Source organism: Petromyzon marinus, chromosome 3, assembly GCF_048934315.1.
Source record: "Petromyzon marinus isolate PM22_M1 ecotype Great Lakes invasive population chromosome 3, UKy_Petmar_22M1.pri1.0, whole genome shotgun sequence".
NCBI lineage: Eukaryota > Metazoa > Chordata > Hyperoartia > Petromyzontiformes > Petromyzontidae > Petromyzon > Petromyzon marinus.
In genome coordinates this window covers 17,481,045-17,553,133 of record NC_133669.1, presented here as the reverse complement: position 1 = coordinate 17,553,133, position 72,089 = coordinate 17,481,045, and the positions used below count along the sequence as shown (strand labels likewise).

Sequence of the window (72,089 nt, the reverse complement as noted above, 5' to 3'; positions counted from 1 at the left end):
AGCCTCCTATCTTGGCGGGACTACACGTCTACCGCTACTCTAGCCTAAGGAGGTACAGCCTCCTAGCTTGGCGGGACTTACACGTCTACCGCTATTCTAGAGTCCACTGGCTGGGACCTAGGGGAGGCTATCTGACCCACCGCTGGCCCGGTGGGTCCTGACCACTGGGTATGCTGAGCCTTAGCCCTCAGAAGGGCTGGAAGGCTGGTCCAGGGTCCTAGCTAGTCTTCAGCCCGGGCTTCGGTCTTCGTGTAGGGAGAGAACTCCCCAACCTCTGTTGGGTCACCCTTCTTATATTCGTTCGCGGCCAGGTAGAAACAATTACACATTCACACGTGGAACAGTCTGATTGGTTCTTACCAAACCGTGGCTACGATCCACTTCACCTCGTCTGACCCCAACCGTTGTACCCAGAGGTAACTCTGCACTGCCCCTTTGATACCTGGTGGCAATGCAGGTTATTGAACAGTGCGTAGTTAACACCTCTACATCACCCCCTCCTTCGGAAGCTCCAGCCATCCCGGCTGCAACAATGTGAAATTCCGACATTATCAATGATGGAAGAATTGTGAGTGTGCCTCATGAACAACAAGAACAAGAACAATTAAAAAAACCCATTTAAATACCCCCCTAACAACATAACGTATATACAAGGCGCGCGTGTGTTTCGCGGGGCCATCGTAGGGGATAGTAGGCCCCGTTGGCGGCACAAGAGGAGGAGGAGGATGGATAAGAGCATCCGGTGGGTCTTGAGGTATCACCTCAGGGACACCTGATGCTCCATGGCCCATCAAGGCCGAACATGGCCTGCATGGAGCCGTCACTCCCGTGTCATCTGCAGGAGGAATGACACGGCTGCGCTGTGGGTTAGGCACCAACGGGGCAACATCTGGCTCGTCAGACGCGTCGCACACTCGGCCCCCGTGTCGTGTGTGTTGTGGAGGGACGTGCGGCGTGACGAAGGGTTTTAACCGAGAGGGGTGAACGCGCCAGCGACGCCGTCCCCAGCGAATTTTAATACATTGGGGACGCAGGACCTCAACCACCTCTACCAGACCCCGCCATGGCCTGAGGAGTTTTGCCGACGTGGACACCGGCACCTGGGGGCTGTGAAGCCACGCCCTGTCTCCCGGTGCCCACCGATGCGTGGACGTCCGAGGGTCATGCAGTCTCAAATTCGCTCGTTGGCGGGAAGCCGAATTCTCAATGGCAGCCTCCCGTGCCTCGGCCAACTTACGGAGGTTGAATCGCAAGTGGTCAACGAGCTTGGACTTCTGCGGTGGCTGTTCGATCTCCAGCCGAACGTCGGCGGGAGGAAAAGCATCCCTGCCGTACATTAAAAAGAACGGGGAAAATCCCGTCGCCGCGTGGGTGCCATTCGGTACGCGGCGAGGACCCCCGGAACCTGCAAGTCCCAATCGAGGTGGGATTCATCGACCTGATGGCATAACATAGCGGTGAGAGTTGTATGCAGGCGCTCCACCATGCCATCGGTTTGGGGATGGTAGGGCGAAGTGCGCACTTTCTTTGTGCCCAATAGGCGGCACACATCATTCAGCAGGACTCCTGAAAAATTTCTTCCCTGATCGGTCAGCAATCGTTCTGGTGCACCCTTGTCCAGGACGTAGCCCTGAACAAAGGCGTCCACGACGGCCGCTGCCAACTGATTGGGGAGGGCCCAGGCCATAGGCCACCGTGTAAAATACTCCACCCCAACCAGAAGGTACTTATTACCACGTGGCGTAGTAGGAAAAGGGCCCAAAATGTCGAGAGCCCCCAACTCGTTTATACGAGACACCGAAATGGGTTGCAGGGGTGGACATGCCGGTTTAGCCGGCGGTTTACGTTGCGCGCAGTGGGTGCACCCCAGTAGAATGTCAGTTATGTCGCGCAGCATGCCTGGCCAGAAAAATTACAACCGCAACAACCCAATGGTTTTATGCACACCTAGGTGTAATAAACGCTCGTGCGCTGCCCATACGGCTTTACATCGCAAGGCGGAGGGCACGACGATTTTATGTTGACACGAGTCAGCATCCCAATGCATCAGCAAACCACATTTCATGACAACTGAATTAAATTTCCCCTGACGCGGAGCCGCATTATTCGCGTGACGACGCAACCGCAACAACGACCTGTCGTCGCTCTGGTGCCGACCCCATTCGGCCAAAGTCAGCCCCAGCAAGTCGTCACTGGCCGTTGGATCCACGTGATCTGACATCGGCGCTGAGGCGACGGGAAGCGCGGCGGACACCGTTTCGAGGGGCGCGACCTGTGCAGGCAGTGGCAGCTTACAACGGCCCGAGCCCAAAAAGCACGCACATTTTTGGGCCGGCGGGAGGCGAGACAACGCATCGGCATTTGTGTGTTGTGCACCCTTACGGTAAGTAACATTGAAATCGTAGTCCTGAAGGACTTCGAGCCACCGAGAAAGCTGGTCGGACGGTGGTCAACCCGTAGAGCGTACTGCAATACCGAATGATCAGAACGCACGGTGAAATGCTGACCATACAGGTACGACCTGTATTGCAGAATGAAAAAGACAATGGCCAGCAGCTCACATCGGGTAACACAATATCTCTGTTCAGCAGGGGACAAGACTCTGCTACCATAGGCAACGACCCTTTCAATGCCATTGATCTTTTGAGACAGAACACCCCCAATCCCCGTGTTGCTAGCAATGGTGTCCAACACGAATGGGACGGAAAAATCAGGGTATGCAAGGGACGGTGCCGTCACGAGTGCGTTCCGCAAGGAGTCGAATGCGGCCTGTTCCGCGTCACCCCAATGAAATACCACCCCTTTGGACGTAAGGGCATGAAGCGGTTTGGCAATCGTCGCGAAACCAGCAACAAAACGGCGGTAGTACGACGCAAACCCAATAAAACTGCGAACATTGCCCGCAGATGTAGGGGTCGGCCATTGGCGAATGCATTTGTTTTTTTCAGGGTCGGTAGAGATTCCCGAGCAGCTGACTATGTGGCCCAGATAGTGCACAGACTCCCGCAGGTGACACTTCTGCGGCTTGAATTTTAAGTTAGCGACCCGCATTTTCAAGAAGACAGCACACAATCGTTCGATGTGTAATGATGACATCATCAAGATAAATGAGACATGAGTCCCACTGGAGCCCAGCGAGGACCAGCTCCATGAGCCTCTGGAACGTCGCTGGGGCCGAGTGGAGACCCACGGGTAATCTATTAAACTCGAAAAGGCCCTGTGGTGTCCGAAAAGCAGTCTTAGGTTTTGACGCTTCGTCAAGGGGGAGTTGCCAAAACCCCGACAGAAGGTCCAAAGTGGAGAAATAATGCGCCCCTGCCAGGGCATCCAATGACTCGTCCATACGAGGGAGAGGGTAGGCATCAACTACCGAGATTTTATTTAGGCGCCAAAAATCAACGCAAAAACGAAGACTGCCATCATGCTTTTTGACCAGCACTATCGGAGCACCCCAGGGACTAGTGGAGGGAAAAATGATATCGGCCTCCAGCATGTCATCCACGGCCGATTTAACATGCTGTTTCTCCGCCAGGCTAAGCCTAAATGGATTTTGTCTAATTGGGGCAGCGTCACCAGTATCAATGTGGTGACACAGTAGCTTGGTGCAGCCAATATCAAATTTAGATTTACTGAATACATCAGAAAATTCTCGCAGAAGAGTGCGCAATTTAATTTGCTGCGAACGAGACAGATCACCTGTGCCTGCGCAGAGCAAGTCCAACCATTCCTCATCTGATTTGGAAGGAGGTGGAACCTGTGGCATGTCACGCACATGTCCCACGACCCCGGTCCCCAACGGCACCGGGGTCGCGTGAGTGAGCACAGTTCCTTGCGGAATGACGGTTGTGGACAATCCGACATTCAAAACCTGCAAGAACGGCTCCCTGTCAGCTGCTATGAGGGTCTGTGCAGCCACCAAATCTAACCCCTTAGCAGCTGTGTTTGAAGGTCCCAGCAAAATGCCGTGTACCGAGGCATCCGGAGCTAGCGTTTTTTTTAGTCGCAAGGGCACGAGCATTTGTGTCCCGGGCGAAATGCGGACTGTGCTAGCGACGAACGCCTGCACCGAGACATTTGGCGTGCGCGGATGTGAGGGTATGGGCAAGAACGCCATCCATCGACCCGACGGGAGTTCGATGCAGCCTTGATCTACAAGGATCTTAATAGGCATTTTCGTCAGAAAGTGAGTGCCTAACAGAAACGGCACGATGAGGGAAGAAGAGACCAAAATATGCCCTGCCAATTTAATGTCACCAATCGAAATTTGTGTACGAATTTGCCCAATAATGCCCAGCGAACTGCCATTAGCGGCGAAACACGGGATAGAAACCCGTTCCAAGGGGCGGCATCGCACGGGCAGTATATTATAAATTAAATCAGAAATGATCGTAGCCGACACACCAGTATCGACCAACACTCGAAATTCCACACTCTCGATTGATCCGACAACCACGGATGAACCTGCCGTCGCCGCGACTACCCTATGGGCCAACTCAGACCACTGCCCAGGTCCAATTGGCCGTGAAGAACCCCCGGAACACCCCCCATCACACGCCGAATCGCGAGCCTTGCTAATGGTGTGTTGCGGTGTGTATGGTGTGAATGGGGGCCGAGCGTGAGAGGCATCGCGACTTGCCTGACTGTGCCGCGATGTCGTGGGCGCCCTGTAGTCCTGGCCTCGGGATTCGGAGGAGCGTCGTCGAGGCACACGGCACTCGGAGGAGATGTGGCCTCGTCGGCCACAGTTGAAACACGTGACGTCGCTGCGTGGAGGAGGCCGTCCCCGCTGCTGGTCGTTGCGGCGACCAGCGTGGTCGGACGATCGCCGGCCCGTTCACCTGGTCGCCATGAAGGCCCAGTCAGGGGAGAACTCGGCGTCCATGCTGGCAGGCTCTGACGTCGAAGCCGAGGCGGCGATGGTTGATTCCGTGTGGAGCAGCAGATGTGCGTGGATGCTCGGAGCAGCTCGTAGCGAGCACATACTGTCGTCATCCACCGCTTGGATGATGATGCGCAGCTCGCACGCCAGCTCCAGCATCTTCTGGAGAATGATAGCGTCGATGGCCTCGTCGTCCATGCGGGGGTAACCCGCTCTTGCCATCGCCAGTAGGGCGGTCCGGAATGCCAACGGAGACTCCTTAGGGCGGCGTCGCCTGTCGTAAAATCGGCTGCGGACGTCGGACGGAGGCCCGTAGACGTCGGACATCCGTCGGAGGGCCGATTGAAGAGTCGCCCTTTGTTGCCTGGGGATGGTGATGAGCGAGGCGAGAGCATCGTCGTCCAGAGTGGCCGGTAGCGCTCGGAGCGCCTGTGCGTCTGACCAGTCCACCATTTCTTGGTGGCTCAGGAAGCGACGCTGAAACGCCGCCCAGTCACCCCCTTCAGACGCGAATTCCCGGAAGATGGGCAGGCGCTGTTGGAGGGCGGACGTCGTCTCCTCCTCAGCCTGCACCGTCTCGAGCCGGAGATCGGTGATTGCCTGGCCGATAGCGTCTACTGTACCCTGTCGGTACAGTGATGACGCGACATCCGCTGAGTAACTTGAATTTGCAGCGTCGCGCGCTGATGACGCTGCGGGTCGTGATTGGCCCCCAGCGTTCCCAGGATGCCCCTGGCTTCTGCTTCCGGTGGGATCACGTGGTTCCTCGGCGAGAAAGTCAAAATGTCCGCCTTGGCCGATGGCGGGAACATCCGCCGGCGGCTGACTCGATCCGCCCGCGACCTCCGAGCTGATCTCGTCGAGGATGGAGGCTGCGGCATGCAGAAGTTGGGCAAGACGGCTGTGTGCTGCCCGAAGTCCATCCCCCATGGCAGGAGGAGCGACCGGCTGCTGAACCGGTGGCTGGGCGGTTGACGATGCACCGGCATCTTCAGCGGAGTTGGCGGTCTCCACAGGTGAGTCAGGGTTTCCCTCCTTCTGACTTTGCACGTGGGCTGAACTTTTCGTTTCCATTTTCCAACCACTTCTGACTCCAATTGTAGTATTTATGCAGACAAGTAAACTTCTTAGGAGGCACACTCTGTTTATTATCATTCTTTCCACATACAATCCTTAACACACACAGAGGGGTATCCGGTCCCCTCACCCGATACCCTAAGGAGGTACAGCCTCCGGACTCAGCGTAACCTACACACAGGTCTCCTTGATACCTAAGGAGATACAGCCTCCTATCTTGGCGGGACTACACGTCTACCGCTACTCTAGCCTAAGGAGGTACAGCCTCCTAGCTTGGCAGGACTTACACGTCTACCGCTATTCTAGAGTCCTCCGGCTGGGACCTACGGGAGGCTATCTGACCGACCGCTGGCCCGGTGGGTCCTGACCACTGGGTACCCGAGCCTTAGCCCTCAAAAGGGCTGGAAGGCTGGTCCAGGGTCCTAGCTAGTCTTCAGCCCGGGCTTCGGTTTTTGTGTAGGGAGAGAACTCCCCGAGCTCTGTTGGGTCACCCTTCTTATACTCGTTTGCGGCCAGGTAGAACCAATCACACATTCCCACGTGGAACAGTCTAATTGGTTCTTACCAAACCGTGGCTACGAGCCACTTCACCTCGTCTGACCTCAACCGTTGTACCCAGAGGTAACGCTGAACTGCCCCTTTGATAGCTGGTGGCAATGCAGGTTATCGAACAGTGCATAGTTAACACCTCTTCACCTATATTGACACACACACACGCGCCTGACTATGTACAATCGCAACCACACCCAGGTGCGCTCACACGCAACACCACCTGCATGTCCTTACGCACATACATCCCTATATGCAAGAGACGAAAAAGATCCCCATAACAGCCTTCGACAGACTGTTGGGGCAAGTGCTGTTCGCGTGCACCTATGAAGGCACGCCTTGCCCAACCGACTTAGTCTCCCCGGTGCTGATGTTTGAGTTGAGCATCGTTCCTCCATCTGCGGTTGCAGGACAGCTGCAGCCAACTGACCAGTCGCCTATTTGGCAAACTCCCTCGAAAGAGGCACATCTTGTTACCCACCGGTACCAGCCATTTATCATGTCCCCTCAGCTGCACGATGATCCGTCGACTATCCGAGTTTCATTTGCAAGAGCCGCCTGCGAATCCCGATCGCCATGTGTGCCCTCAAATATTGCGTGGTCTCGGCTAGCTGTTAACAATTGTGAGAATGTGATAATATTGTGCAACCGGAGTTTAAGGGTATATATATAACACCTTCCAGATTTGAAGTTTTCGTGACTGCAAGGATCCATACTCTTTGGTTCTATTCGGTAAAGTCACGTAGGTAAAAAATAAAACAATAAAAATCACGACGTTTCAGCCACAACACAAGTGGCCTTCATCAGATGAAGGGACAAACTGTCCAGCGGACAGCGTTGGAGTGAAGAAAGCCAAGCACAGGTCACCTCCTTTTAAGCTGAGGGGGTAAACAGAAAACGCCTTGACAAAGGAAATTAGCATAAAACACACCACTAACAACGCTTAGAATTAGCACAAGATGATAATACACCGCCCTGGAAGTTTGGAATGCCACCACCTGAATAAATATACTGCACCACTGAAAATTAGTTTAATGTTTGGTTCGATTTAGAACATCTTTCCAATAGTTGCTTAATTTGAAACCATCTTCTCGGTTGAAATTGTCTGTGTTTGTAAATCTGAATTGCCTCATGGATAAATCTCTGATGATAACCTGTCGGTTTGCAAAGGACCTTGGTATCGTGATCACGATATAATTTTCTCCGATACCAAGGTCCTTTGCAAACCGACAGGTTATCATCAGAGATGTATCCACGAGGCAATTCAGATTTACAAACACAGACACAATTTCAACTGAGAAGATGGTTTCAAATTAAGCAACCATTGGAAAGATGTTCTAAATCGAACCAAACATTAAACTAATTTTCAGTGGTGCAGTATATTTATTCAGGTGGTGGCATTCCAAACTTCCAGGGTGGTGTATTATCATCTTGTGCTAATTCCAAGCGTTGTTAGTGGTGTGTTTTATGCTAATTTCCTTTGTCAAGGCGTTTTCTGTTTACCCCCTCAGCTTAAAAGGAGGCGACCTGCGCTTGGCTTTCTTCACTCCAACACTGTCCGCTGGACAGTTTGTCCCTTCACCTGATGAAGGCCACTTGTGTTGTGGCCGAAACGTCGTGATTTTTGTTGTTTTATTTTTTACCTACGTGACTTTACCGAATAGAACCAAAGAGTATATATAACACCGTTGACAGATACCGAAACATGCCTGGCATTGGGTCTACTCTTACAATAAACGTAGACAATACATCCACTTCAGGTATGTCTCTCCACGTAAAAAAACGAGTAGTTTTTACACAACCCGTCAGTGTCAAATGTCATCAGCCTTGTTTCAAACCAAGCAAACTCTGGACCGGTTTTGACACAGTCTCTCATCAGCACTCAGGTCCGCTTGGATCAATGCCAGCGACCCGAGTTCTATTATCGCTCACGGCCAATAATTGTCGACTTAGCCTTAAATGAGCACCTGGTGCGGTGTGTAAACAGCAGCGCTGGTGGAGGCAAAGGCGGCCATGCGTGGGGTGGTGGACACCTTCATGTGTGCCTTGCTGGCCGTCATAGGTGCGTGCTAACAGCACTTTCCCCAACAGTGTGCGAAAGGCTATGTGAGAGGGATCTGTATCTGTCCCTTGTGTGCTGAGTAAGCATGGGTGGTGTGGGCGTGGGGATTGCTGTGTAGAATGTGTGCGCAGGTGAGCCCTGGTCTTCGGTCTCACGCCCCACTCTCTGTGGACAATCGTATGTGTGTGTGTCTGGGCACACCTCTGGGACAGCCCAGAATGTTCTATGAGCTATGCTACGCAAGCACTCTGGCTCAAACACATTTTTAAGTTAAACTAAACTATTCTTTTTGTTTAACAAGATAACGCCCACTGAGCTATGTAGCTCTTTTTCAGAAGCGGCCTAGCCACAACAATAGCTCAAAGAAGTGACTTATTATAATGTGGAAATATATAGCAGCCAAATACTCTAAATTAGATGCATCTCTCAGGACATATCTCACGACTGGCCGCGAAAAGTCATTGTAAAAATAACAACAATATGATGTGTCTCTGATGAGCATGTCAAAAAAATGCAGCCTCCACCTGTTATTACAACTGTAGGTGATTTTTTTTTATTTAAAGCTTTCGTGACTGCAGTGATTCATATTCTTGGTTCTTTCGGTAAAGTCACATTGAAGGGAAACAATAAAATAATAAAAAATATATAAAACAATACAATTCTATATATTTTATTATTTTATTGTTTCCGTTCAACGTGACTTTACCGAAAGAACCAAGAATATGTAGGTGATTTGTGTGCGTGAGAGCTTGAGTGTGTGAATGGCTCAGTCACCGGTGCCACATCTGCCAGTCATCTCTGTCAGTCTACCCACGGCACGTAGATCTTTCTTCCAGTGACCCCCCCTGCCAGCCAGCGAAGCTTCGACACTTCACGTGGCCTCGAAGTGCACTTTGCCCGGCACGAACGCTGTGGTGACATCAGCGCCACTTAGTGGCGAATGACGGCGGCTGTTGTTGGTGTTGTTGCGTGAATGGATGTTTGTTCACAAGGGACGACACCAATCGAAGCCAGCCGGCAGTGGCGGTAGTTCCATGACATTGCAGGGAGGGAATGTGCAAGATAACGAGAGAGAAAAACAACAATTTCCACTAAACCCACGCCAGAAATTACTGCAAACAGGATACACAATAAAGTTCTCAAAAACGATATAAAAAATTACTGTCACATCATTCACAATCGTGAGATGTGTTTTAAAGAACATGCAGAGACACGCGCACTAAAAGCCCTCACTCAGCCTTTGAGAAAAATGCAAAACACCACCAACAGTTCCTCAAGAACTGCATTGTAGTCCACCAGCAAAACAATTTGAGTAAATGTGACCGACTAAGAGGAAGTAGTGAGACAACTGTAGACCGGCCTCGTCAGTATTAGGATTCATTAGTACAGTATAGTCACTAATGCTCACTGCTGCAAAGTCTACCTGTGGGGCCCATGAGCTCAAACAATGCCAACAATGATAACATCTTTAAATGACAAGAAAACCAACAACCCATAACAATAACAGAGAAAAAAAACCCAACGCAGACCAGAAAACTATCAGTTAAAAAAACATACCTGTATATAGAAACATGCACTAAAACATTAAAACTCCAATTCGCACAGTTGGCTACGTACGGTGCGAAAAAAGTTCTACATACATATGTAACGAGCTACTTCCCGCGACACGTCGTGTAGAGGGTACGTCTTCTTTATTCTTATATACGGGCACACACAACACAGGCCAACCTTATCTTCTCACTCTGAGTACAACACTTAGATGTTAGCGTCTCTACTGATGATGGAAGCCCGCAGGAGATCTTCCACGTGGACGGACCACGGAGAGAGACAACGGAGAGAGATGACGGAGAGAGACGACGGAGAGAGATGACGGAGAGAGATGACGGCGAGCAGCGACGCAGGTCCGGACCCAAGACTCAGTTGCAAAAGCCATCAACGGTTCCCCGTGGAACCGCATCGTAGTCAAAGCGGACCATATTCTGGACTTCAGTTCGTAAAAGTAGGTTCGTAATGTGACGAGTGAAGGTTGCCAAATGCACTCAGAAATGTATAGGTAAGATTGAGGGACAACTCAATATTAAGGTTGACTGCCTTAGAGTTTCACGTGGACTGCCTCCCCCCTCTCCACCCCCTGCCCCTCTAAGCGTACAGGTCAAGATCCCACGTGGCCACATGGCCGTACTAACTCCACAAGACCAGACAGATGATGCTGCTGCTGCTACTGGAGGTGGCGGCGAGAGACCGATTTCGCGAGGTCTCTCGCTCTGCCCAGAGCTGGAGGGAAGGGGCCACTCCACCAACACTGCACGAGGTCTCGCGAGTGCTGAAACATGCTCGCGCGCCACTGAGAAGGACAATAAAATAAGGCTCCGGTTGGCAACTGCTCAAAATCAGATGGGTTGCAGGTTTGTCTGGTTTGATGGCGCATTGACGATATGTGGAAGCAAGTAGTGCAGCAGCAGCAGGAAGGTCTTTGTTCGAGATTATGTAACTCGTTGCGTGTGTGGAGATTCGCAACCCTTGAACTGGGTACCCGTGCGGTCACGGAATATGAAAATATTCACGAACATACGTACAATATGCGTGTGTCGACTGGACTTTTTTGTTAAGGTAGATCGGGCAAAATGAGAATATCCCTCGGTAATTAAAGCACACAAATGTGCGCTCGGAGAGGAGAGAGACCACCAGCCACAGAGCAAGCCCTGTAGGAAGCAACGGGTTTGCCCAGCACCTACAGCGAGCCACGTGATAGGGGAGACGGGCCACAACACAAGACGATCATCGTGGACATCCACGCCAATGCCGGCTAAACATCTGGCGAATTCCTGGAACCAAGAGAGACGTTCCAGCAACATTCCCAATGCAATGTGCCAAACAACATTTTGTTGCTTTTACGCTTCATATAAATTCGTTCAATTAGTAACAGTTTATTTTTTAAGCGTTTGTCTGCGACACAATAGCCATCATTAAGTAACCATTCATATGGCTCTTTAAAATAAAAAAACTGATAAAAACATTTCGAAAATTCAATTGTCATCTGGCCCCAATGACGTTGAGTGCAGTCTTCAACCTTTATTAATTCGATCTCTCTGGCCTCTATATGTGTGTGCGATGTGACGAGGGCTCATTGCCTGAAACATCACTGTAGCCTTAATTGTATTACGGCTGCAGTGTTATTGACAAATAGCAGTTACATAATAGGTAATTAAAATAAAAAGATGTCAGTGACATCATTGTCGGTTTCTATGCAAATGCAAACTAACTTTGGCTGGCCATATATCTGTAACCGTAGTGTCATTTTGTCAAACAGAGACCTACAGTAAAATAACCTAGGCCACGATCTTTAACAGCCATGTGCAATGCAGGTCACTGATATTACGATACCTATTATCTGCTTTTTTGTTATTTATATTCTCCACAACGACGCAAATTATTTCCAGTTATGTATTATGAGATAATTTTCCGTGGAACCAGGACCCCATTTCATGAAAATAAAGAATGATTCAATGCCAATTTAGCAGACTATAAAGGAATAAAGTTGTTAAATCTTTTTTTATGAGACCTCCTTTGTAATAAGTTAGGTTTTTTTTAGATCGGTAGGTCATTAAACAATCCGGACTCTGCTGATGTGACCCTGCGTGTCGAAACTGGTCCAAAGTTTGCTTGCCTTGAAACAATGCTGCTGATATTTTGCACTCCCACAAGGCCGTGCGGCTGATGGGTCGTGTAAGATTCACTTTTTTCATATGGAGAGACGGATATGTAAAGTGGATGTATTTTCTGACTATTATTTTTTAAATATAATATTAGGCCTTTGTAGTCCAGAGCAGTTGGAGTTGCATAACACATTATCATGCAAATTATTACATGAAAGGAAACACCGCGTCATTTGAGCCTATGCTTAATTATTAAAGTCGTGTTCTTGCAATGTTGTTATGCGTTGGGGATGTTTTTAGACTTGGTAACCTGATATGCCCGGATGATATGTATGACAAACAACATGGCAAGGCTGCAGCTCAAAGGCCATAACTTAAGCCACTATGGTGGTTGACGATAAGAACCCACCATTGAAGAAGTCGCCGGTAGGGTGACCTTAAGCGCACGCATAGTGGGGCTGAACGATTAATCGATTTGAAATCGAAATCGCATTTTGAAACAATGCGATTAACAATTCGCAAAGGCTGCGAGTTTTTTTTTACTTAACAATTGTTCTATTTTTGATTGTTCTATTTCAATGAAAACATTTAAATAAATATATTTTAGAAGCAATTAATATATTTTAAGTTATCATCCTTGCATTAGAATATATAGAGCAGTTAATAGTTTGATGGTATCATGTGATAATGCTCCATCACATGTTTTAAATCTATTACACAGTGAATATTGAACTGAAGCTTGACTTAATATTTAATCGCACATCAAATCGCAATATCTGTCAGAAAAATCGCAATTAGATATTTTCCCCAAATCGTTCAACCCTAACGCATAGGTCTAAAGCATGCCACGTGACCACGTGTTACCACCACATGGCATGTACAATGCTCTCCGCAGCCTTGTCTAGACCACCATCTCTAAAGAGCTACAATTGTGGTCGTAATTATTGTTTAGACCAATCAAGAGAGTTGTGGCCACACTTTCAGCTCTTTTGAGCTCGTGGCATAGATGAGGCTGCAGAGGGCATTGTACATGGCATGCACGCAAGGCATAATGGGAGTCGTGCGTTCCGGCTGATTTTGAGTGGCACAGCTCTGCCTGTTTATGTTGGGTTTTATCATCTTGTACAAGAATTGTTGGATTAGAACCAATCCAATAATCTGAAGAAGTTACGCTACTTACAAAGCCAAGAGACCAACGTCGAGTGGCCGCATTGGGCGTTGTTCACGGTACGGACTCGGGTGTTACGAGATCAACGTAGACGGAGTCTGAAAAAGTGGAAGGTATCTGTTGACAAAGCCAAGATACAAACATTATAGCGAGGCCTCACACCCAAAACCACAAATATCATAGCAATGCTACTCGATTTGTGCTCAACGTAGCTATTGCAGCATTTGATTTAATCACTGACCTTCTAAAATGGCAGCAGCTCAAACGTATTTACGAGCATTGTGAACGCAGATTTACACTGAGTGCAGGATTGGCCACAACATTGCTGGGGAAATTACCTGGAGACAATGCAGAATACGGAATGCAGACGATTATTAAATGAGCTGCACACACTCCAGTGCAGTCTCCTGTGCGAGTGAAGGTGGCAGTGACACAATGGGGGGGGGCCCTCTTGTCGATAAGAGTTACAAAGCTCAAAGCAGTCTCCTGTGCGAGTGAAGGTGGCAGTGACACACGGGGCACTCGGGGTGTAAGTGCCACTGGGAACTTTACCCAGAATTGTGTGCGCAATAGGAAACCACAGAGTGCCGAGGCAGCCTGCGTGCTGGACTGCTCCTCGTTACACAGACACTGTCTTGTAGCCCTGCATGCCCGACCTGTCGCTTAAGGTCGCGCGCCACCACGCCCAAGCCAAGCCGCACACGCACATATTTGCTCACGCCCCTGTGCAGCAAACAAAAGATCCCCCGTATAGCCTTAATAGACTTTTGGGGCAAGTGCTGTTTGCGATGAACTATGAGGGCTAAGCACCACGCCCAGCTGCCTTTGTCTCCCAAGTGGTGATGTTTGTAGACCGTGCCAGGTACCCATTTCAGGCTGAGTCGACCTAGGGTGGGGGGCGTCACTGGTTTTGGCCGTGAGCGGTAATCGAACTCGACTCGCCGGGATCATAGCGCAATTGCCTAACCGCTCCCCGCAGCAAACACACACGCATAATCATATTTAGTCTCGTCTACACATCCACACATACAGACAAATATCCCCCGTGTAGTTTTACAGCACCTGGTGACAGTCGCTGTTTGATGATGATAGACATGGCGCACAACAAGGTGTTGTGTGGCCAGAGCCACACCTAGCTATCTCCCCCCCCACCCCCCAGTTTGGCTATGCACACATCACGCCAGGCACGACTGAGTCTGCTAGGGGAGACCCAGGACAAGTTATGATGTCACTTGCCACTGATGTTAACCGTGGGTGACAATCGAACCACTGTGCCATCGCTCGCCATGCTCTATCCCAGAGGCCACTTTGAGGCAACAACTGTGGAAGGTCACGGAAGGCAGCAGACTTATCACCTGTATTCCTCAGACTTTCCTCCTCAACGCCAACATGATGCGTGCAGAGTTATAGCAGGGTGCCTGAGAGCCACCCCTGTTGCCTGCCTATGTGCACTTCTCTGGCATAGCGCCCCCTAACAGCAGGAGGAGAGTAGCAGGTGACCACGACCGGCAAGTCCTTGAGTCATCTGCGACGTGGCCATCAGCCAGCACCACCGCCGTCGCCTCTCATCGAGACACAGTTTCTTGTGCTCCACGTTACCACTGTACCACATCACCGGAATCTGCCAGAACTTCCGTCTGGCAAAATAGAATTGGAAAAAAAAATTCGATTTAAAGCTTTCGTGACTGCAGGGAATCATCTTCTTTGGTTCTTTCGGTAAAGTCACGTAGAATGTCTTATTTTTATTTCATTATTTTATTCTCATTCTACGTGACTTTACCGAAAGAACCAAAGAAGAGAATTGGAAAAGTCAAGCGACAAAGCCGCTGAATGGAGGAGCCGGCGAGGAATCACCTCCCAGTGAGCAGCTCGCATCTAGCTCCCGATTCCAAATGGCTCACATGGCGGAGCCTAAAAAGACTGAGAGTGGGTTTCGGTAGACCCAACTCTCTCATGAAACCACGGGCGGAGGGTGGGGGGGGTCTACACAACCGACAAATGTGATTGGTCAGGAGAAGCAAACCATGGATCATCTCCTGAGATATCCTGCAGCACCGCAATACACTCCTCAAGATTGGGCAATGCCAACACCAGGAGCCGTGGCCTGTGCAGAATATTGGGAAAAGACTATGTAGGTTGGACAGGAGACACGACGAAGAAGACATAGGCAACCAGCACCACTGATCCTCACATTATGTGCTTTGGTAGTTCAGCCCACATCAGCATGGCACTCACGTCCACCTGAACCTCGTGGCCGCACTTGCAGGAGCCCTTTGATATTCTATTAAAAAGTAGACCTACTCCTTGTCGTTTGATGCCAGAGGGACTAACATACCAGGCACAGTACTCATTTGTAGGGGAAGATCAGGAATGGTTAAGATAATCGTGACTGGCGTTGGCCGTGAGCGAAAATCGAGTTATATAAGCGCTCAATTACACACACATACAGTAATGGTATTTTCCATTACACACACACGCACACACTGCAACGTGTGTTACCTGCACACCTACACACGCCCAAACACACCCTACCCCACCCAAACCCCCACCACACCCCCCACACGCGCGATGTCGACACACCCCAGGGTTCTGCTATAAATGCCGGGGTTGATGCTCACAGAAAGGCACAGCACGAGGTCAACTCTTCACAATTCCTTCCGACTCGTCAGCAATCACTTCCGTCGCTTCAACATGAGCTGCCCATCGAAGAAGGTGAGAGATCGACAACCCCTGCGCACCGCACACTGGACAGACGCCGCTGCCCACGGTGCCACCCTGCCCCTTGGGTGCCACTGCTGAGGTTATGCAATGCTACGGGGCATGTAAATGCATGTACAATGCTACATATCAATAGTATAAATTAATGCTAAATATAGAGCACGTTAAATGGGGGTCAAGGCGGTCAAGGGAGATGACAGAACAGTGGATTTTCAAATCCATTTGGAGACCCTTGCAATGAGATATTCCATCTCAAGGGATGTTCCAGGTAAAATATAAACATCATATGATCTATATTCTTGGTTCTTTCGGTAAAGTCACATAGTAGGGAAACAATAAAATAATAAACATATAAAACAATACAATTATCACGAGGTTTCGGCTGCAACACAAGCAATCATCATTAGGTGTGAAAACCACAGCAAGAAAATTTGAGGAAAAAAAAGCCACTTTTTTCAAATTTTCTTACTGTGGTTTTCACACCTGATGATGATTGCTTGTTTTGCAGTCGAAACGTCGATATAATTTTATTGTTTTATATTTTTATTATTTTATTGTTTCCCTTCTACGTGACTTTACCGAAAGAACCAAGAATATGAATCCCTGCAGTCACGAAAGCTTTAAATCATCATATGATCTGTTTAACCCCCAACTTCTCCCCTTTGTAAATACAATTGTTGAAGGAGCTTCCTCGAGGGATTTCCTGCCAATTGTGACCGACTGATGTAAATTCTAGTTATGTCTCAAAAAGGGGCTAGAAATCTCAAATGTGGTACAACATTGACTTATTTGATTCGGTCGACCAAATATGGATGGCCACTCAGGGCGACAGAGACCCATGTCATCCCATTACGATCTCACGCTCCGCGTGAAATGTAGAGCAATGGACCGAACCGAACTGCACCATTAAAATGTCATGTTCCCGTGGCACAGGGTGGGCCTAGTTAATTGAAAACCGATAGTATAACAGCTCACAATTTTTAAAAATACCACAAATTTGGGACATTCGGTATTGCAGTGTTCTGCAATCTAAGCAAATAAACACTAAATGTATTTCTAAGATACAAATGTAAAGATATATAAATTAGGGGAATGTATTAACAGCCATGCAAAGATAAAATATCGTACGACCACGGCCCTGTTCCGTGGTTATTTTGCTACGTTACAGCGTTAATGACAAATGGTGTTGAGATTTTGTTGAATCATACAAATAGACAATTTGGAATATTTTCACTGTTATTTTAATATACTCATCGTTCATGGTCATCCCATGTGCCATTTGCACATCGGTATGGACTCGTTTCCAGCAATGTGCGGCACGTTAATGCAGAATGAAATCATTCATTTGGACGAATGCGTCGATATCCTGGTTGGCGGTTAACTCGGCCCATCATCCCTCCGGGGCTGACGGGCCAACGACGGTCATCCTACAAAAAATACTCCACCCCCCCTCCCTCCCCGCCGCCATACGAAGGTGAAATTCCCAGCACTAGTTAAAGACGTTTAGGGAAGAGCACAATCTCAATGGTAATTTGAGCAGGAAATCGCCGTTCGCGACGTTGCCGCCACCGTGTGGCAGTGACGTCATTGCACCTAGCACACACGCGCTGGAGTGTTTGCTGTGCACTGGACCTCAAAGCGAATAAAGCGCATGGTATTTATACCACCGGCCGGAGATGAACGCCATCGAATGCTCTTGTAGCGATAGAGACACATGCAATCACATTATGATATCACCCTCCCCGTTAAATGTGGAGCAATGGACCGAATAGAACTCCGCCGTTAAAATGCCGTGTCCCCGTGTCTGTCTCACTCACTTCTGCCAGCCTGAAGACCTGGAGGCCAAGTTCAAGGCTTTGGACAAGGTAAGCGATAGACCTTCGACTTCAAAATTGTACTGTATTGTCACCACCATCATCATCATCATCATCCTGTCACTGTGGTTGGTAATATAACCACAAACTTATGGGCCACACCAGATGATGCAGAAAGATCTAGCGGTTCCTTGTCTTAAAACCAGAGAGGTACCCGCACGGCCGGATCGAGGTATCTGCCCCTGAGTTATTTCAGTCATGGGGTTCTTTGACCATACTTCATGCTGATCAGCCGTCACCGGGTTCATAAAAACAGTGCACTAACCACTTTGCCACCGTTCCTCCCCGTGCCGCTCCCCTTGACAGATACGACACACACCCTCCCTCTGTTCTGCCTGGGTTTCCTCTAGGTTCTCCGATTTCTCCCAAATAAATTGTTTTTACTCACAATGCAACTGGTATTGTTCAAACATCTCAGTGCTGGAAAGCAAAGTCCGCAAATTACTCATGTGGGGTTAGACAAAGGAACATCGTCCCCTGCTGTGAACAATTGGCAGAGCCCTCCTGAAAAATAGTCTTGAGACTCGGTATGGGTTGGCTGGGTAAAAAAAAAGATGATAATTTAATTGGCGTGCCAAACATTTATTTTAAAGGCATTGCAAAGCACTCGTTTAAGGGATATGACCACGCTGGTCAATACGGGTCATACCAAAACTATGGACCATATAGTAAACAATTATAGTCTGCCCTCCTTCAATGGAGGAGGAACTGCAAAACTAAACGAACTGTCTCCTGAAGCCCTCACGTGGCTAGCAGACCTCGACGTTGGCACTTAGATCCTGAACATATTGCTGCCATAGACAAGAATGGAAGAGCTACGGGTCATTAAAACCGCGAGTGTGCCCCCTGTCACCAGGATGGCAACAAAAGCCTGAGCAAGGCGGAGCTGAAGGCCGGACTCTCGGTCCTTGGACTCAGCGAGGCTCAACTGGACAGCTTCTACGTGGCAGCAGACAAGGACAAGGATGGGAAGATCAGTTGCAGCGGTGAGAGACATCATCGTCGGCAGAACATGAATAAGCAGTCATAACTTTCTACAGTATGATGCATAGATGAGCTATCCGGCTTGCCGATTCTTAATAGTGCTCTCTGAACAAAATATATATTTGAATGGATGTGCTAACTTAATAACTATCAGGTGCTTTGAACTCATTGAGGGGTCAGTGACTCGGTGCCCACGTGACCCCAGGCACGTCGGCAAGTAAACCAATGACGTGAAGGAGCAATGAAAACAGACGACACGTTATGCGTCTTCACCGATTATACATAGCTCAAGGATACGTACCTTGCGTAGCCTAATTGACACGTGCTTGATTTGTTTTCGCGTGCAGAGTTCGTCAAATACTTCCAGCAAAAGAAGTAAAGAGCGATCGTGGAAGCTGAAAACCAACCACACGGCCCCGTGCACACTGCAACACTCGGTCACACACCAACAGGCGCGCAGACACACACACGATGCACACTGTCACACCACCAACACGTGCATACCACCAGCACGTGTTAGAAGCACACACCGACTCAGCACACACTTCCTTCACCACACGGATAAAATATCGTACCCTAAACAATGACAGTGCTTAGCACGAACAATATCTGTCATATGTGTAGTGTAATGTAATTGACATCACAAATGCATATTACTATACTGTAGGAAAGGTATCTCAGGCATATATGTATAGTCCATAAATACATACGCATATGCATTTGATAATAACAGAACACACACAAACGATACAGAACCATCTCATAAGCTGTCTGGTTTTCACTATTTCCTCTGGGGTTTCTGGTGAGGTGATATGAATGAATTGAGCTGGAAATAAAATTACAATCTACCAGTGCGCTGTGGTGTGCGTGTGCATTGATTCTGTGGCGATAACACGCAACTTCACCATCTCCAGCTGCCATTCGTCACAAACATCAGCTACCAATCAAGGCACTTGCGCCAAGCTAGGTGCACTGTGTACAAAGAGGCACTTGTGCTTTTTTCTAGTGGTGAATGTTCGATGGCATGAGGTTATAAGGTCACGGGTCAAAGCTAGTTAGCAGATGCTCACTGATGGGACCCGTGTCCAGATCTTTCAAGGATCTGTGAGTTTGAGGTTATTTGTTGCACGGATTATCCCGTTTGGCCAGTTGCCCGACTATTATTTTACATGGGGGGCGGGGGGGGGGGCCTGCGTGGTGCTTGAGCACAACAACAAAATACAAAAACATCAGTAACGCGAAGAACGAGTACAGGGTATTCAAGGAATATTGCACAACGACGCATTTAACGGTTCTAGACGAAGCACACGCGAATAAAAAAGACAGTGCAAACATAATGTAAGAGCAAGGGGTGCCATCAGAAAGTTAGGTAAAGGTGCAAACTTGTAATTTTAATCAATAACGACATAAAGAGGGGTAGTGAATGGAACCAAATTGCAGATGAGCGATAAGGGTATTCCAAAAATGTTGAACAGCAACACGGAAAAACCTTTTTTTTTTACAAAACAAGCTCTTGTGATCTGCTCCACACAATCAAGTCATATTAATCCCAGGACGAATGCTAGGACAGGCCAACCTTATTGCGTCAAGTTGACACGGGTGGTCCTGTTCAAGGGGTCCACGTTTTCACAAAGAGGAGAGGGCTTGATTGTTGCCAAAAAGGCACAGGGCTTCGTGTGGCACGACAGGCCATGCAGCTTCCACACAGCCTCACGTAGCTGGTGAAAAGATAATTTTGCTCAACCAATTAATACTGACACAAAGCTAGCGATGAGCAGACTGCTCACTTATGGAAACTCCTCAATCATCTCTGTTACTCAAGCATTTGTGGGGTTTAAGGGAAAATGTGGAATGTTCACTGACAAAGGATGCAAGAAGGCTTTTTTAGTGGAACTCATAACAAGGCCCCACTGCATGGCAAGCTTCAGAAACAGTAAATTATTTTATCAAGCAATCAGCATGTGTAAGATGGAAAAACAGTCCCCCTCATCATTGAGTAAAATGGTAATATTGTGACGTTAAGTGGGTAATACCAGCCAAGGAAACCCTAGTAACCGTTGGTTAATGCCCTGGTAGATATAAAATACGGTAGTTTATAAGGTCACGACCACCACAATTTTCAGTCCAATGGACTAGCCACCCATCACTCAATGTGACAGGGGTCAGAAACCAGTCCACCAGACCTCCTCTATTCCACAGAAATCCAGGCAGTACTAGTCTAGTTTCCAACAAAGGGATGGCAACGTCACTTCCCCAGCAAGTGTTTGGATATTGCACGTGGCCAGCCATAGTAATGTTTTGTTTGTGGAGACTCTCCAATGGGGGATTTTAGTCCCCTTGCTCCACCAAACCATTGTAAACACATGTGCCCTTCTGCCTCGAGCCGATCTCATTACGATACATTTTAATGTGGTTATTTGGTATCTAAATGTATGGTGGACGGGTTATAAGCGCCCGCCCCGCAGCAGTCCAGATTCAAAACCTATCATTGGACACCATGAGAATAATCAGCCATCATTAGACCTCCTTTGCCAGTACCAAAATATAATAATTGGGGTTTTCCCCTTTTTTCTGGAAACAAAACTGAAACTTTTTACAAGGATTCATGTCTGCATTAACCACAATACCTGCAGTCAAAATGGAAACAAAAATCATACTATGATAATATATGCATTGTCCTTGAAACTGATTGGTCCACACCAGGGACGGCTTTCTTTTGAGCCTCGACCCAATTGGTGCTAGACCAGAGGACGCCAAAAGGCGTCACACAGCTCAAAGACAATGCACTATCAAAGTAATGAGGGCTCGGGGTAAGCATCTACATCATTGAACCTCCTTTGCCAGTACCAAAATATAATAATAGGGGTTTTCCCCTTTTTTCTGGCAACAAAACTAAAATCATTTACAAGGGATCATGTATGCATCAACCACAATACTTGTGGTCAAAATGCAAACAAAAAACACACTATGATAATCAGTTTCAAGGACAATGCATATATTATCATAGTGTGTTTTTTTTTTGCATTTTGACCACAAGTATTGTGGTTAATACACACATGATTCCTTGTAAAAGGTTTCAGTTTTGTTGCCAGAAAAAAGGGGGAAAACCCATATGATAATAATCAGCCAAATAACAGCTTTCATTCAGTGCAGCTGACTGGCGCCACAAACGTTTTTTTTTTAAACAGGCATCAAAGACAAAGATCCCCCGTATAGCCTTATTGACTGTTAGGCCAAGTGCTGTTCGCAAGAACTTTTCAAGGCCTCTTTAGGGGTCCTTGCGAGCTGCTCCTCTTCCTGCTGGAGGGCGGGCGAGAGAGGCGCGCCCAGGAGCTGCGGTCTGACGCCACGTGAGAGCCCGACCTCACCTGAAAAAAAGCGCACGAGGGAGCCACCTCCTGCAGTGCTGGAGAGGAGTCGGTCCGGGCTGCGGAGTCCGTTGAGCCCAGAGGAGCTGGATAAGTGGTGGACTGGAGCGTATAGATGGTAGTCATACGCAGGGAGAATTATGTTTAAAATATTTTGGAGGCAGACAGCAACACGGACACAGGAGCAGGTAAAAACATGCATTGTGCAATACAGGTGTGTACACATGAAGTTACGCATCGGGGTCATGATCCATTAAATAATTTTCTGAATATCATCAAAGTTCAGGGCAGAGGGTATTTTACATTTATGATATTTCAGGCTCCAGGTTAAGTGGTTAGGGTGTTTTCCAATTTTAATAGGTGTGCCTTAGGTATTTCCGTGGATGTTCATTTTAAAAGGTACAATGCTGGTTCAAGTGTATGATCATGTTTTATATTTAAGTTTTCAAAAAGTTATTTACAGGTTGTTGCAGAGTCTTTCAGGCAGAGAGGGCGTCACCGGTTTATGAAGACAATGGATTATTCTAACCGGATTGGTGGCACGGAATTGAGCCCCTCAGTGGACTCAACTTTGTGGGGCTGGAAGCCAAGAGGAGTGACAAAGCACCAGCACGCGCTACTCCAAACCTACATTTTAGCAAGGGAAACTATCCTGGCAAATTGGAAAGATCATGAACCCCCTTCTTGGGGACTCTGGCAGATAGCTCCGCTTGTCTTGGTGGGAATGGAGCACCTTCGTCATAAACTTAAAGGGAAAGGGTTTAGAATATGAGGCTACATGGTCCCCGTTTTTGCTGAACCCTGCTTGAATTGTCAGAGAAGGGGGGGAGCCGGGGAGAGGGGATAGACTTTTGACACTGCACCATTTTTGTAAACGCACGACGTCCGTTGCTTCTTGGGGAAATAAAAAAATTACAAACTTGGATATCACGTGTATATTATTTAATTTTTGGTTTTGTTTGGTTACATTATCCCCCCCCTCCCCTTCTTCACTCCCCTCCCCTGCAAATGTGCAACTCCCGATCGTTACCTCTATGATGGTAGGGCTGTGATCCCGAGTTGTTCCAGCAGGTCCCCTTCTTGAGAGGGTCACCTCAAAATGTTCCGCGTTCATGACATGTTTGTTTTCTCGCGGATGTTTGTATGTTGGTCTCTTGACAAAATATAAAAAAACAGGGTGTCGCGGGGTTTCTGAGGCAGTATTTGATGCAGGCGGGGTGTTTTAATACCTCTGATGATTCAGCTTAATTTTTTGATACGGGAAGTGTATTATGAACAGGTTCTTCTGGAGTTTCCAGGCAGAGTGGTATTGCGGCCACTCGCGGCCACCGTGGTGGTCGTGCCCTGCCCTACGTGCGCTTTCAAGGAGGGAGAGGTCGCTGTCGATGAAGTTCCGAGGAGCCAAGGGAAGGCCGACGGAGCTGGGGGGGGGGGGGGGGGGTGACGGAACCGGGGGGGGGGGGGCGATGGCGAGACAAAGAGGGAGCCGACACTGACTCACTCACACATCATACACTGACTCACTCACACATCATACACTGACTCACTCACACATCATACACTGACTCACTCACACATCATACACTGACTCACTCACATCATGCACTGACTCACACCATGCACTGACTCACTCACACATCATACACTGACTCACTCACACACCATGCACTGACTCACTCACCATGCACTGACTCACTCACACATCATACACTGACTCACACATCATACACTGACTCACACACCATGAACTGACTCACTCACACATCATACACTGACTCACTCACACATCATACACTGACTCACACACCATGCACTGACTCACTCACACATCATACACTGACTCACTCACACATCATACACTGACTCACACACCATGCACTGACTCACTCTCACATCACACACTGACTCACACATCATACACTGACTCACTCACACATCATATACTGACTCACACACCATGCACTGACTCACTCACACATCATACACTGACTCACTCACACATCAGACACTGACTCACACACCATGCAATGACTCACTCACACATCATACACTGACTCACTCACACATCATACACTGACTCACACACCATGCACTGACTCACTCACACATCATACACTGACTCACTCACACATCATACACTGACTCACTCACACATCATGCACTGACTCACTCACACATCATACACTGACTCACTCACACATCATACACCGACTCACTCACAAATCATACACTGACTCACTCACACATCATACACTGACTCACTCACACATCATGCACTGACTCACACCATGCACTGACTCACTCACACATCATACACTGACTCACTCACACACCATGCACTGACTCACTCACACATCATACACTGACTCACTCACACATCATACACTGACTCACTCACACATCATACACTGACTCACTCACACATCATACACTGACTCACTCACACATCATGCACTGACTCACTCACGCATCATACACTGCCTCACTCACACATCATACACTGACTCACTCACACATCATACACTGACTCACTCACACATCATGCACTGACTCACACCATGCACTGACTCACTCACACATCATACACTGACTCACACATCATACACTGACTCACTCACACATCATACACTGACTCACTCACACATCATACACTGACTCACTCACACATCATACACTGACTCACTCACACATCATGCACTGACTCACACCATGCACTGACTCACTCACACATCATGCACTGACTCACACCATGCACTGACTCACTCACACATCATACACTGACTCACACATCATACACTGACTCACTCACACACCATGCACTGACTCACTCACACATCATACACTGACTCACTCACACCATGCACTGACTCACTCACACATCATGCACTGACTCACTCACACATCATACACTGACTCACTCACACCATGCACTGTCTCACTCACACATCATGCACTGACTCACACACCATGCACTGACTCACTCACACATCATACGCTCACTCACACATCATACACTGACTCACACCATGCACTGGCTCACTCACACATCATACACTCACTCACACATCATACACTGACTCACTCACACACCATGCACTGACTCACTCACACACCATACACTGACTCACTCACACATCAAACACTGACTCACTCACACATCATGCACTGACTCACACCATGCACTGACTCACTCACATCATGCACTGACTCACACCATGCACTGACTCACTCACACACCATGCACTGACTCACTCACACATCATACACTGACTCACACACACCATGCACTGACTCACTCACACCATGCACTGACTCACTCACACCATGCACTGACTCACACATGATGCACTGACTCACTCACACATCATACACTGACTCACTCACACATCATGCACTGACTCACACATCATACACTGACTCACTCACACATTATGCACTGACTCACTCACGTATCATACACTGACTCACTCACGCATCATGCACTGACTCACTCACACATCATACACTGACTCACACACCATGCACTGACTCACTCACTCACACATCATACACTGAGTCACTGACACATCATACACTGACTCACACATCATACACTGACTCACTCACACCATGCACTGACTCACACCATGCACTGACTCACTCACACATCATGCACTGACTTGCTCATCATGCGCTTACTCACTCACACATCATACACTCGCACAACCACTGACCCATTCACTCATCATACACAGGTTCACTCATCATGTGCTGGCTCATTCGCACATCATACACTCACACTGCCGCTGATTCACTCACACATCATACACTGACTAACACATCGTGCGCTGACTCACTCACACATCATACACTCACTCACACATCATACACTCACTCACACATCATACACTCACTCACACTCCCGCTGACTCACTCACACATCATACACTGACTAACACATCATGCGCTGACTCACACATCATACACTCACTCACGCTGCTGCTGACTCACTCACACATCATACACTGGGAGTGTCGTGCTGCCAGCTATGGCTGCAGTTTTTTCGTCGTACGTGTTATGTATATCGTTTATTGTTAAATTTAAAATCACAGTTCCTATGATTACTGTTGTTACATTGTTTTTATAGCTTTATTTTGGTGATTCGAAAACATATGGTTAATCTAAATTCTCTCATGGTTGTTGTTGTTGGCTTGCACCACATTGTGATTTTTGCACACAGCGTTTTAACAAGTTTTTGTGTGTGGAATATTTGCTGGTTTATTCCAGGATGTTTCTGTTGGGCGTCGTCGCTTTGGGATGTTCTGTGTTCATGTTTGTGTTTGTTGCGGTTGCACCCGACTTAAGAGCCGCATTGCTCACAGGGCTATACCTAATAAATGAAACTTGAAACTTGCAACCTGAAATCCATGGGCGTTCAACGTCTCCAGCACCACTGAGTACGGAGGCTGCGCGTCTCCCGGACAATTACTCTGCTGCAACCAGTGACAGGCGAGTGTCTTTACTGCATCAGAGCTCAGGGATCGGAAGCTGTAAGCTGCTCGTCCAGCACAAGGCCCGGATCAGAGTGTCCAGAGTCGAGACCCCATCGTGCGGTTGGGTGACTCTGCTCAGGGGAGACGCCAGTAGGGTCGGTTAATGCGATGGTTTTGTGATTATATAGTTCTCTTTTGTTTTAATCAAAGTTGTATTGGTGAAAGTCGGTTCTTCGATTCGGTCGAGCTTTGTTTAAGATTGGCTGCGTGCTGGGAGCTCTGGTGGGCTGGACTATTTTACGAGAGGTTTCAAGAGGCGTCCCTATTGGACCCCGACCAACCCTCATACCCGGGCTCCACCAAACCGAGATCAGCCAGGGACATTGTAAACACTTCTCTGACCTCTCTGCCTCTGGCCAATCTTATTTCGATTCATTATTTTCCGTGGTTATTTGGTAGTTAAATATATGGTGGATGGGTTATAAGCTGCCCCCACCCCACACCAGTCCAGATTCAATACCTGTCATCGTCCACTCTGAGAGTAATCAGCCAAATAACATCTTTCAGTGTTGCTGACTGGCGCCACAAATATATGTTTTATTTAAACAGGCACCAGAGACGAAGATCCCCAATATATATTCTTATTGACTGGAAGGCCAAGTGCTATTAGCGAGCACTTATCATGGCCAGCATGGAACACAAGGTTAAGGTGTTGTCCATGATAGGTCCTGAATTTTGTACAATAACAAAATTCAGGACCTACTTAATGATGGTAGCTACACAAAAAATTAAAGAGATCCCACCAGCAGCCTCGTTACAAAAACGAACAGTATCATCACTAATTCAGCTTCATTAATACTGGTAGGAAACGTAGTCGACTGGAAGCCCAACCGGGATTAATTCACAGGAGGCAGGGGATTAATTGTGTATGTCTGTGGATGTCTGTCCACGTGGGAGGGATGGGGCTGGGTGGAGAGGGGAGGGTAGGGAGGGGCTGGGTGGGGAGGGGAGGGGAGGTGTGGGGAGGGGCTGGGTGGGGATGAGGGGGGCTGGGTGGGGGATGGGAGGGGTGGGGCTGGGTGGGGTGGGGCTGGGTGGGGAGGGGCTGGGTGGGGAGGGGCTGGTCACCCCGTGGTGCCCTTATAAAACTCAACGTTTTAGCTACTCACGCCGGCTTGTGCCCGCCCTCACAGTCGGGCATATTTGCGGAATACACCACGTGGTGCCGCCGTTGACCCTGGCCATTGACCGAGCAACCCAACGTTCCTGCCAGCTCCCTCCGCAGGAATGTGTTTGAACAGACCAAACGGTTTTCCTTAAAACCTTCTGCTGCTAGACCACCAATATTATACAGCTGACCAAAAATACATAAAGAAGGTACATCCCTTCGTCCCATCGTCTCCACCATTGGCTCACCCACCTACAAACTGGCCCGATATCTGTCTGAGACCTTGCAGCCATTCACTGGTAAGACCACCTCTTCTGTACTTAACTCAGCTCACCAGGTATCGTCAATTAAAGACATCTCACTGTCCCCAGGTGATTTGCTCATTAGTTTCGATGGAGTTTCTTTGTTCATCAAAGTTACTGTACCCAATACCATTGCAATCATTGAAGATTTGGTCCAACAAGGATTGAAGGATGATGTACCGGCCCTGGTGAGACACTGCCTCACCAATATATACTTCACCTCCAAATGAACATTCTACAAACAAACTGAAGGCACCCCAATGGGTTATCCCTTATCTCTGGTTGTAGCCAATATTTTCATGGAAAAGTTTGAGATGGACGCCATCCAGGCATCCACTCTACACCCGTCCTTGCGGAAGAGGTACGTGGATGACACGTTCGTCATCTGGCCACATGGCCGACTGGCTCTGAACCAATTCCTCAACCACATAAATTCCATACACCCAGCCATCAAATTCACCATGGAGGTAGAAAAAGATGGCATGCTACCTTTCTTGTATGTCCTAATCAAAAAGAGACCAGATGGCTCAATGAGCCATTCTGTCTACAGGAAAGTAACCCATACTGACGCCTACCTAAAACCTGATTCCCACCACGATCCATCCCAGAAGAATTCCCTGATCAAAGCACTACACCAAAGAGCTCAATGTATCTCCGACCATGAACACCTAACCAGTGAACTCAAACAAGTACACCAAGCTCTCAAGGCGAATGGATATTCTGACTACACAATCCGAGAAGCCATCACCCAAACCGTGAGGAAGGAGCCATCTGAGGATGCAATCAAAACCATCACCTTGCCATACATAGCAGGGGTAACTAAAAATATTTCCAAAAACATGAACAAACACAAGATCCAGATCCGATTTTACACAGTACATACAATTTGTGATCTGATCCCATCTGTGACGAACAAGATTCCTGACATGCAATATCCCGGCGTCTACAAACTAAGCTGTATCTGTGGCAGCAGTTACATTTGAGAAACTAAGCGACATGTCTTGGACTGTGTTCGTGAGCATAAGGCAGATTTGAAACACGGTAGGACCAATACTTCTGCCGTGGCTGATCATTATTTTAATGCGGCTGGCTCACACGAAATTGATTTCTCTAAGACGATTGTACTTTGCAAACCTACTGACTATCAACAAAGATTCGTTCGTGAAGCCATACATGTACACAGACACAATTTCAATCGAAAGGATGGTTATAAACACAGCGATCATTTGAAAGATGTCATCAACCACTTTGGGTAATGACTTTATTTGTGTTTTCTTGTCAACCTCCACTGTCAGCAGTGTGGGTATGTGGAGCGAGGTGCAATGATTGACTGGCGGCCCTTTGATTGGTGTAGACCCACTGCGTTGTCGTTGCTTCCTCCTACATTAACATAAGCTGCCCCGCCCATGCTGCTGACACACTTGGGCTATGTCCCATCTCTAAACCTTTATAAACAGTTTGCCTTTAGAGGCTAACCCTCCTTTTCCTGATGACGACCACTTGTGTTGCAATCAAAACATAATGTTTATTTTATTTTATTCAGGTTAAGAACCAGGCTACAGTCTACATTATAGACTGCCAGTACGCTCACTCAGTGTAATAACCATTGCTACAATCTACATTATAGACTGCCAGTACACTCACCGAGGTTAAGAACCAGGCTACAGTCAACATTAGTGTTTTTATTATTATTTTATTATTTGTATTAACTTTCTTTTAATTTATTTTCTATCTACGTGACTTTACCGAAAGAACCAAAGAATATGAATTCCTGCAGTCACGAAAGTTTTAAGTCAGAATTATCAAAATCAATTGAATGTCCTTGTTGGCACGCGTGTTCTGTTACTGCTGACAGTTGTATTTGGGAGTATTTAATATTTCTCTGATGTTTTTCTAGTCTCGTACTGATCATTCGTCTGGTTTGCCCAACATAGCATTTGCCACAAGTGCAGCTAATCCTGTACACACATCTTTTGTACCAGATATGCATTTTTGTATTTTATGTACCGTGCCATCCAGTTCACCATGGAAGTGGAAACTGACAAAACTCTACCATTTCTGGATATTCTGCTCAGACGGGGTCGAAATTGTAAAATAATAGTGTTATACCGAAAGAAAACGCATACCGGCGCCTATCTGAATGCAGAGTCACACCATCACCCCGCACAGAAATCTGCTCTTATCAAGACGCTCATTCATTGAGCTAAGAAAGTGTCAGATGGTGACAGTTTGAGAAGTGAAATTAAACATGTTAAAGAAGCGCTGCAAATTAACGGTTACAATGATGCACAGGGCATTTGATATTGACTTAAAGCTTTTGTGACTGCAGGAATTCATATTCTCGGCTCTTTCGGTAAAGTCACGTAGATAGGTTCAAAGAAAAGAACAAAAAACTACGACGTTTTGATTGCAACACAAGCAATCGTCATCAGGAGAAAAAAGAGTGGGAAAGCTGTGGAGGCAAGCTGTTTTATAGGTTTGAAATGGATGTAGCCCAAGGGTCGTGAACGAAGTGGGCAGGGCTAGTGATGTCAAAGTGAGAAATTTGCATGTAAATGTAAGATCGGAGAGCTACCTCCACGATGACGAAGGTGCGGAGGTGGCCATTGTCTTGTGAGAGATTAGCATGTCAATGTAAGATCGTAGAGCCACCGCCACCTCGAGGACACGAGCGACGGTGGCTGTGTTAATGTGAGACATTTAACCTGTTAATGTAAAACTAGAGAGTCGAAAATAACTACTAACATTGGAAGGTAGGATGGAAACATCACAGCCAGTTATGACTTGAACTGGTTAATAACGTCCTTCCAATGATTGCTCAGCTTGTACCCATCTTCTCAGTTCAAATTGTGTCTGTGTCTATATATATGGATGGCTTCATGAACGAATCTTTGTTGATTGCCAGTGGGCTTGCAAGCCACAGACACAGGAAGGCCAAGTCAAAGGGCTCGTATAATGCGCATGCATAATGTACGTTGACTAATTAATCCCCTGCCACTTTGCGCAAGGATTTTGGTCGCGAAAGCCTACTTGTTAAACTAAGATAATCATCACTGGCGTTGGCCGTGAGTGGGAATCGAGCTCGGGTTGCCGGTTTAGTAGCGCACTAGGGATTACACTACCACTCAATTATACACACACACATGTGCAGCAGTGGTATTTTCCATTACACATTGCAACATGTGTACCTCCACACCTACACACGCCCAAACACACCCTACCCCACCCAAACCATCCCCACCACACCCCGCGCACGCGCGATGCGGACACACCCCAGGGTTCTGCTATAAATGCCGGGGTTGATGCTCACAGAAAGGCACAGCACGAGGTCAACTCTTCATAATTCCTTCCGACTCGTCAGCAATCACTTCCGTCGCTTCAACATGAGCTGCCCATCGAAGAAGGTGAGAGATCGACAACCCCTGCGCACCGCACACTGGACAGACGCCGCTGCCCACGGTGCCACCCTGCCCCTTGGGTGCCACTGCTGAGGTTATGCAATGCTACGGGGCATGTAAATGCATGTACAATAGCGTAAACAATGCTAAATATAGCACACGTTAAATGGGCATCAAGGTGGTCAAGGGGGATGACAACAGTGGATTCTCAAATATATTTGGAGACCCTTGCAAATGAGACATTCCATTTCAAGGGACGTTCCAGGTAAAATATAAACATGTGCTATGTTTAAATCCACAACCTCCCCCCTTTATAAATAGTTGTTGAAGAAGCCTCCTCGAGAGATTTTCTGGCAGTTGTGACCGACTGATGTAAATTATAATGATGTCTTAAAAGGGGGTTGAAATCTCAAATGTGGTACAACATTGACTTATTTGATTCGGTCGCCCAAATATGGATGGCCACTCAGGGCGACAGAGACCCATGTCATCCCATTACGATGTCACGCTCCCCGTTAAATGTAGAGCAATGGACCGAACCGAACTCCGCCGTTAAAATGCCATGTTCCCGTGTCTGTCTCACTCACTCATGCCAGTGTGAAGACCTGGAGGCCAAGTTCAAGGCTCTGGACAAGGTAAGCGATGGAACTTCGACTTCAAAAATTGTACTGTATTGTCACCATCATCCTCTCACTGTGGTCAGTAAAATAGGCACCAACTTACGGGCCATACCAGATAATGCAGAAACATCTTGTGGTTGCGTCTGTCTTACGGCCGGATTGAGGTATCTGCATAGAGGACTTTCAGTCATGGGGTTGTCTGACCACACTTCGCCATGCTGATTAGCTCTTGCTGGGTTCATAAAAAAAACAGTGCACCAACCACTTTTCCACCATTCCTCGTCACGCCGCTCCTCTTTACAGACACGACACACTCTCCCGGTGTTCTGCCTGGGTTTCCTCCGGGTCCTTCGATTTCCCCCAAAACCAACAAAAAAATACAATGCAATTGCTATTGTTCAAACATCACAGTGCTGGAAAACAACACCTGCAAATTACTCATGTGGGATTAGACAAAGGAACATCGTCCCCTGCTGTGAACACTTGGCAGGTCCCCCCTGAAAAATTGTCTTGAGACTTGGTAAGAGTTTGCTGGGTAAACAAAAATGATGATAATTTAATTGGCGTGCAGAATATTAATTTTAAAGACATTGCAAAACATCAGTAATGCAAAACATATTGCTGCCATTTAAGGGATATGACCACGCTGGTCAATATGGGTCATACCAAAACTATGGACCATATAGTAAACAATTATAGTCTGCCCTCCTTCAATGGAGGAGGATCTGTAAAACTAAACGAACTCTCTCCTGAAGCCCTCACGTGGCTAGCAGACCTCGACGTTGCCAATTAGATCCTGAACATATTGCTGCCATAGGCAAGAATGGAAGAGTTACGGGTCATTAATACCGCGAGCGTGCCCCCTGTCACCAGGATGGCAACAAAAGCCTGAGCAAGGCGGAGCTGAAGGCCGGACTCTCGGTCCTTGGACTCAGCGAGAATCAACTGGACAGCTTCTACCTGGCAGCAGACAAGGACAAGGATGGCAAGATCAGTAGCAGCGGTGAGAGACATCAGCGCTGGCACCTCACCCGGTCGTGTCCCGTGCAGGCCTTCAACGGCGCTCTTCACTAACAGCACTTGCCCCAACGGCCTCTCAAGGCTACATGGGAGATCGTTGGGGTGTGTGTGTGTCGTCTTTTTGTGTGTGCGTGCTCCCGCGTGCTTGCGTGCTTTGCGTGCCCCGTGCGTGTGTCTGTACAATTGTGGTGATTAATTGCCCCCCGTTCGCACTGAAAAGCCAGCATCAATACTCAAGGTAAGTGAAAAAAAGTGTTTTCTTCTATTTATGTTACTTTATTTTGTTTTATTTACTGTACAGAAATTGTGTACATTGTCACGTGCAAATGTGCAATATTTCTTCTTAATTTCATAACACTTACCGTATGGGAATTTAAATACAGTGTATTATTGTGTTCCAACGTAAAAACCGTTCAAACTTACGAACGGGTCTCAGGAACGAATTAGGCCCGTAACCCGAGGACTGCCCGTACCTTGCGTAGCCTAATTGACACACGATTGATGTGTTTTCGCGTGCAGAGTTCGTCAGATACTTCCAGCAAAAGAAGTAAAGAACGATCGTGGAAGCTGAAAACCAACCACACGGCCCCGTGCACACTGCAACACTCGGTCACACACCAACAGGCGCGCAGACACACACGATGCACACTGTCACCCCGCCAACACGTGCATACCACCAGCACGTGGCACACAGCGGCTCAACATACACTTCCTTCACACGAATGCAAAACATCCCAAAAAATGAAAGTGCTTAGCACGTAAAATACATCTTATTTATGTGTAATATAATGCAATTGACATCCTAGATGCATATTACGATCCTCTACGACATATTTCAGACACACATGCATTTGCTAATAACAGAAGGCACACACAAACGATACAAAATTATCTCAAAAGCTGTCTGGTTTTCTCTCTTTCCTCTGGGTGTTCTGGTGAGATGATACGAATGAATTGAACTGGAAATAAAATTACAATCTACCAGTGCGCTGTGGTGTGCGTGTGCATTGATTCTGTGGTGATAACACGCAACTTCACCTACTCCAGCCGACATTCGCCACAAACGTCAGTGACCAATCACGGCACTTGTGCCAAGTTCGGTGCACTGTGTACACAGAGGCACTTGAGCTCTTTCCTTGGCATAAGGTCATAAGGTCATGGGTCAGAGCTGGTTAGCAGATGCGCACTGATGAGACCGACCGGTGTTCAGATCTTTCAACGATCTGTGAGTTTGAGGTTATTTGTTGCACGGGTAATAACATTTGGACAGTTGCGCGACTTGTTTTACACGGGAGATCCATAGTGCTTGAACACAGCAACAACAAAAACATCAGTAATGCAAAGAATGACGACACTCTTTGAGGGTTGTTAATTTTTAACGTGCGAGAGCGAGGAGTTCGGATCCATTTTCTCTTCCATGCAATTCCCGCAATATATTTTTTTTTTACAGGACACCAAATGCGGATTTTAAAACGTGCTTTAGCGGTGTAATTGATCAACTATGCCTTGATTCGCTATGCACTACTGAGGCACTATGCACAAGGACGCAAACCAAATGTGGCGGATAATAATTTATTGACAACCAAGCACAACCAACTCTTCAAAGCTCTCGGCAACAGTAACAGCACACATTTACATCACCCCGCAGTTCACCAGCTTAACACAGCATACCGATATTTGAAGTTTTCGTGACTGCAGGGATCCATACTCTTTGGTTCTTTCGGTAAAGTCACGTAGTAGGTATAAAATAATTCACGACGTTTCGATTGCAACACAAGCAATCATCATCAGGTGGGAAAACCACAGCAACATTTTTTTTTGCTGAAGTGGGAGAGAGGGTTGCCGTGATGGTTGCTTGTGTTGCAATCTAAACGTCGTGATTTAATTTATGTTATACCCACGTGACTTTGCCGAAAGACTCAAAGAGCGCAGCATAGCTGTCAACCCATCGGATGTACTCTTCTTGTATAGGGGTATTCTTGTATAGGGGTATTCTTGTATAGGGGTATTCTTGTATAGGGGTATTCTTCTATAGGGGTATTCTTCTATAGGGGTATTCTTCTATAGGGGTATTCTTCTATAGGGATATTGAGTTTTTAGGTCCATACGGCATACAGCCGTTTTAATATGGGGACATTTTTTTTCTATTTGTGTTTCTCCCTTGTCATGGGACTTTGTAGGATGAACGTTGAGATTTATAAGGGGGCACGGGATGACCAATAAGGCCTGAATTGGTCTGTAATAAGGTAGGGCACTGATAAGGGGTTGACAGGTATGACACAGCGACCCCGGGTGTCGACCAATCACAGAATTCCGTGGTGACAAAACAGATACAGAAAACTGCGATGACAGTTCGCACCGATCCTGACGCACGCGTCACCCCTGGGTGACGGAGCAACGCAGCAAACGACCAGGGAACGCAAATCCGCTCTCGAGGTCGCCGAACAGCCCCAGGGATCCCCCAGGGACCGAGTGCCGCACCCGCGGGATTTAACGCAGAATCAACCTCGGTCTTGATTTGCACTCACAACAGCGCCCTGAGTGACTCCATGCAGCGGCAGTCTCGCGACTTGGCTGGTGCTTTCAACAGAGCTCTGAACGACTCAACGCAGCTGCAGTATGGGGCCTTACTTAAATGACGTCACGCGATTTTGGACGATTTTTGACCCCCCCCCCCTCGTCACACGGCGTCACAAAAAGTCAGACCCTCCCTCAAATATGACGTCACAAAGCTCTGCCCCCCCCAAAAAAAAATATTTCCATTTTTAAAATAAAACATGCTTCAAATAGCTTTAAATTATTGTCATTGTAGTGCGTATTCAATGTGGCGCTGCACTCTGATGTTGTAGGAGTGCTGTTAGAACAATTAGTGTTGTTATAACAATTCTAGATTTATTTAAAGTTGCGCATTTTGATGTGACGTCACATTTCTCACCCCCTCCCCTCCTCGTCACACATCGTCACAAATGTCTGACCCCGCCCCCACCCCCCCTAAGTTTGTGACGTCATTTATAGACGGCCCCTATCGGTCACTGACCCGCCCGTACGGCCGCATCACCCACAGCAAATCCGGGCATCGGCAGTCCCGGGTCGCCCGTACGATGGCAGCAGCTCCCCAAACGAACGATGGCAACGGCGATCCCGGCTACCAAGCAGCCCACACGACAACAGTGCCTCGCAGCAGGCAGTACTATTCCAATTCCCGAGAAAGGCTATTGCACGTGGCCAGCTGTAGTAATGTTTTGTTATTTGTGGAGACTCTCCAACGCGGGGCTTGTAGTCCATGGGCTCTGCCAAACCGAGGTGAGCCAGGGGACATTGTAAACACCTCTGCCCTCTGGCCTATCTTTTGTCGATTCATTTTCACGTGGTTATTTGGTATTTAAATGTACGGTGGAAGGGTTATAAGCCCCCGACCCGCACCAGTCCAGATTCAAGACGAACGCCGACCACCCCGTGTCTCCCGTACACGGGAAGCGCTCACTTAAAATACACAACTTTGGTTTCGTCCTCACAGCCTCTGTCAATAAACTTGGCCCATGCAGCCCCCCCCCCCCCCAATTAGAACCCTGTAACATCATTACATAAGGCCCAGACTTTTTGTTGACCTCACTTTCCACCAATCATGCAACAGCTCCGTCGAATGACCCCCTCAACCCACGCCAACCGGCTTGATCTGGCTGCCCAACTCGTGCCCCAGCCCCCAGTCAAGGCCAGACTCCGTGGCGCTTCCGGAGATGGGGGAGTTTGGGGGGGGGGGGGGGTTCCCCCTCATAACCGCTCACCCCAGGCCAAACTATTTGTCTATACTGTCGCAGGTTCTTCAAGGAATATTGCACAACAAGGTATTGATCGGTCGTAGACGAAGCACACGCGAATAACAAAAAATGTCCAATTCATCCTCCGAGGTCAACAAGATGGCGCTGATCCACGATCTGATCAATGATTGTAGATTCGATATATTGGCCATTACTGAAACCTGGTATATAACAACTCACCGGACATAATTAAGTGTCAGGCTACACCCAACGGATACGCTATTGTACATCAGCACCGTAACGGAAAGCCTGGCACCGGCAGCTCGGATGGTGGAGAGAATGCACTGATTCGCTGTGAAGATATCTGCGAGAAAGTCCTTGGCGAGTCATCAACAATTACGTCATTCGAGCTGCTGTTTGTGAAAATCATGAGCAAGATGCGAGGGGTTACAATCGCTGTCATCTTTCGATTACTGTCTCCACCACTGTCAGAATCTTGTCCGAGCTTTTCGATCTGTTAGACTGTGGATCACTTGACTCTCGCTACATCATATGTGGTGACCTGAACTGTCCCGGACCAATCAGTTATTGTAGTAAAATCAACAGTGATCTGGCGAAGATTATCGACAGTCAGCGGCACAACATGTCACTAATAAAGTAATATTAAAAAAAAAATGTAAAACACGCTATAATGAAATGTACCACAACTCCAGGAAGTGGCCCCGAAGCTTTCCATAACGTAAGGGGCCGTGCGCATTTACAGCCAACGTCAGTTGAGCGTGGAAAATTAGACCAAAGCCGAAACATAACGTAAAATAATGTTTTAAAATATATATTTCATTTTAATGATAGAATATAGTATTGTCATCAGTATGACATAGGTATACCAAGTTTGCAATCGATACCACATTGGGAAGTGGGTAAAATTTGAGTTACAAGATTTGAGGATACAACAGAGTGAGTTAATAAAAAGCGCGTAATAAAATACATTGAATCACATCTTCACATCCGTCAATGCCGTAAATCTGACCGACGCTGTTATCAACGACGCGGGTATTTCAGATCATAGTCTCGTGACGTGCAAAGTGGCATTCCTGATAAATATTCGCCCACCTATCACAAAGTTGTCATACAGAGACTGGAAACGACTGGACCACGATGCTTTCCAATCAGAAGATCCGGTCATCATCGGCGTGTCTAAATCGTGCATCGACGGTCGATTAATTTGCAGCTCAATTAGAAAATTACATCACTGCTGTTCTTGATGAACTCGTGGCCGTGCGAACACGCGCAAAGAAAATGGGGTAAATGTGTGGTAACTGGCTGTCACCAGAGGCGATTACAGCAAACCAGACCTAGAAAAGGCTGCAGTGTTTTTGGAAGAAAACCGGTTTCGAGACTATTTGACTTGCTTGCAGAGCCGCCTACAGATCTGCCAACCGACTCATTATGGAGTCTCACAAATTGTTTGATCCTCTGCGCGTCAATGAGTCGGTGCCCGACCCTCGTGCTTATGCAGCACGTCGTGAGGGGTCTTCTGTACTTCAACCACCCATAAACTAGTCATGCCGGTCTGTGCACAGTACTTGCGATGTTCTTCACCAATAAAATAGTGATGGTCAAGATGGCAGTTTCTAACTTGAAGGCAACGCATCCCCATCTGCCATCTGAGTTATGATCAATCTGGAATCAATGCAAAACTCGAGACCCTGGCATCAACATCGGTGGCAGAGGTGTTGCTGCTCGTCTACATGCACATGTTGATTCTCAAATCATGCTCGGACGTGCTTACGCCGTTGATTGTCCACCTAGCAAAACTTTCGTTCAGCGAGGGCTGTTTCCAAGACCGGTTCAAAATGGCGCAGGTAATACTGCTCCTGTAAAAAAGTTCGCTTGAGCTATAGTGACCTGCAAACTATCACCAGATCTCAAACCTGAATACAATTTCAAAGGTCATAGAGCACTGAAGCTGTTACTTCCCCACTTCGCTGCGATGGGCAGATTCAACCCGTTGTAGTTGGCATACTGGAAGTTCCACAGCACCGAGACGGCTCTACACAAGATCACTGATGACCTCTACAAGATCATTGATGGCATGTGCACCACAGCATTGGTTAGACCTCGATCTCTCAGCCGCCTTCAACACCATGGACCATGAGATACTCATCGCGCAACAAAGGGCCAGGGTTCAGTATGTGGCAGTGGGGTGGATTGAGTTATACCAAGATGTTCGATCACAGTTTGTCAAGTTGGGTTATGAACAATCATCACCTATTGCCGTGCCTAGTTGGCCTACCACAAGGGTTTGTCCTCGGGCCCTTCCTATTTTCAACATATGTCTCTCTGATCACTGATGTCATCTCAACGCATGACATCAAGTTCTATCAATATAGTGATGATACACAATTGTACACCGCAGCGCAATTAAAGTTAGATATGGAGAGCCTCGATAACCTCAAAGATTGCCCGCGAGTGGTGTTTGTGTGTTTTTCACGAAACTAAATGTGCTGCTTAATCCAGGAAAATCGGAGGTTCTGCTGGTTGGTACTCGGGCTCAGGCGAAAAAATGTGTAGGATGATCAGGTGTGGCAATCGCAGACTCCAGGATTTTAGTATTCTACAAATCTAAAAAGCCTCGGCACCATACTCGATCAGAATGTCGTTTGATCACCACGTGCAAAATATAGTCAGGTCCTGCAATTATCATCTACGGCTCTATGACACATTCGGGTACTATTGTGTCATCACATACCCAACAAGGTGGTATGGAGCATAGTATCAGCAAGGCTCGATTATTTAAACTTACTAGTCTACGGGACATATAGACAAAAATTAGCAAGCTGCAGCGTGTGTCATGACGGGTACTGCGAGATCCGACCATGTCTGTCCAGTGCTCACTGAGCTGCATTGTCGTCCGGTTGCTGAACGAATACGTTATAAGGTGGCACTCATTACACACAAAGCGCTTGGCGCAAATGAACCACAATACCTCGCTGATCTCGTCAAGGAGCAATAAAACACCACGCAAACTCCAGTCACCCTCGAAGCGGCTATTGGATATCCGTCCATTATACCGTATACGGTCATGCATCGTGCGCTTTCAGATGCGCTTCTAAGACCATCTGGAATGGTCTTCCTTCCGATATTAGGAAGACACTTGAGCTATGCACTTTTAAATCTAGATTGAAAACTCGTTTCTTTAGAATCGCTTACTGTATTTAGTTTGTTTTCCTTCCCCCAAACCTCCGATGAACGTGGTTGACTACGTACGATGCGAAAGAAGTTCAACATACTTCGGGCGATAGTTTGCGGGGTAACTATGGCTCAAGCCAACACTCATTCTGGTCTGGGAAACAGCCCTCGCTGAATGAAAGATTTGCCAGATAGACAATCAGTGGCGCAAGTACGTCTGAGCGTGATTTGATCATCGATGTGTGGATATAGTCGAGCGGTAATGTATTGTATGGCAGCTCTGCCATTGACGTTGGTGCCAGGGTCTTGAGTTTTGCATTGGTTCCAGGTTGATCAAACTCAGATGGCAAACCGGGAGAATGCACGTGGCGAAGAACATGAGTACTGTGCACAGACCGGGTTGACTGGCCGATGGGTGGTTGTAGTGGAGCAGACCCTTCACGATGCGTCACAGAGCACGGGTGTCGCGAGATGACTCATTGACGTGCAGAGAATAGAATGATCGACGAGACTCGACAATGAGTCGGTTGGTAGATCTGCAGGCGGTTCTGTAAGCGAGTCAGTCTCAGAACCAGCTTTCTTCCATAGACGCTTCAGCCTCTTCCGCGTCTGCCTCGCAGCGATCGCCTCCGGTCACAGCCAGTGACCGCGCACTTTGCCAGTTCTCGTTGTGCTTGTTTGGATAGGCACGAATTCATCAAGAACAGCAATGATGTCATTCATACATACATACAAAAACTCCCTTAGAAAACGTATGGGTCAAACAACGAGAATCTCTTGAAAAGGATCCTTGAGCATCATCACCACGCCAGGGTAAACAGAGAGCACTCTGTGTCGATGGGACTGATGATGATTGGCCTTTGAAGGTCGTCTGTGCAGAGTCCACGAGGGGGCGCGGGTCTCCTAGTGTACTGTGTGGGTTACTGCACCACCAAGAGGTGCAGTAACCCCGTTGGAGTTCGTCCACGTGACTGCACAAAGTGACCTGCCTGGCAGGGGCGGAGCCAGGATTTTGACTTTAGGGGGGCTGACTTCAATGTTCTGAGATATCCAGTGTAATGTTTTCCAATGGGCACCACAAATGTATAAAACAAATTGTATTGGATTTGAACGCTTAGTTTATTAATAGGTCGGAGCCGCTGATGTGGCTAATAAGTTTGATAAGTTCGAAAGACTGCTGCTCAAGCAGCCTGCAGGGCAGCACAAGTTGGCAGCCAGCATTTTGCAGCAGCCGGATATCCGGTTATCCCGATTACCGACTTTCCCAAAATTTCAGGGGGGGCTGAGCCCCCCCCCCCCCAGCCCCCCCCCCCAGCCCCCCCGCCCCGTGGCTCCGCCCCTGCTGCCTGGTGAGCTCTTTGATGTCGTTATCTTATGTAGATGTATATAGCGCCGTGTTCCAAGGTGCTTTACAGCGCTTCTAAAATGATTAAAAGTGGTGGTGTAACTTTGATTTAAAGCTTTCGTGACTGCAGGGATTCAAATTCTTGGTTCTTTCGGTAAAGTCACGTAGAAGGGAAAAACAATAAAATAATAAAAATATAAAACAATAAAATTTTCACGACGTTTCGACTGCAACACAAGCAATCATCATCAGGTGTGAAAACCACAACAAGAAAATTTGAAAAAAGTGGCGGTTTTTTAACGTTAGCACCACGGATAGCGATTTGACAGTTTGTTCAGATAGACGAGTCCATCTATGTTCATCAACACTCTGCACTCCATAGAGCCCAATGCATATCCGACCAAGAACACATAGCCAGTGAACTCAAGCACATACACCAAGCTCTTAAGGCTAATGGTTATTCCGACTACACAATCCACAAAGCTATCACACCAACCATGAAGAAGGGACCCTCTTGAGGAGCCTTTCAAAACCATCACTTTACCCTACATTGCGGGGATCACAAAAAAGATCTCCAGAATCTTGAATAAACACAAGATCCAGGTCTGATTCAACACATTACATAAAATCTGTGATCTGGTTCCGTCTGTAAAAGATGTGATTCTGGACATACAGTACCCTGGCGTCTACAAACTTAGTTGCCTCTGTGGTAGTAGTTACATTGGAGAAACCAAACGACATGTCTCAGACCGCATTCGTGAACACAAGGCAGACCTGAAACACGGTAGGACCAACACCTCGGCCGTGGCAGATCACTGTTATAATTCAGTCGGTTCACATGACATTGACTTCTCCAAGACAGAGGTTCTTTGCAAGCCATCTGGCTACCATGAGAGATTCGTTCATGAGGCTATCCACATATACAAACACAGAGACAATTTTAATCGAGAAGATGGATTCTGGCTTAGCAATCAATGGAAGGATTTGATAAACCATTTCGGGTCTTAATTGATTGATCACGCTTAAGGTGGCTTTCAGACCGCATCCATTATTTTTCGTCTCCCCCCTCCTCTTTTCCGAACATAGATGGACTCGTCCATCTGAACAAACTGTCAAATCGCTCTCCGTGGTGCTAACCTTAAAAAAACGCCACTTTTTCAAATTTTCTCGTTGTGGTTTTCACACCTGATGACGATTGCTTGTGTTGCAGTCGAAACGTCGTGAGAATTTTGTTTTACATTTTTATTATTTTATTGTTTTTCCCTTCTACGTGACTTTACCGAAAGAACCAAGAATATATAGTGGTGGTGTAGTTACGGTGACAGGAGACGAGGCGATAGTGGTTCAGGAGGGGTTGAGGTAGGGGTAGTGATAGAGGTAGTGATAGGGGTTTGGGTAGTGATTGGGATCGTGATAGGGGTAGGGTGATGCCTGGTCATAGCGGGGGGCGGAGGCAGGGAGCAGCAGTAGGATGGGCGAGGGAGAAATCGGTGGGTTTTAAGGGAGGAACGGAAGCAGGTTAGTGATGGAAATGATTATCAAGGAAATGTCCCTGAGCTTCACGCAAGCCAAGAGGTGAGTTTGCGTTACGCGTTGCGACCACTAGTAGCTGCAGTAGTTAAAATGAAACGTACAGCATAAATAAAAACATTACCTTGCACGCAACTCCTGAGCTTTGCTTGAGAGGCGCTGTGACTCGAAACATTTAGTAGAGTCTCTTTTCTGTTTACAGGTCTCGGGGGCAATTTAAGTCGCATTCGTTTGCAGATTGCCCTCTGCTAAATGGAACGTGCTTGTACAAGCCCAGAGACAATGTGGATTGTGATAATTGCGTATAACAAATGTAGTTACTAAAAAAAACCACTATTAAAAAGGGACTGGCCAAACATATCGGTGTGAAGTGGGAATCTCTTGGAAAGAAGCCTTGAGCCTCATCCCCACTTGCCCACTTAACCGGAGAGCACTCTGTGCGTTTCCGCGAGCCCCGTCCGCAGAGAGGACTGATGAAAGAAATTGGAGTTCAATTTCGATTTAAAGCTTTCGTGACTGCAAGGATTCATCTTCTTTGGTTCGTTCGGTAAAGTCACGTAAAATGAGAATAAAATAATAAATTGATGAAGGCCGCTTGTGTTGTGGCCGAAACGTCGTGAGAATATTATTGTGTTATTTTATTTTATCAATTTATTATTTTATTCTCATTCTACGTGACTTCACCGAGAGAACCAAAGAAAATTGGAGTTCGTCTGTTGCATAGCGCGCGCCCCCTGGTGGACTGAGTGGGGTACTGCACCACACATTGGGGCCTCGTGCACGTGGCCACACCAAGTGGACATGCCTGGTGAGCCCTTTCGTGTCGTTGTCTCATCGTATACCGTATAGATTTATATCGCACCTTATTCCAAGGCGCTTTAGAGCAATTATACAATTGTGCATACTATTATGGTGGTTGAAATAAAGAGTGGAGTTATGAAATGTGGTGGTGTGGTTAAGGTGACAGGATAACAGGCGGGAGTTGTTAAGGAGGGGTTGGGGGTAGGGGTAGTGATAGGGGTAGTGATAGGGGTTGGGGTAGGGGTAGTGATAGGGGTAGTGATAGGGGTTGGGGTAGTGATAGGGGTTGGGGTAGTGATAGGGGTTGTGGTAGTGATAGGGGTAGTGATAGGGGTAGTGATAGGGGTTGGGGTAGTGATAGGGGTAGTGATAGGGGTTGTGGTAGTGATAGGGGTTGGGGTAGTGATAGGGGTTGGGGTAGTGATAGGGGGAGGGTAGTGATAGGGGTTGTGGTAGTGATAGGGGTTGGGGTAGTGATAGGGGTTGTGGTAGTGATAGGGGTTGTGGTAGTGATAGGGGTTGGAGTAGTGATAGGGGTTGTGGTAGTGACAGGGGTTGGGGTAGTGATAGGGGTTGGGGTAGTGATAGGGGTAGGGTAGTGATAGGGGTTGTGGTAGTGATAGGGGTTTGGGTAGTGATAGGGGTTGTGGTAGTGATAGGGGTTGTGGTAGTGATAGGGGTTGGAGTAGTGATAGGGGTTGTGGTAGTGATAGGGGTTGTGGTAGTGATAGGGGTTGGAGTAGTGATAGGGGTTGGGGTAGTGATAGGGGTTGTTGTAGTGATAGAGGTTGGAGTAGTGATAGGGGTTGGGGTAGTGATAGGGGTTGGGGTAGTGATAGGGGTTGGAGTAGTGATAGGGGTTGTGGTAGTGATAGGGGTTGTGGTAGTGATAGGGGTTGGAGTAGTGATAGGGGTTGGGGTAGTGATAGGGGTTGTGGTAGTGATAGAGGTTGGAGTAGTGATAGGGGTTGGGGTAGTGATAGGGGTTGGGGTAGTGATAGGGGTTGTGGTAGTGATAGGGGTTGGAGTAGTGACAGGGGTTGGGGTAGTGACAGGGGTTGGGGTAGTGATAGGGGTTGTGGTAGTGATAGGGGTTGTGGTAGTGATAGGGGTTGGGGTAGTGATAGGGGTTGGGGTAGTGATAGGGGTTGTGGTAGTGATAGGGGTTGTGGTAGTGATAGGGGTTGGGGTAGTGATAGGGGTTGTGGTAGTGATAGGGGTCGTGGTAGTGATAGGGGTTGGGGTAGTGATAGGGGTTGGGGGTAGTGATAGGGGTAGTTACAGGGGTAGGGGTAGTGATAGGGGTTGTGGTAGTGATAGGGGTTGGGGTAGTGATAGGGGTTGTGGTAGTAATAGGGGTTGTGGTAGTGATAGGGGTTGGGGTAGTGATAGGGGTTGGGGTAGTGATAGGGGTTGGGGTAGTGATAGGGGTTGGTGTAGCGATAAGGGTTGGGGTAGTGATAAGGGTTGGGGTACTTTAAATAAAGTAATAAAACATCACATTTAACACTTAGCACACACGAAGAACCATAGTGCTTGCAGGTGCCTGCCATGTATGTTATATAAAGGGTATATGTTTAATGGGTGGCGGCAGCAATAGGGGCCATGCAGAACCACTGGTTCAAAAATCACTCGCCACTGATATGAGCCATGGCTGGGAATCGAATCGGGGTTACTGGGTTCATAGCCACGATGCGTGGGATGCGAGATGGAGCGCGACTTCCTGTCCTCAGCATCTGCAATGAATCAGCGCCGCCACCGACTTTCCGCCCACCCATTCCAGTGCCACCACTAGGCCCCCCTCCCCCAAACGACGAAACACGTGGTCATGCAGCACAGCTGAGCTGGTAAACAAATCGCTGCCGGCCGCCGTGCGCCCCCTACCGCCACAGGACGCATTGTCGATATATCAGTCGCCGCTCGCTAAGCGAGCATTTTGCTTAGCGAGCCGCCACATGAATGCATTATGCTCGCTTTGGGAACAAATGGGTAAAAATTGCAAATTGTTCGTTATAGCGAATTCTCGGAAAAAGAACGCTCGTTAAACAAGACTAGTCTGCATTTACGCTATTTGCCCACGTGACGCAGGATATTTTTGGTCGCATTGGGAACTTTCACCAGGGGTCGCTGTTGGGCTTCTGCATGAGACCCTGTTTATAGGGAGACCCAGGGCTGTCGTTCATCTCTTTGGGGAGTCTGCGGGCTGCCGCTGCTAGCTACAAGTGCAGAATTGCTCAGTGGAGGGATACTTTGGCATTGTTGCGTGGATTGTTGCATGTACAATGGGCACACGTCTTGTTCTAAACACTTGAAATCTGTTGCTTGCCTATGTGTATTGTTCTTGGTCCCTATGACTACTGTACTTTTGCATGGTCTTTGAACTTAATAGACAGGCATTTTACTCCTACGATAGTGTTAATTCGCTATTGCAAGTACCATTTGTGCTCCACCCCGTGCTGTCATTCTCGTTGAGCGGTCCCTGTCCGCGCGTTCGCGTCGAGAGAGGAAGGACTGGGACAATTCCGGTTTCTCAACTCCCGCCGAGTGAAGCCTCCAGCCAATTGAAGTGGCACGTGGGGGCGAGTCCAATTCGAGCAGCCTTGACCGAAGCTCATGGACGTAAACCTTCCCTTCACACTCCGCCACGAATTGTTTACCCAGTGTGCAGTGAGTTTTGGCGTGGCTTTCGTGTAAACAATTTGTTGTTTTTGCTCTCGTTCTTTTCCACGTCCCCTCCCTGCAATGTCATAATAACCGCCCCCCCTCTTCCGACGGTCTTTGGGCCTGTGGTCGTCCTTGTAAGACGTTGGGCATAGCTCAAAGGGACTTTACCAGCTGTAATAATAAATATTGAGTCCGAGTCTGCCAGCCTCCTTCCATGTGTGGCTACTCCACCAGTTGTCGCCACATGAATGCCTGCGCCTCATCTTCCGTGCCAGCTCCACTGTGCTAACCTCAGCATTTGCCATGCGGGTCACTATGCCAGACCGTGAGTCTCCATGTGGAGATTGAACGAGATTCTTATAGAAACCACATTTTTTTTCATGTTAACCATAGGAGCTGTGTATATATATTTTGAAATGACTCGGACGACGAATTACTGATTGGCCACTTTATTGAAGGCACAATGACTATCTAGGCCCGGACTTGGTGCTTCATGCTGTAGCTCGTCCCTTCGCTCGAACGTCACTGCTCCTGGTGCTCTCCCCTTTTATCCTCCTCGAGCCCCCTCTCTCGAACTTTCCTGTCCGTGTTTTTCCTTCAGCCAATCCCCATCCTTCTTCCCGAACGGATCACCTATCTTCGTTCAAACCCCATTGCCTCCAATCTCTTTAAAGCCTACCTCCCGACCAGTCCCTGTGGGCAGGCCTCTTTCGGTCAATCGGAGACCCTGGTTATTTTCAAACTATCCGTTAGGCTGCACATTGGCTTAGGGGCATTTTCGGTTCATTTCATAAATACGGCTCATCCAGAGCCAAATTGAACTAAAAAAAAAATCCACCAGGCACAGACTCAGAAATAGTTTAGAAATTGTTGATCGTTATGATAAAATCCCGCAAAGCCGGACTAATTGTGGGGAGAGCCTTTCCGGTTACGGGCGATGACCAGAAATACTGCAAATGTTAAAATAAAACATGTTACGTTCAGATGTATTCACAATAGGGATGTGGAGCGGTGGTAAAGGCGAAGCGCTCGGCTCAATGCACGCAGGCCTTCCAGAGTTCGATTCTCAGTCATGTCTAACTTAAGAAGCAAGTGCTATCAGAACCGCTTCTCGCCTCCTCCTTCCACACCCCCCACCCTCCACCATCCCGTAGTGACCAGTGTGGTGACGTATGATCTAAGACCCCTGTGGCCGACACGCGTTGTAAACGCCCTGATCCAGCAGTGTGGCAAATGCATGGCACAGAGAAACTGTTGCATGCACTGGCTACATGATGGTACTGTATTGTGGACGTGAAGAACATGAACGTTCTTCATGATCTTGACTTAAAGCTTTCGTGACTGCACGAATTCATATTCTTTGAGTCTTTCGGTAGAGTCACGTAGACAGGATCAAATAAAATAACGTAAAAACGACGACGTTTCGATCGCAACACAAGCGATCGTCATCAGGACGATCAGGGCGATCGCTTGTCTTATGATCGAAACGTCGTCGAATGTTCTTCATGATTATCAATATTTATATTCTCGACGGTGATGCCAATGTTTTTGTTGTATTGTAGAGGGGACATACCTACAAGAGTATACAGGCGAAGTTCGCTGCACTGCAATGATGATAGTTTCTTGTCGATAGTGTCCAGTGTTCGGTAATATTATATATGGGACCTTTTTTTCCAAGTATCAGAGTATAAAAAATAAGAATAGGTTTTATCCTTGCTGGCAACAGGTGTTAAGATGTTTAAACACCAAATAGATAGCTTTTGCAAGGAATCAAGTTACTGCATTAATCACACACAGTACTTGTGGAGAACATGCAAACATTTTTCTGTTAATCTCCATATATATAACAGGCAGAGTTGTGAATGTGTGCCTGTTCAAAATGTTTAGCGTACTTCCCGACATGCAACACACTTGAAATTTGCCATGTGGGTACTTTCCAGACTGTACACCATGCAAACATTATAAAAATACACTTGTGTTGTTTTTTTTTTTTGGGGGGGGGGAGCTCAATAATGCATCTATTTTTTGCACGGCAGTGAGCTGTGACGTAAAATCTGTCACGTGACCCGCGTATGTGGAAGCGTAACGCATTGTAGCGTAGTGGTTAGCGCGCCGCGCTACGAACCCGGCCACTCGAGTTCGATTCCCGCTCACGGCCACCACCGGTGACAATTATTTTAACCGCTCCTGGGCCTCCCCTAGGGTCGACTCAGCCTCAAACAAGTAACTGCTGTGGTGTGTGAACATCGCCACTGGGGAGACAAAGGCGGCCGCGCGTGGTGGATCAAAGTCCCGGGAGAAGCCGGGTAGTACAGCTAGTACAGTATACGGCACTGTCTTTGAAATTGATTGGCCTCCATCAGCAGAGACAGCAGCCGTCTTTGTGACCTAGTATCACTGCCAGTGTCAGACCAGAGAACAACGCCAAAAGGCGAACAGCACAATGCCGATGCACGCACCAGAGCATCTATAGCTGGGGTGAGCAGCTATATGATGGGACCTCATTGCCAGTGTAGCGTCAGAAATACATAGCACACACCGCCCGTGTGTATACTTGCCAGTAGTTGCGGGCACGGGTCTATAGGGGGTGCCACCCTGAGCTAGAGCCCCCTGGAAGGTTCCAGAAAGGGGGCGGTACCGGGGGTGGAGAGTCCCCGAGGGGTGTACAAAAGACGGACCTCAGGACGGCTCAGGGCAGTGCTCTGAAGACGAAGACAGAAGGCCAGCTAGGCTAGGACCCTGGGACCCGACGTCCTTTTAAGGGCCGGGGCCGAGCATGGACAAAGTGGTCGGGACCCGCACCTTGGCTGGGTCAGGTCAGCGTAGCCTCCCCTAGGTCACCCTTAGCCAGAGGACTAAGAGCCGGTAGCCCCAGTGTTAGGGCATGTTAGCCCGGAGGCCAAACCTCCCCAGGTAGTGGGAGTAAGGGGCTTTCCGTTAAAGAGTTACAATAAACCGTGTTGCTTCGAAAGACTACGTTTCCAGTCTCCGTGGAACCCACTACATCAGTATTAAAGAACGAAAAATAAGAAGAGGCATTACCCTCTCTGCCAACAGACAAGCTACATTGTTGACACTTTTATTTTGAAGAGATCTCTTGTGCTAGGTCTGCTGTAAACACAAGCTTTGATGAGTTAAATGTCTCATCGCAGCCTTTCGTGGTTCCCTGCACATCCGTCACCCAGAACGGACCATTGAACATAGAAACGACTCAATGCCGGATTTACAACTATGAAGGGAGGCATCGTTGGCAGCGATGATGCACTCCGCTGTTCCCAAAGCAATGATGTGGCTCATTAACCACCTCAGTGTACAATTGCAGTTGTTGCTCTCGTTGGCCGTCAAAGCCCAGCCCAGACTCCGACACGCCGTGTCATTATTCGCGCCCCGGGCAAATTGTTCAAACTGGGCGTCACACCCACACACTGCTACACACCCATACAACACTGCCACACAAAGACGAATATCCCCCGTATAACCTTAACAGACTGTAGGGGCAAGTGCTGTTAGTGAGCACCTATGAAGGCCGGCACGGCACACGGGGGGGGGGGGGGGGGCAGCTACACGCCCGGCCGCCTTTGTCTCCACAGTGGCGATGTTTACACACCGCACCAGGTACTCATTTGAGGCTGAGTCGACCTAAGGGAGGCCCAGGACCGGTGCAGATAATCGTCACTGGTGTCGGCCGTGAGCGGGAATCGAACTCGGGTCGCCGGGTTCATAGCGCAGTGCGCTAACCGCTACACTACCACACAACAACAACCGCCATTCGCCACTAAGTGGCGGTGACGTCACCACGACGCTTGTGCCAGGCTATGTGCACCCTGAGGCCACGTGAAGTGTCGAACGCCCGCTGGCAGGAGGTCACGGGGCAGACCCAGGTGCCACGGGTCGACTGACTGAGATGACTGGCTGATGCACCACCTGTGCCCCCTACTGTGCCAACCTGCTGTGCTTTAGCCACCCGGCGCTCCGCTCGCTGTTGTGAGCGTCGCTCCTCCGCCCTCCGTTGTTGTTGGAGGGCGACTGCCTCCAACTGCCCAGTAGCATCCTTCACGAGCCTCCTCCACAGAGGCCGATCTTGACACCGCTGGTACCAGTCATCGGCAAGTCCACTCAGCTCCACGTCCTCCTGTACCACATCACTCCATCTCTACTCTAGCCCGTGCCGCGCCCGCTTAGCCCCCTCAATCCGGCCAAACAAAAGCTGTTTCGGCATGCGGTGGCTGGGCATGCGGGCTACATGACCCAGCCATCGCAGCCTTGCCTGCCGGAGGAGCTCACCGATGGGACCCTGCCCAGATCTTTCAAGGATTTGTGAGCTCCTCACACAATCCAGTCTGGTTAAACCCAGGATGGATCGTAGGCAGGCCAGCCTAAATGTTTCTAACCGGCGAAGATGTTCCATTAGGGGGGTCCACGTTTCGCAAGCGTAGAGAAGGGAGGGAATGACCGTGGCCGAGAAGACCTGAAGCTTAGTGCGGAGCGACAGACCAGGTAGCTTCCACACAGCGTTACGCAACCGATGAAAAGATATTGCCGCTCGACTGATTCGGAGTGAGACCTCTGCTGTTAAACTGGAGCCAGTCATAAGCACACTGCCCAGGTATGGGAAACTCTCCACTCTCTCCACAACTGCCCCATCACCGATTGGGAGTTGTGGGGGTGGAGTGTCCGATGGTACAAAATACCCAGGCAGGTGCTTAGTTTTGGTGGGGCTGATGGTAAGGCCCCACCTCTTAGTGGCACGCTCCAGTCTCAGCAGCAGCGTCTCCAACTCCTCCTCTGACTGAGCAGCTATTACCAAATCATCAGCATACATAACGTGGTTGAGCAATAGGGAGCCATCCCTTGACCGCACCCGGGCATCGATTAGCCTCCCATTATATCTGTACCATATGGAGATTCCCCCGGTACAGCTATTGAAGGCTTCACGAACTACGTGGTCAAAATAGATGTTAAAAAATGTGGGAGCCAGAGGACATCCCTGTCGCACCCCAAGGTGTACAGGGAATGGCTCTGACTCCCGGCCACGTAGTTTTACCCGGGCCCGCTCACCATCATGAAGGTCCTTAATGATCGTGAGCAGAGGGTCAGGTACTCCAAAAGCACGAAGAATGACCCAGAGCCCAGGCCTACTGATGGTATCATAGGCCTTGACCAGGTCAATAAAGCAGAGATGTAGGTCTTGTTGGAATTCCCTACACCTCTGCTTTAGCAGACGGACAGAAAATATGGCATCTGTGCAGGACCGCCCTTTCCTGAAACCGCATTGGGGCTCCGCAAGCCTCTCCTCAGCGTGCCTGGCAAGGCGATGCTGAATAATCCTTGCCAGGACCTTTGCCGGCACACTGAGGAGTGAGATGCCCCTGTAGTTGTTACAGTCTGTGCGGTCCCCCTTCTTAAAAAGGGGGACCACCAGGGCATCCTTCCAATCCTGCGGAACCCGTCCAGTGGTCCAGACTCTTGTTATGATGTCATATAGGGCAGTCTGTGCACAAACGCCACCCTCCCTCAGCATTTCGCTTGGGAGATCATCTCTGCCCGCTGCCTTTCCTGGTCTCAGACTCCGGATCGCCTTCAATACTTCCTCAGCAGATGGCACCTCAGCCAGCCACTCACAGGGGGTGACTTCATCCAATATTTGAGGCACCGTAGCCTCAGCAGAGTCATCCTCACTTTGTGCCACGATGTTTTCCTGGCTGAGGGATTTTCCCTCCCCCAGGACCTCAAAGAAATGTTCAGCAAATCTGCGAACCTGTTCCTGGGGGTCGGAAATTGGATCACCGTTTTTTCCCCTAATGATGGTAATAGGTGTGGCGCTGCAGGTTACTTTTTTGATGGAGTTAAATAGAGATTTGTGATCACGGGCCACTGAGGCAGACTCCATCTCCTCAGCAACCCGCGACCACCACCCATCCTTGCAGCGCCTCACGGCTCTCCGAACCTCCGAGCGACGGCTGCAGTAAGCCTCCTCATTCTCTGACGTGGGATTCTGTAGCCGATGACAGTGGGCCTGTCGCTTTTTCTCAACCATCCTGAACAACTCCTCTGTCATCCAGGGTGTCTGGGGAGGTCTGGACCGCGTACCCAGAGCAGCCATTGCAGCTGCATGAGTCACAGTCCTAAACCTCGCCCATTTACCCTCGACATCAGGAGGAGTCGGGGACGATGCCAATCCCAGCCGCAAGCGATGATGAAATTCTCGCTTGCAACTTTCATCAGATAACTGAGACCAGGCCACTTTAGGTTGGAATGGGGTCCTGGGTGTACACCCACCACCGGAGTGGAAGAATGGCAGGCGCATCTTACAGATGACTAGTCGATGGTCAGAGGGCAGATCAGCTCCACGGTAGGTCCTGGTGTCAAGGACATGGGCTCGCATTCGCTGGTCCGTCACTATGTAGTCCAGCAGATGTTCTTGCTTGGACCCGGCATGCATCCATGATGTTGTGTGGATGCGCCGATGCCGGAACAGCGTGTTGGTAATTACAAGCCCATGGGCTGCACAAAAATCTAGCAGCCTCCTACCGTTGTTATTGAGCTGATCTGGCCCATGCCCTCCAATCACTCCAGACCAGGTGCCAGTATCATGACCAACTCGGGCATTGAAGTCACCCAACATGATGACTCTATCCCGAGGGGCCACTTTAGCCAGCACCTGTGACAGGAGGTCATAGAAGGCATCTGACTCATCGGCTTTGCCTGCATCCCTCCACGGATGTTCATCTTCGGTGGGGGCATAAGTAACCACGACCACCATTCCTCGCCTCCGGTTGATGGGAAGGCGAGCCCAAAGTAGCCTGGGGCTTACAGCTTCCCACACCTCACCGCCACGCTCCCACGCCCCCTTCATTCTTTTGTTCAAAAGAAGACCCACACCCTGTTGTTTGGCAGTCTGCTGCCCCGAGTAGAGGACTGTCCACCCCTCATGGTGGCAGGAGCCAGAGCCGGTCCACCGGACCTCCTGAATGCCGCATAGATCCAGGCGGTACCGGTCCAGCTCCCGACAGAGGAGTGGCAGCCTCTCCTCTGCAGTGAGCGTTCGAACATTCCACGTGGCCACCCGTAGTGGATTTTCGTTGTTTCTGGAGTAGCCCCGAGGGTAGGTATTCAATCTCCTGGCTCCGCCAATTGGGGTTTGGCCAGGAGACGTCATAGACGCCTGGCCCCCCGGGGCCTCCGGCACAAGCTTAGTTGTTACATATTTCAGTTTAATTCGTAGTTTCGTGGTAATTAATTGAAGGTGGAGGGGTTACCAGCCCCTCGCACCCGTCCAGAGCCCCCGTTTAGCCCCTGTGGTGGACACATATGCCATGAGGGGAGGAGCCAATCAAAATTGGATCTCCCCCCACAGCGCTGTCCACGACAGAGTTGCCCGTCCGGCACCGCGAGGAGGTAGGGGGTTGTTTTGCCGTCCACACTACCACACCCATACTTCTACACACACCCATACTGCTACACACACCCATACACACTGAGATACACCTGTACACACCGAGACACACCTGTACACACCGAGACACACCTGTACATACCGAGACACACCTGTACACACTGCCACACACAGCCACACTGCCACACACACCCATACTGCTACACACACCCATACTGCTACACACACCCATACACACTGAGACACACCCGTACACACTGAGACACACCTGTACACACCGAGACACACCTGTACACACTGCCACACACACCCATACTGCTACACACACCCATACACACTGAGACACACCTGTACACACTGAGACACACCCGTACACACTGCCACACACACCCATACTGCTACACACACCCATACTGCTACACACACCCATACTGCTACACACACCCATACACACTGAGACACACCCATACACACTGAGACACACCTGTACACACTGAGACAAAGAACCCCCTGTATAGCCTAAGGGGCCGTCCATAAATGACGTCTTTCAATTTTGGACGATTTTTTACCCCCTCCCCCTCGTCACACGGCGTCACAAAAATTCAGAGCCCCTCAAATATGACGTCATAAAGCTCTGCCCCCCCCCCAAAAAAAATGTTTCAAATCCCTTTAAACTATTGTCATTGTAGTGCGTATTTAATGTGCCGCTCCACTCTCATGTTGTAATTAAGTAGAACGTGTTGTCTATATTTATTTAAAGTTGCGCATTTTGATATGACGTCACATTTCTCAACCCCCCCCCCCTTCGTCACACATCGTCACAAATATCTGACCCCCCCCCCCAGGTGCGTGACGTCATTTATGGACGGCCCCTTAACAGACTGTCGGGGCAAGTTATGTTAGCGAGCACCTATGAAGGCCGGCATGGCACACGAGGGGTTGGGGTGGCCAACACCACGCCCGGTCGCCTTTGTCTCCCTAGTGGCGATGTTTACACACCGCCACTAGGGAGACAAAGGCGATGTTTACACATCGCACCAGGTGCTCTTTTTAGGCTGAGAGAATTGAACCCGGGTCGCTAGGTTCGTAGCGCAGCGCGCTAACCGCTGCACCACCGCTCCCAAAAAATTGCAACACACACCCATGCCACTACACACACCCCTACACATTTCCACACACCCATACGCACCCATAGACACTGACACCCATACTGCCATACACCCCCAGGCACACCGCCGTATAGCCTCTACCAGGCTGTTGGTGCAAGTGCTTATAGCAAGCACCTAACACCACTCCCAGCCGAATTTGTCTTCTCCCGGGCTGATGTTTGCAAACATTTTAAGGCCCAGATCCGGGCCCGATGTTAGCCGTGAACGGGAGTCGAACGCGCTTCGCCGAGTTGGTAAACTCGGTGCGCTAACCACCACACTACTCATTTGAGACATCGAGGGGGCGCAGGACCGGTTCTGCCCATCGTCGCTCGCGTTGGCCGTGAGCGGGAATCGAACTCGGGCGGCCGGGGATTTGCAGCGGCAGCGCACTGACCTACTGCGCCACCGCTCCCTAAATCGTCCTTCCAGAGGGCACCAACTTGCAGTCGTTTCCGCAACCCGGCGGCGGTGACGTCGTCCCGCGCCCGTGTCACGCTCGGAGCGCTCTGAGGCTCTCATCACGCGAAGACCCAGGTGCCTTGGGTTGACAGGTGCCTGACAGATGCACTGCCCTGTGATCCACGCCCTTACACACACAGAACAATGGGCGTTTTCCACACACACAAGACAAACTATCCCCCCCACCACCACCACCACCGTATAGCCTGAACAAACGTTTTGGACAAGCGCTTGTAGTAGAATGAGAATCATTATTCATCCGATTAGTTGTGACGCACCTATGAACGGGTGGGTGACCAGTAGCCACGCCCGACCGCCTCTTTCTCCCCAGTGGAGACGTTGACACAAGCTCAACAGGTACTCGTTTGAGGCTGAGTAGACTTAGGGGAGGCTCAGGACCAGATCAAAAATCCTCGCTGGTGTTGGCCGTGAGCGGATCGCCGGGTTCGTAGCGCAGCGCTCTAACCACGCACGATCGTTCCCCAGCCATACGCAACCACAACGGCCAGTCGACACTTAAGTGGCGGGGACGTCAGCACGGAACCTGTGCCAGGCCACGTGCATCTCCATGCCACGTGAAGTGTCGAAGGCTCACTGCTGGCAGGAGGTCACGGGACAGACCCAGGTGCCGTGGGGTTGACTGAGATGACCGGCAGATGCACCAGCTGTGCCCCCTACTGTGCCAACTTGGTCAATTTTATCCGCCAGGCACTCCGCTCGTTGTTGTGAGCGTCGCTGCTCTGCCCTCCCCTAACCACAGTACACGGAAGCGCCACCGGCACCTCGCCCACGCCCCGTACACGCGCTCAGGGCCACACCCAGACTCCGCTATAAATTCCTGCTGGATATCCGCCCACGCTCATCGTCCAAAGCACCGAGTGAAGTCTGCCGAACTCCGCCTCATCTTCCCTTCGTCGCCAGCTCTGCACACCCAAGTCCACCATGGTGAGAGATCAAATCGTTGCTTTTGCACCGCACACACACGACAACAATAACAACAGCCAAATTCCTGCGCTCAGTTCCACATTGCCCTCCCACGATCACTCCTTTCGCACGATAATTGTATCCTGTGTAAATGTGTATTACACACCTCCGCCCGATTAGCACGGTTTGCTACGTACGGTGCGAAAGAAGTTCAACACACATGCGTATATATCCTGTATGTATCAACCAGGAGCGTAACTCATTGTCCTGGACATGTAACGCAAATTTTTTAAATATTTTTTTATATATATGGAACACGTTGCCCAACATTGATCTGCCAAGATGTGTTTATCTAACCGAGTTTCTGGCGTGTAGCACGTGACATGATGTTGATGATATCGTTAACAGCACATTTTCAATGGCATGTAATTTCGGGAAGGCGCGCGCGTGTGTGTGTACATGCGATTGCGTAGGTTTAACGCGGTTGTGGTTTGTGGCAGTCGGATGTGGGTTTTTGGGTTTTGGCTGTTGCGCTTGGCCGAGATCATCGAAATTCTAGCATCTTGCCAATCTTGCCAATTACGTCTGGCAGTTCACCAGCATTGCATCAAGCAAAGTCTGACTTCTGCTGATGAAACACTCTTAAGTAGGAAACCGGTTCAGAGTTTGTACTGAATCGATGCTGCTAAAGCTATGATTTCGCAGGCCAATGGGATGTTGTTATTACCTGGACAAACCGATATGAAGGGGACGTATCGTTTGCTTACATATATAGTCCACACACATATTACATTTACTTGGTCTGAACTGAACTAATCTCAAGTTTAATCCACTCGTTTGCATTGGGTGGGTTTTCTGTGAGTTTTCCGGTTAACTCCCACACGTCAAACACTCGTTAACGCCACTGGCCAAACATCCCAATGCAAGCACCCCCTGACCTCGTCTTGAGACTCGGCGAGGCTTTGAGGCTGAGTGAGGCTTTCCCTGCGTTAATCATTTCAAACGCCAGTTTAAATTTCACGTCCTTTTCAACAGTGGTGGTCGAATGGTGTGCGGGGTGTCGAGGTGGTTAAGGTGGTAAGCTGTTATAAAAAAAATCCATTGCATATATCCGATTCACTGGGAACTTGAGGCGTTGGCGGATATGTGAAAAAGGTCGGATAAGTGAACATCTGTAGAAAATGACAGTTACACCACCGTGCACATTTTTTTGCACTGGGTGTGGACACGAATGGTTAAGGCGGATATATGACGGTCTGATATTAGATGTTTGGCTATATTATGTTTTGAATGTACCAGTGGATTCCACATTGTGTGGATGCAATACAAATCCAGTGGCTCGCTGCGTACAGTATTAAAACAATTTATTTATTCATTTGCGGTGAACGCTTTTGTTTATCCATGATGTCTGACTCATGTGGAATGTGCGAACTGGCACGGAGCCGCGCCCACCACCCACCCACCGCCTGACGCGAGACGACCCATCGAGCCCGCATGGAGCCAAGCGAGTTGCTCGGCACCACGTTGGGTGGCAAATGTTACTCGTATCCACCATAGGCAGAGTCAACCGCGGGTGGAAATGCCTCTCGTTTATACCAGCTGTTTTATGGATTCCGCCTATCTATTTTCATACTCTATAGATGTTTCGTATCGTATAAGTTTATTATTTGTTCCGATATGCTACTCTAGAAAACCATACAATGATGCCCGTTTACTGACATACATCACAAAAAAGCGACTACAGTCGTCTTGCGATCTAGCAGTGAATTTTTTCTGGAAAATAATTGTTAGAATCCCAAAGACCATTCATAAAACGGTCACGAAGGAATAATAATCGAAGGCTATCCGTTTAATATGATGGTGAGCCATGCCTCCCTTGCGACTAGAGATGAGCTTCATCTCACCTGGCTAAACAGAGCAACCGAATGTAAGTGAACAAATGATTTACGATTCTCCTCCATGTCTCTCCCACCTCTCAGTCTCACCCGAAGCCGTCTCCACTTGCAAAACAGATGAAGGAATTGGGGGACAAATTCCGGAGCTTAGACAAGGTAAGGATGTTGTCATCCTCCAACTAAATGCACCACGATCATCGTCATGGTCGTCGTCGTCGTCATCCTAAAGTGGTCGGTGAAGCGTGCACGACAGTGCTGCTCGACATCTTAAGACCAAACAGAGCTCTGGCACATTAAAGTGGAATTTCCATGACCTGATCGGTCATCGACCAAGAGGTGGAATTAGTGTCGCCCAACACTTACTTGGCATATGGCATGCGAGATGGGGTGGCATAGATAACCCTTGCAAATAAAAAAAAATTGCGTCTTTACAAATTTTATTTCCATTTATATATTGGCATTGTGTCCTATAATTAAATGTCCATTTCGAACTCTGGTGGCAGAGTGGTGACGCCCCATGTGCTGGAGAATGGCCCGTAGAAGGAAATGTCATAGAACAGCTTTTTAAATATCCCTTGCAGTGCCATTTTTTTAGGCACGCACTCAGGGAATACAATGCCCCTTATGCCCTGCGACAGAGAAATGTTTGTCACATGGCAGTACGATCATAATTTATATAGTTGTCAGCTGGCATTTATAAAGATGAGAAACGTAGAACAAGCGAATTCAAATGTAGATTTTTAGTTTTTGTTTTAGTGCAGTCGTTCGTGATGGCGCTACAACCATCAACTTGCTTCACATGCAATAACTCAGCTTAGTGGCGAGCAGCTGAAATCCGGGAGCACTGAACCGACTGGTGTTCGGCCCGGCTTTCTGAAACTAGAAAAACAAAACTGGCCTAAAGCTGCAGCAGTTATTTTGAACCGATTAACTTATGGGCGTGGTCCGTAATTTTACACGCTCAAAAAAAGGTCTAGGTGCAGCCACGCAATTCTTTGCTTACGTCACTGTGGGGGTGTAGGTAAATGGGGTGGTGGGATCGGGGGCTCGAGTGACATTGCAGATGTTGGGCAGGAATAAAGCAGCAGGAGGCAGCAGCAGCATCCGCCTGCAGACGTGATAACCGTGGGGATAGGACACAAGGTGGACTGGGTTTTAAAACCCGATGTTGATTCAAAATCAGTCCCCCATGCTGCTGCCCAGGGGTATTATTACCCAGTCTTTTAACTTGAGCAATCTATAGATCGTGCTCTTCACGAACCCTCGCTGACTGACCAGCGTGGTGCAGTGTGGGCAAACGGTCCCTATTGAGCGATGCGGCATGGGGGAGGCCTTTGTCTAGCAGTGAATTAACCAAGGGCAAATACGAATAATAATTGTCATCTAAAGTTGGTTACGTGTTTAATGCACTACGTATGTGATCAATTGGCTCCTTCCCCCTGTCCACGGGGATTTGTCGTGAGGATGGAGGTGAAGTCGATCATCCAGTGCCCCCCCCCCCGCCTCAGTGAGTGGTCTTTAAAAAAACGATTCACTTTAACCACTCAGGGTAATCGATTATCCGGAACTCGCAGATTAACTTTTCGCTCCCTCAACTGTCGGTCAGTCATCTCCTTGTCAATCTGCTATCGCCACTACAATGGTTGTTACAATTCCCATTAACTTCACCCCTTGATTCCTCCACTCATTTAGAGGGCTCCGTCTACCAGGCTCGCCATTTCATCTCATCCACACCGGGTTCAACCATCACGCTGGTTGAATTAAAGCCCTTCGCTTTCTCAGACTCGTATTTATTTATTCATACTGGAGGAATCCGATGAGCTATCAAGCTCTTTGTCGCAGATGTCCAATAGGGGCGGGTAAGAACGTTACAAAAACATGGTAGTGCAAAGTACAAGAAAGGTAAACACATCACCTAAACACAAACAAATAAAACGAAACCATCCCCATCCTACCAGGCAAAGCCCACTTTTTCAGAAGCGACCTGGCCACAAATGATAGCTCAACAAAGTGCCCCATCATTTGGACATTTATAGCATCAAAATTATCTAAATAATCTCAATGCATGCTTCTGCTTCTTCCCTTCGCATGACTTGAATGTGGAATTCCCTGCCATTTTCTATCTCCAGATCGTATAAACTTGCTCAATTTGAGAATTATTCTTGTCAACTTTGTTTTTTGTGCTTTTAGTTTGTTGCTCCCCCCCCACCTCCGATTCGCATGGTTGGTCAACGGCTATGTCGCCCATTTCCAGGATGAATCTGGGTACTTGAGCAAGCAGGAGGTGCAGGAGGGACTCAAGAGCTTGGGGCTTCCCGAGAACTCAGTGGACGATTTCTTCCTTCAAAACGACCGGGGAAAGGATGACCAGATCTCCTACAAGGGTGAGGCTACCGTGGCGGGCGATGTTGTCTGGCGATACTCTGCAGGTGGACAGACTGGAATGATGTAAACTTTTACAAGTTGTTCTGGAAGTAATTTCTGGACGGCTACATTTTTGGCGCATGCCTGTAGTCGAGGCTATGCTACGGTAATAACGACAACAATTTTGAGTTTTGAGGCCATCGTAACGTTAGCGGGTGGCGGTGGTGGGGGAAGCATTTGTGACCATGTTTTAGTTTTTAAGCCTAGGCCTACACACGTTTATCTCGACTTTTTAGAGTTTGTGTTGGGTTGGTGTATATTTTGGTGAGAGTGGAAGACAAAAATGCTAGGGCCAGCATTTAAATGCCCAGTGTGGTTATATATCTGTCTCCCTGTGGTCGTGCGTATTTTTTCTCCGAGTCCTACCAGTTTTTCCCCGCACATGTAGAAACACGCGTTGAGTGTATTTGGCTACAAACGAGCTATATAGCTGACTGGGCCTTACCTGGTAAAATAAAAAAAAATAGTTTAGTTCATGGCTCGTGTCTAATATGTTATAATATCAAATAATGGCAGGGTCACAGATGTGACATTTTTTGTTAATTTAAAGACACAATTTGAGATCTCTGTATAGATGGGGTGGGGGGGGGCAGTCATAGGCAGAGGAGAAGAGGAAGGGGTCTTGAACAGAGGCTGGGAGCCGACATTATAGACGGCTGGGGGGAGGAACGTTCAGCCCTCGATGGCGGCAGCAGAGGCGTGATTCGAGCGTTTCACAAAAAAATGTTATTGCTGGAGCAGAGGACATTGAGGAGGAAAAGAGTGAGATGGGGGAGGGGGGAGAAGTTAGCAGGGGTCGAGTCCATGGAGGATGTTGAAGACAATGAGGGGTGATCTCGTAAATGGTTTGGGACTGGATTTGAGAGTCCGTGGGACGGATCGGGGTGCTTTGATGTGTATTCTTGGTTCTTTCGGTAAAGTTACGTAGAAGGGAAACAATAAAATATTAAAAAATTAAATTCTCACGACGTTTCGACTGTAACACAAGCAATTATCATCACGTGCAACACAAGCAATCACCTCATGATGATTGCTTGTGTTGCAGTCGAAACGTCGTGAGAATTTTATTTTTTATATTTTTATTATTTTATTGTTTCCCTACTACGTAACTTTACCGAAAGAACCAAGAATATGAATCCCTGCAGTCACGAAAGCTTTAAATCAAAATTTACTTTGATGTGGTTTTGTTTTACGGGTGTAGGTGCAGAAGTCGAAGTGGTTTAATTCCAGATTATTTGGAGTTTGGAGGGGATGGATTTTTGAAAGTCTTTACAGAGAGGGATTTTGAGCAGGCAAGGCAACGGTGTGATGGAGACACGGATGAGGGGCTCGGTGGCAGACGGGGAAAGGAAATGGGAGATATGGCAGAGTGCATGGCTGGAGGCAGGAGGTCCTGCACAGTCTGGTTAGATTTGGGGCCAGAGCCAGTGTAATTGGCTGGTGTACTCTATTACCTAACAATGTACATCTCACATTGGTGTCAAGTGTGTGTTTTTTTACTCTTGTGATTCACATTTGCCTCGTGGCGTTCAACATGCCAACCCGCAGCTACTTCGTAATGGGTTAAGGTAATCGTTTCAAGGAATGAATGTGGGGCATGTCCTTCAGCGTATAGCCATGTAAGCAACTCATAAATGGGTGGGTATTTGCTAAATAATTAATGGTTTCCTTGTAATGTTTGTAAATGCTTGTGTTTCCATTTGCAGAGTTTGTGGTGTTCATGTCAAAGAAAAAGTGATGACAAGTCGGGGTGACATGGAATTGCACGCTCATGCACACCACACTACAACATACATATACCAACACTGACAAAAAAAACAAAGACACACACACATTCCCTCATTATCACACCAACATACACAGTAACCCACATGCACGGCAACTCTCATGTGCGGAGAAACACACCCGTATGGATACACATGTACACACTGACGTATAGAAATGTAAACGTACGCACACCAACGCACGTACACACCGACACGCATACGCACCAACACATAAACACAGACTGAAATGCATACGCACACAAATCTAGATGCACACACCAACATATAGATAAAACATTGTATACACACCAACACAGGGACCAAGACCTACCAACACATACACACGTATGTACCAACACGTGCGTACACACACTGACATTGCCACTGATGCATCACCTCTATTGACATTCCCACAGACGCATCCCATTCCTTGGCACATACGTACTGTACAAGTGAATACATACGGAGGTGATTCTACAACCCTCACTAGGACTTCTCAAAAGCTGCCTTTTCATGGTGTTTCAGGTGAAATAACTTGACATAAATGGAAATAAATAAAAAAAATTGGTGTGAAATTCACGTGTGACCATCGATTCTTCTGTTATTATAACGCACGTCGCCATCGTCAACATCGACAGCCGCCGTTCGCCACCTAGCTTGCGCCAAGCACAAGAGCACTCGGTACGTAACGTGCACCTAGCTTGGCACAGGTTTTAGTGTGGAAGGCTCGATGGCAGGTGATGGATGGAACCCTTGTCGACAAACGCTCTCTAATGGGGACTACTGTGCTGTGCGCAGCAGTAGAGGCGCCGTGGTGGCGAGATGTGAACTACTTCGCCTGGTATACAGGTCGGGTAGTACGCGGAAATGTTTTCTATCGGCGGAGTGGTCCACGGGCCAAGAAAAGTATGAGAAACAAGTGCTCTAAGAGGTCTCGCGAAGTCTGGTCTGGTTAAACCCGAGAGGGACCGTGGGCGGACCAGCTGGAATATGTCAAACTGACGCCACGGGTGTTCCTGTATAGGGGTTATTATTACACTCGGAATGTGAAGATTCGGTCCAACGCCCAGGAAATATTACGATTTATGGTCGAAATTTTAGTTTAAAAAATGTTTAGTTTCTTGCTGTCTCGTTTATATATTTTTTTCAGTTTTTTGTGTAGTTTTGTTTTCTCGATTACCTTAGATGCAGCATGAGTGTCTAATTTGCAAACAATTTGATTAAATCTTATTTTACACAATTTTCCTCTATAGCGAATATAATTGCATTTTTCTTTCGCATGATGGCAATGTGTTCAGGAGATAAATGTAGAGGTCTGCTAGCTAAGCGATGGCTTAAGCATCATTAAAATAATTATATAGCCTATGACCAAAGCAACTGGAATGTGTCCCATCTCGCCAGATCTCGGAAGGGACGATGCCCATTAATCAACAAAAAAAAACACTTGTAATCTACATATGTTGTGGTCTACTCGCGTTCACCATCTATCAATGCAGACTCTTAAAACACTGCACCGTCTGGTTTGTGAACAACCGTCGCAATTGTGGGTACAAGTGCAGCCCTGTAACTTCTTGGTCACGCCACTTATGGTCGGAAGAATATGTATTTATACCGGAGGTATCCTACGAGCTATGAAGGTCTTTTTCACAGCAGGGGCCTCCGCTAGAGGGAGCTCTAGAGAACCCCTCTGGAGGGTGTTTTTGGCCTACTCTTCCACACTGGCCAGACGTCGTGGAAGAGGTGGGAGAGTACCCATACTTAACCCCACCACAGCACGCGACCTGCCGTGCGGTGAACAGTGGCGGTGGGGAAGATTTCAGGAACTGCCCCACCCCGACTGGATATCCGAGCTTCATAGCTCATCGGATTTCTTTTAGGATGATTCTGATTACGAATGTGACGTAATTTGCATACTTTTTTACAACTGCTGTACCGGGAGATCAAATCGAACCGTCGACCTCTGCATTTAAAGTCGAGTGCCCTGACCATTGACATCACGACAGCGTCCCTCTCACAATTGCACGCGACGAGAGTGATTCATTCACAAACTGCTGCCAACTGCATCAATTAAAACATCTGCGCCAACACTGCATAAAGATGGTTTGTTTTATAATTATCAATGGGCCTCTACGCCTCACAGTGAGTGCACTCACTCACTTCCAGTGCACTCTCTCGCATGAGCCAGAATGCGTCCGATCTCGAAAGCTCGGCAGAGCCATACTATGGGCTGCTGCGGGCTACGTTGTCTGGAACTATGTTCCCCCAGCCTTCACCAACCCCCGTTGACCAGCGTGGTGAAATATGGTGAAGTAATTCCCCCCCCCCCCCCCCCACGGCCTGCACGGTACCACCATCAGAATCGCCAAAAGTCGACGGGGTGAGACAGTTGCGTCCGGACCAGACGAGTGCCCTCGGGTGTCAGCCGCGTGCCATCGTGGAGACCGCGTCGAGTTTTCAAGCCGGTGGCGTCAAAGAGCGAATCTTGTCGCACCCCATGGGCCGGTGGGGGTGTTGGGGGTGCCAAGGGCCCGGCCCTACTCGGGCCACCACGCCAAGGCGGGGGATGGACGGAGACCGCGCCTGGCCCGGATCGCGGAGTCAGCCGCAAGACGCGGTGTGGGGCTCGGCCTCGTTCAGCAGAGGAGTCGACAAACGGAGCCGTACCGCTATGATGGGTCACATGCCGCGTGCGTAACGCCAACCAGCCGCTATTCACTGCAAACCGCGGTGGCATTCACAGCATTCCGCGTTGTGCCAAGCTGTGCCATAAATTGAGAAGCGAAAGTTCGCTGGCAGACGCAGGAGTCGGGAGTGTGCGCGCAGCTAAACATCGCTGATGTTTATCTGCGCACACACTCCCGACGGTGCCAACTCGCTGTGTTTTAGCCATCCGACATGCAGGGCTCTGCTCATTGTTGTGAGCGTCGCTCCGCTGTCTCCAACTGCCCAGTGGCGTCCTTCACAAAGCCTCTGCTCCACAGAGGCCGATCTTGAGACCGCTGGTTCCAGGTCATCGGTTCATCCTTCTGTACCGCATCAGCCCATCTTTTCTCGAGAACATGCCACATCCATTTATTTCCCTCATCTATCCCCGCCAAACAAAGGCTGCTCGGGCATGCAGTGGCTCGATGTGTGGCCTGCATGATGAAGCATCGTCGCCTGCTCGAGAAGCCCATTAATTAGGATGTGTCCAGATCTCCCGTGTCATCCATGGAGGCGGGTGAGGTGCACATGGGCGGTTACCAGGCAGCACTGTAGCAGGCCCACAATATCTCCCTAGTCCCCAGGCATTCACACAGCACTGTAGCATGCCCACAATGTCTCCCTAGTGTCCAGGCATTCACACAGCACTGTAGCAGGCCCACAATGTCTCCCTAGTGCCCAGGCATTCACACAGTACTGGATCAGGCCCATAATGTCTCCCTAATGCCCAGTCATTCACACAGCACTGTAGCAGGCCCACAATGTCTCCCTAGTCCCCAAGCATTCACACAGCACTGTAGCAGGCCCACAATGTCTCCCTAGTCCCCAGGCATTCACACAGCACTGTAGCAGGCCCACAATGTCTCCCTAGTGTCCAGGCATTCACACAGCACTGTAGCAGGCCCACAATGTCTCCCTAGTCCCCAGGCATTCACACAGCACTGTAGCAGGCCCACAATGTCTCTCTAGTGCCCAGGCATTCACACAGCACTGTAGCAGGCCCACAATGTATCCCTAGTGTCCAGACATTCACATCACTGCTCATTTAGGGCCGAGCCAACTCTTAAATGCTAAATTCTACATAGGGTGGTCCATATGTCTTGTGTTCCCCCCCATTTAATTTTCTAAAACTTAGTCATTTTTAAAGGTTTATTTAAAACAGGAATGAATATGCAAAGGGAACATTTGAGGGGTCAATTAATTGCTGGTCACAAGACATCTGGACCACGCTGAAATCCAGGTCACCTGGATCGTAGCAGAGCGCATTGAACACCCCAGCATTTAAAAAAAAAACTCTCGATACTGTTTCCTGCACAGTACATTTATCCCAAGACGATGGTGAGGCAACAAATTAGCCAGACAACCATCAATGTTCGTTTGATTCAATCATTCTAGTCATGAACCCTCGACCGCCCGAGACGAGATTGTCACCCTTACAATCTTGTCGGATGGTGGCGGTGGGGGGCAGGGCAATCAAAGTAATCACGTGGCCTAACCCCCCCACAAAAAAAAAACCACACAAATACGAATCGTCGTATCGGCTGTGAAAGTCTTACACTAGAAGCGATGTGCCAGACACTGCACAGAACCTCGCCATGGCAATGTTACTGTACCGCAACATTGCGAAGATTGTCCGCGGGCTACAGAGGCGAAGCACACCGCAGCAGGTCGCCGTGCCGTTTGTGCCCCGATAAGTTTATCATGTTGAGTTATTGTACGCAGGAGACACCCATACTACGTATTGCGCCCATGGTCAGCATATACACACACACACGGTAAACACACACACACGGTAAAACAAGCACACACATGGTAAACACACGCACACACATGGTAAACACACACACATGGTAAACACACACACATGGTAAACACACACACGGTAAACACACGCACACACCTATTGAACACACACACATTGAACAAAAGCTTCTGTTTTGTTCAAACGCAAATTGGTTTGCACCTGGGAGGGTGGCGTCACGTGACCGTGCGTGTCGAGGCTTCGCCCCCTCCCGCGTGGCGTGTTCGTGCACGCGCACGAGCCTCCCCGTGATCTCAGCGATGATAATACAAATTATTGTTCAAATTATTATTAAAATTATTATCGCCGGCAAGCATTCGAGCTTCAGGAGGAAACGCCCACGATGTGGCGGGGCCCCCGAACTCGTACTGGGATTGTCGCGTGGATTGTTGATAATAAAGAGATTAGGGAGCCAGCCAAGAGGATTCGTACGACTCGGCGGTGTCTGATCAGCGTCATGCAGCCAGACTAATATAAACACCGAAATGGGTTTATGACGTCCATAAATGACGTCACGCGATTTTGGACGATTTTTGACCCCCCCCCCCCTTGTCACACGGCGTCACAATATGACGTCACAAAGCTCTGCCCCTCCCCCCCAAAAAATAAAACATGCTTCAAATCGATTTAAACTATTGTCATTGTAGTCCGTATTTAATGTGGCGCTGCACTCTGATGTTGTAGGAGAAAACATTTATTACAAAGTCTAATTAAGTAGAACGTGTTGTCTATATTTATTTAAAGTTGCGAATTTTGATGTGACGTCACATTTCTCAACCCCCCCCCCTCGTCACACATCGTCACAAATGTCTGACCCCGCCCCCCCCCCCCCCCCCAGGTGCGTGACGTCATTTATGGACGGCCCCTGATTCAGTATTAATTCTGCGCCAGACGCATTGTGCACCCCTATTTTCACCAGCAGGGCAAAACACTACGGATCATGGTTGATGGTTAACTCCATAGGTAGATTACCAAACGGTTTGAACTCCGGCGTTTCAGTCTGCTCAATGGGCAAGGTTCTTGGTGTCGTGGGCTGCCGACCCAAGGTCAGAGCCGTTCCCCGCACGGCCCCGTTGGTGGCAGCAGAGTCACGCGGTCACAAAAGCACGGAATTTCGCCCCGGGCCTGGTGCCTGGTCCCACCAAGGCGCGTAGCAACAATTCAACCCCAAAATTCGATTATCATAGTGGGGGGGGGGGGGGCGGTGGGTGTTTTTTTTTGGGGGGGGGGATGGGGGACGGGGGGACATGATTCGATTATATTCAACAAATCAGAAGTATAATGCGCCCGCAATGTAAGCAGCGTATCGGACTGCAAAATCACGCAGGAGGAGAACCTGCATGGAGGGAACAGAGCAGAGGAAAGAAGCAATTAAGGGGGGAGGGTCAGGAAAGGTTCACCAATTAGAACCTAGCGACTTGTCATTTTTGTGTAAATGGACAAGAAATGTGGCCCTGCAACCCAAACCAAAGTGAACCGCTATGGTCTGCGCTACTTCAACGGAGGAGCAAGAGCAAAAAAAAAATACTCCTCGAATTCTCTGTCTCTCTCACCTGAAACCATCTCTCTCGTCGTGGCTTGGCTGACCTCGACATTTCGGCATCAAGCTTCGATGGTCCGTGGTTCGGGTTGCACGGCCACAGGTCGCACTGTGGCTTGCGATCAGAGCATCACCAAATAATGCAAGCTGTCCTCAGCATTAGCTCGCTCAACTTCAGCGCCAAAAGTTTGCAGAGTGTGGAAAGGCCTCCACCAGAAGGAGGTCTCGAGTAGAATTTTGGTCTACTGTTCCCACGTTGACCAGACGCGCTGTCAAGAGGGGTCGTAACCCACACGATTACTCCACCACACGGCGACCTGCCGATCGATTGATGTTCCCACGTGTTCTACCGTACTGCTGGGTGCGTAGAGACGTTGGGGACAATTTGAGAACAGCCACGCCGGGTAGGTGGAATCGAACCGACGACCTCTGGATTGCAAGTCCAGTGTGATCACCGTTACAACCACGGGAAGCGTCGCCTCTCTGTGAACTTAATTCACAACGGAGTTGCAAAGAGCAGATAACAAGAGGATAGAATCGGGTTACGTGTGTACCCTAAAGTGGGCGTGGGGCATTTAGAATGAGCGATTAATGCATGACATTTATCTTAACATAGCAATGAAATATTTGTTTTTGAACATCAGCCTCTTGGCCTTCCACGGTTATCGTTGGCCATTGCCGTGTGTTTGACATCACGTGCCCAAGAGGCGACGCAGCTGGCAACAGCAGCACCATTAAGCCGTGTGGCTAGATGAGTTTCCGAATTTGTTGGACGCTCAGGAAAGTCAATCGTATCCTCTTATTTTATACCTACAGCCACGCCTTCACTGAAGAAGGTGCTTGAGATAGTTTAAATAACGGTGACAGGGTGGAACGGTAGGAACGTGCAAGGAGTGAGGAATGAGTGACCGCGGTAGAGGGGTACTTGGGGATCACGAGAGAGTAGAGGAGGGACGGGAAGGAGTGGAGGGTCGAGGGCAGGGAAGAAGCAGAGATTGGGCAATAAAAACTATTTTTTTAAATCTGGTCTCACGCAGACACTGAATTATAAGACGCACCTCCAACGTTACCTTTTAAATAAATGGGGGAATTTTCCGTCTTACATTCCAGAAATATAAGAACGAAAACAATAATAACATTGTGCTGTAGTGCTGTAGTTTGTAAGGTAGAGCACCTTGATTCTGTAGGAGGGGGGGACGATTCACTCCCTCCCCCCACAATGAAACTAATTCCGAATTCTTGCGATTCAGGACCACGAATCGATTCCAGAATGCATTTTTTTTAATACAGTAATACCTTGATATACGAAGTAGATACGTTCCTGGAGCTTTGACAATGAAACTTCGTATATTGAGGGAGACAAAGGCGACCGGGCATGGTGCTGGCCACCCACATCATCGTGTGCTGTGCCGGCCTTCATAGGTGACCGCTAACAGCACTTGTCCCAACAGTCTGTTAAGGCTATACGTGGGACCTTTGTCTTTGACCGTGAACTCGAGCGTCACGTACAGATACCAGAATCCTTTGATAAGCCTCACTATGATTGTGACCATGCAACCCAGAAACATGGACCAGAGAGCCACATAGAGATACATAGAGATCCGTATATACATATAGGGACACTACACATAGAGATACATAGATATACATAGAGACCCATAGAGATACATAGAGACCCGTAGAGACGCATGGAGAGACTTAAAAAAAGAATCCACATCAGTGTTATTCTGGCGATGCAACCCAACACTATGGACCGTATCGTAAACCACCGTAGTCTGCGCTCCTTCAACGGGGGAGGAACAGCAAAACGACACGAACTGTCTCTCTTCTGAACCCCTGGCGTCGTGGTGAGCAGCAGACCTGGATATTTGCATCGAGCTCCTGAACGTGTTGCTGCCACCATGCGCAAAAAAAGAATTCAATCCTTCGATAGCTATGGCAAGTCAAAGTGCACTCCTGCTCAACGGAGCACACCTCTTTAAGTATTCTTGCGATAGTCTTGGCCCAAGACTGTGGATTCCTCAAGACTCTTGGGGAATCCACATTCCTATGGTGGGGATAATTTATCCATAGGTCAACCACTGTTGACTTCGACCGAGTGCTGGTGATTCAATTTATCGACCCTGGAGGAATGATGGACTGAGTCGATCCACCAACAGGGTTATGACTGTGACCGATCTCGGTACGTTCGAAACAATCTACGTAGAACAGAGCCCCATAATTGAGATGGCGTGATCTTGCCAATACCGTCAGGTATCTAAACCAGCAGCATTTGTTTCACAAGCCTGACTCTGCTGCTGAGAAAGCCAGAAGGTGAAACCGGTCCAGAGTTTGCTTTCTTAAACAAATATTATTGGATAATATTGGTCCGGAGAGCCGCTAGGCCGATGAACTAATATATATGTTTTACATGTGAAAATACAGAACAGAGTTCTACTCATCTTGGCTTATAGTCATAATTATCGACAACAATAATGAGTCCATCTACAATTGTTTTCAGTTGATCGAATTGTGACCCAAAATTGCAATAATTTATCGAATTGCGGGGGTGGCAATGGCTTGGATGGAGGGTGAGAATAAATCGTTCCATCTCTACTCTCCTTTGGTAAAATATAAATTACATTCTCATCTCTGTGTGTATCCCCTGTTGCAAAAATTTTTTTAAGTTATATCTGCATGGCACATGCGCAGTTCGATAAAGATTTTGCTCGGGGCTATCCAATTGATCCCACACATCCTTCATTGCACACATTTTCGAAACGCTTGAATATTTTCCAAACAAAATCAAATTGGAAATGTTTTTTGTGGAAGATGTGAAGCTTCGCGCTGCGGTGGGTACATCCGTTTCAGGTTTGGCATTGAGACACTTACAGAGGTGAACCTATCCGCACTCAACACACTCAGGATTCTCCAGGTTCAGTCAAAGTGCCTAAGGCTCAAGGATACACACGAAGCCACACTTTGAAAAACAATTCATCCCACTTCCTGGAACTCGCAAAGTGCTTGCCACAAATTAACCAGATATGTTTCTGCGGGCGTCTGAAACGCTCTTCCTTCCGACTTTCTCTGAACTGAAAACTCATTTATCTAAAACTGATTTTTGTGATAATAGGTTTTACCCCTTTTTTGGCAACAAAACAGGTGTTAAGATGTTAAAACACCAAACTGAAATCTTTTACAAGGAATCATGTCTGCATTAACCACAGTGCTTGTGGTCAGAATGCAAACAAAAAGCATACTCTGAAATATATACATCGTCCTTGAAACTGATTGGTCCACACCAGAGACAGCTTCAAGGACAATGCATATATTATCAGAGTATGTTTTTTGTTTGCATTCTGACCACAAGCACTGTGGTTAATGCAGACATGATTCCTTGTAAAAGGTTTCAGTTTGGTGTTTTAACATCTTAACACAGCTGTTTT

The 72,089-nt window shown here is 48.3% G+C and overlaps 3 protein-coding genes across 5 annotated transcripts; all 3 read left to right on the top strand.

Moving 5' to 3' along the window:
- The first annotated feature begins 15,949 nt into the window (after positions 1–15,949).
- Positions 15,950–19,821, top strand: LOC116955848 (calcium-binding protein E63-1-like). The gene is made up of 4 exons (XM_032977174.1): positions 15,950–16,103; positions 17,936–17,974; positions 18,840–18,969; positions 19,315–19,821. The coding sequence occupies exons 1-4, from the start codon at positions 15,990–15,992 to the stop codon at positions 19,344–19,346; spliced, it is 315 nt and encodes a 104-aa protein (XP_032833065.1). The 5' UTR covers positions 15,950–15,989; the 3' UTR covers positions 19,347–19,821.
- An 11,731-nt stretch (positions 19,822–31,552) lies between these two features.
- Positions 31,553–34,302, top strand: LOC116958597 (calcium-binding protein E63-1-like). Its single transcript, XM_032981322.2, has 4 exons — positions 31,553–31,681; positions 32,272–32,310; positions 33,169–33,298; positions 33,835–34,302. The coding sequence occupies exons 1-4, from the start codon at positions 31,568–31,570 to the stop codon at positions 33,864–33,866; spliced, it is 315 nt and encodes a 104-aa protein (XP_032837213.1). The 5' UTR covers positions 31,553–31,567; the 3' UTR covers positions 33,867–34,302.
- A 9,631-nt stretch (positions 34,303–43,933) lies between these two features.
- LOC116955837 (16 kDa calcium-binding protein-like) lies at positions 43,934–63,195 on the top strand. Of its 3 annotated transcripts, XR_012929521.1 has the most exons (6): positions 43,934–43,948; positions 55,582–55,703; positions 56,372–56,556; positions 58,515–58,586; positions 60,685–60,814; positions 62,561–63,195. XR_012929521.1 is itself a non-coding variant. In XM_032977163.2 (4 exons), the coding sequence occupies exons 1-4, from the start codon at positions 56,554–56,556 to the stop codon at positions 62,590–62,592; spliced, it is 237 nt and encodes a 78-aa protein (XP_032833054.1). In that variant the 5' UTR covers positions 56,405–56,553; the 3' UTR covers positions 62,593–63,195. The 3 variants fall into 3 exon arrangements, 1 of the variants encoding a protein (XP_032833054.1); XR_012929522.1 differs by lacking the exon at positions 55,582–55,703; XM_032977163.2 differs by lacking the exons at positions 43,934–43,948; positions 55,582–55,703 and having other exon boundaries at positions 56,405–56,556.
- Positions 63,196–72,089: the final 8,894 nt, after the last annotated feature.

Coding starts and splice junctions, on each gene's coding strand:
- LOC116958597 (XM_032981322.2), top strand. CDS start 31,568: ATGCCGGGGTTGATGCTCACAGAAAGGCACAGCACGAGGTCAACTCTT. Junction 31,682..32,271: donor TGAGCTGCCCATCGAAGAAG/GTGAGAGATCGA, acceptor CACTCATGCCAG/TGTGAAGACCTGGAGGCCAA. Junction 33,299..33,834: donor TGGCAAGATCAGTAGCAGCG/GTGAGAGACATC, acceptor TTTCGCGTGCAG/AGTTCGTCAGATACTTCCAG.
- LOC116955837 (XM_032977163.2), top strand. Junction 58,587..60,684: donor AATTCCGGAGCTTAGACAAG/GTAAGGATGTTG, acceptor GCCCATTTCCAG/GATGAATCTGGGTACTTGAG. Junction 60,815..62,560: donor TGACCAGATCTCCTACAAGG/GTGAGGCTACCG, acceptor TTCCATTTGCAG/AGTTTGTGGTGTTCATGTCA.
- LOC116955848 (XM_032977174.1), top strand. CDS start 15,990: ATGCCGGGGTTGATGCTCACAGAAAGGCACAGCACGAGGTCAACTCTT. Junction 16,104..17,935: donor TGAGCTGCCCATCGAAGAAG/GTGAGAGATCGA, acceptor CACTTCTGCCAG/CCTGAAGACCTGGAGGCCAA. Junction 17,975..18,839: donor AGTTCAAGGCTTTGGACAAG/GTAAGCGATAGA, acceptor CCCTGTCACCAG/GATGGCAACAAAAGCCTGAG.